This window comes from Dendrobates tinctorius, unplaced genomic scaffold, assembly GCF_039654945.1.
Source record: "Dendrobates tinctorius isolate UK_male_01 unplaced genomic scaffold, ASM3965494v1 ptg000138l, whole genome shotgun sequence".
NCBI classification, from domain to species: domain Eukaryota; kingdom Metazoa; phylum Chordata; class Amphibia; order Anura; family Dendrobatidae; genus Dendrobates; species Dendrobates tinctorius.
Genome location: NW_027361806.1, coordinates 21,891,321 through 21,963,409, shown reverse-complemented (window position 1 = coordinate 21,963,409; position 72,089 = coordinate 21,891,321). Strand labels below are relative to the sequence as shown.

The 72,089-nt window shown below is 44.8% G+C and overlaps 1 protein-coding gene across 2 annotated transcripts; it reads right to left on the bottom strand.

Annotated features, from left to right (window-relative positions):
- Positions 1–17,094: 17,094 nt before the first annotated feature.
- MSH4 (mutS homolog 4) lies at positions 17,095–71,220 on the bottom strand. Of its 2 annotated transcripts, XM_073544818.1 has the most exons (20): positions 70,920–71,220; positions 65,991–66,161; positions 65,363–65,526; positions 61,714–61,824; positions 54,682–54,797; positions 53,773–53,946; positions 51,868–52,040; positions 42,012–42,079; positions 40,601–40,675; positions 40,324–40,388; positions 37,448–37,617; positions 36,235–36,365; positions 27,590–27,693; positions 25,922–26,046; positions 25,019–25,219; positions 21,392–21,510; positions 19,619–19,747; positions 18,983–19,145; positions 18,811–18,899; positions 17,095–17,961 (listed from the first exon to the last, which is right to left on the bottom strand). In XM_073544818.1, the coding sequence occupies exons 1-20, from the start codon at positions 71,158–71,160 to the stop codon at positions 17,770–17,772; spliced, it is 2,781 nt and encodes a 926-aa protein (XP_073400919.1). In that variant the 5' UTR covers positions 71,161–71,220; the 3' UTR covers positions 17,095–17,769. The 2 variants fall into 2 exon arrangements, with proteins under 2 accessions (XP_073400919.1, XP_073400920.1); XM_073544819.1 differs by lacking the exon at positions 17,095–17,961 and having other exon boundaries at positions 18,811–18,891.
- Between the last annotated feature and the right edge of the window lie 869 nt (positions 71,221–72,089).

Genomic DNA, 72,089 nt, shown 5'->3' with positions numbered 1-72,089 from the left:
GCCGTCATTGCTGCTAGTAGAAGGGGCCACTCAGCTTTCCATGGAGGGGAAAAATTTCCTGGTTATACAGCGGATTCAAGTAAATTTTCAGAAAAAGTCAGGTGTGCACATGAGAAATAACACTATTTCTGGCCAATATATTACTTGTATTCTGTATTTTTCACCAATTTTCCCCTCTGCAGGCTCCATCTACACTTTTCAGTTGTCCATGAGCTAGTTAGTGTGTGCAGATGAAATATTGTGATGTCTCCCATACACAGCACACACAGACATTCCTGCTCCACAGTCTTGTTGTAGCACATGAAGCAAATGCCGTATGGATACATCAATACTAAGCATTGTAGATGTGAATCCAGCTCTTTGTTGAGGTTAACGCTTGCTAGGAAGCAGTAACTTGGGTAATATTATACAGCATTACTGAGCAGTGTAGCTGTGAATTCATTTCTGAAATGAGATAAACCCAGCATTGGGTTGATATAAGCACTTACCTGGAAGTAGCAGCATGGCGGACATTGTGAAACAGTACCGAGAAGTGTAGCTCTGAATACAGCACTAGGGTGAGATAAGAATATTCTAGAAATCTGCAGTATGGAGTACAGCAGCACTGAGCAAAGCAGCAGTGAACCCACACAGGGGTGAATTAAACACTTACTAGAACGCAGTAGCAGAATGGATAACATTATTTAGAAGTACTGGGTAGTGAAAACAGCTCTTGAGTGAAATTAACATTTACCAGAAAGAAGTAGCATGGGTGATATTATGCAGCATTACTGAGCAGTGTAGCTGTGAATTAAATTCTGCGACAAGATAAACCCACCACTTGACTGAAATAAGCACTTACTAGGAAGTAGCAGTATGGAGGACATTATGAAGCAGTACTGAGAAGTGTAGCTCTGAATACACCACTGGGATGAGGTAAGAATATTCGTAAGAACATTCTAGAAAGCAGCAGCGTGGAAGATATGATACAGCAGCACTGAGCAATGGAGTAATTAACCCACATTGGGGTGAAATAAACACGTACTAGAAACCTCCAGCATGGATAATATGATATAGCTGCACCAAGCAATGTAGCTGTGAACCCACACTGGTGTGAAATAAAAACTTAAGAGGAAGTGGCAACATGGAGGACATTATACAGGAGTTCTGAGCAGTGTAATTGTAAATTCAACTTTGGTATGAGATAAACACTTACTAGAAAGCAGTAGCAGCAGCATAAATGGCATTATAAAGCAGCACTGAGCAGTGTAGCTGTGAAAAAAGCAGACTTATCTGATAAGATCCACGCTTACCAAAAGACAGCTTAAAAAACACAGCTTATCAGAAAAAATCCTACTAAAATGTAACAATAGTTTAGAATAGATATAAAAACAGTGAAAGGCTATAAAGCAAAAGCCGGATTACTTACCGGTAATGCTCTTTTAATGAGTCCACGACAGCACCCACTTGGAGAGAGGGATCCGCCCATAGGAACAGGAAACCTACAGAGATAAAAGAGGGCGGTCCGCCTCTCCTCCTCAGTTGGATTTCAGAGTACCCGGAGGACCGCCAATTATTAGGCCATTATACTATTCTATATGTTCATTGTATTTCTAGAACTAAGATGGTGTATATATATATATATATATATATATATATTAACTTCTAGGGAGGGTAGTGAGCGGGTGCTGTCGTGGACTCATTAAAAGAGCATTACCGGTAAGTAATCCGGCTTTTTACTCTTCGCCACGACAGCACCCACTTGGAGAGACTTTCAGAGACCTTCACCTGGGAGGGACCACCGTGCCGAGGACTGCTCTACCAAAGGTTAGGTCGGATGAGCATGATAACTCCAGTCTATAGTGGTTATAAAAGGTAGAGGGTGTTGACCAAGTAGCAGCCTTACATATAGACTCGATTGCGACGTCTCCCCTCTCTGCCCAAGAAGAAGCCATTGCTCTGGTGGAGTGTGCCTTGATACCTTCCGGGGGATCTTCATTGCTTGCGGAGTATGCTAGGCTGATCGCATCTCTGATCCATCGTGACAGGGTACCCCTTGTGACCTCATATCCCTTCTTTTGGCCCTGGAAGGAAATAAATAGAGCCCTACTCTTCCTCCAGCTGCTAGATCTCTCAATGTATTGTAATACTGCTCTTCTAACATCTAGCGTATGAAATTTCTCTTCCTCTGGAGTAGAAGGGTTATTAAAAAATGAGGGGAGGTGGATTTCTTGTGATCTATGGAACTTCCCTGCTACCTTTGGTAAGTATGAGGGGTCTGGTTTTAATATTAGCTGATCCTGGAATGTTAATAGGAAAGGGGGTTCTATCGATAGTGCTTGTATGTCGCTAACCCTTCTGGCTGAGGTTAGTGCAACTAGCAGTACTGTTTTGAGAGATAGGTGTTTAAGGGATATTGAGTCTAATGGTTCAAACGGAGCACGTGTAAGGGCCTCCAGCACCGGATTCAAGTCCCAAGGAGGGACCCCAGGTATGTGTACCGGTTCGCTCCGCTCACAGGCCGAGATAAATCTGGTAATCCATCTATTCCCCGCCACATTATAACTATAGAGGGCCCCTAGAGCCGACACCTGGACTTTTAGAGTGTTAACAGATAGTCCTAAATTTTTTCCCCTTTGTAGAAATTCTAGAATTGCTGTTATTGGAATTTCTCTGGAATCAGGGGCTGTGTGAAACTCTAGGAATTTTCTCCACACCCTGGTGTAAATTTTTGTTGTAGACAATTTCCGACTTTGTAAGAGAGTGTTGACTAGCCCTTCCGAAAAACCTCTTGCCCTCAACATTTCCCTTTCAAGTTCCAAGGCGTCAAGTGGAGATTGTCCACATGAGGATGGAAGAATGGCCCCTGCGAGAGTAGCCTGGGGGTTGAAGGAAGCACCCAAGGGTCTGTCACTGACATTGCCCGCAGGCATGAAAACCACGGTCTCCTGGGCCAGAATGGTGCTATTAAGATTATTCGTGCCTTCTCTGCCCTGATCTTCCTGATGACCTGCGGTAGTAGTATGATTGGGGGGAAGGCATATGCCAGTTTGAACCGCCATGGGGCCTGGAGGGCATCCAGGATTTCTGGCCTGTCTGCTACATTCAGAGAGGCGAATCTTCGCACTTGTTTGTTTTTGCTGGTGGCGAAGAGATCTATCTGGGGAAGGCCCCATAGTGACACAATGTTTGTGAATATTTGCCGGTTTAGGCACCACTCTCCTTGCCGCAGTGTGTGGCGACTTAGAAAATCCGCTTCCACATTGTCTTCTCCTCTTATGTGTGAAGGGCTGAGAGAGATGAAAAATGTTTTTCGGCTAAGGACAAGATCTTCCTTGCGGAAGACATTAATGCGACTGATCGAGTCCCGCCTTGCCTGTTCAGATATGCGACCACTGTGGTGTTGTCTGACAGGATTCTTACGTTCTCTCCTTGTAACTGTGGGAGAAAATGATATAATGCATGACCCACTGCTTTTAACTCTTTCAAGTTTGATGAATCGTGCTCTTCCCTTATATCCCATAAGCCTTGGGTGAAGGTGCTTCCCATGTGGGCTCCCCATCCTGTGGGGCTGGCGTCAGTAGTAATTATACGGGAGGGTGTTACTACCCATGGTACTCCTCCCGATAAGTTATTATCGTCTAGCCACCATGTTAGGGAGGTTAGGACTATCTGAGATAAAGTGATTTTTTTTATTTAAATTCCCCTGGTCCTGAATCTCCTCAGAGAGGATTTGATGCTGTAAATCTCTTGTATGGAATTGGGCCCACCGAACCGCCGGGATGCAGGAAGTAAGGGACCCCAGAAGGGACATTGCATCCCTTAACGACATGTGTGGTTCGTTTATAGCTAATGTGACCTTCATTTTAATTGTTGTAAGCTTTACCTGTGGTAGCAGGCATTTTTGGCTTATGGAGTCTAGCTGAAGACCCAGGAAGGACTGAACTGATTGTGGTTCGATTCTGGATTTCTTGAAATTTATTACCCAACCAAGAGCCTGTAGGGATAAGATTGCATCAGCCACTCGTTCATTACATTGTTTAGTTGAGTTACCTATTATCAAAAAATCATCCAAATAGGGTACTATCAGCGTGTCCTTTTGGCGTAAGAAGGCCATTACTTCCAGCATCACCTTTGTAAAGACTCTTGGAGCGATGGAAAGGCTGAATGGCATGGCTGTGAACTGAAGGTGTTGTATGGTGCCCTCGAGGAAGACCGCCACTCTGAGGTATTTCTGAAATCTGTAATGGATGGGAAGATGATAATAGGCATCTTTCAGATCCAGGCCTGCCATCATACAATTGGGAAAGAGGAGCTTAATTGCGGATCTAATAGACTCCATCTTAAATCTATGATTTGTTATAAAAGTATTCAGTTTCTTCAGGTTAATTATCGTCCTGAAGGAGCCATCGGGTTTAGGTATCAGAAAGAGAGGGGAGTAAAATCCTCTACCTTCCTGTCCTTTTGGCACCTGGACCAAGACTTTTTTGTCCAGAAGACTGAAAATTTCAGTCTCTAAGGCCCGCTGTTGGACTGGGGAGTCAAGGGATGTTACAATGACTGAGTTACGGGGCACATGATGGAAATTTAATTTTAGTCCTTCTCTAATATTGCCCAGGACCCAAGGGCTGGTCGTGATTTTCTCCCATTCCTGAAGGAAAATTTTTAGTCTCCCTCCCACTGGAGGGACTGGTTCTCTAGGTCCGATCTCTGCGGAAGGAGGATCCCCTAAACATAGCACCTTTTCCTTTTCCTTCTTTCGTGGCCCAGCGGTTCTGATTTTCTGTTGTTCTTCCCCTACCAAATGGTCGTCTTCTGAACGCTCTCCTATAAAAAAGGAGAGAGGGGTTAGGGAACCCTTTTTTCCTTTCCTTTGCTTTAGCAAGGATTTCGTCCAACGCTTTTCCAAACAAAAACTCACCCTCACAAGGTATGGCACAGAGCTTTGCCTTGGATTGGGTGTCACTTCTCCAGCTTTTAAGCCATAGGCTACGTCTGGCGTTATTAAGCAAGCCTGCTGTTCTGGCTGCCATGCGTAGTGAATCGGCTGATGCGTCTGCTATGTATGCCGCTGCGCCACGAATCAGTGGTATGGCTGCTCGAAGCTTGTCTCTGGAGACTTTTTGTTCCACTTGTTGGTCTAGCTGATCAATCCAGACCAGCATAGAGCGAGCTGTGCACGTACTGGCTATTGCCGGCTTAAACGTGCCCGTGGCTGCCTCCCATGCTCTCTTTAGTGAGGCCTCCGCTTTCCGGTCCAGTGGGTCTTTTAGAATCCCTGCGTCTTCTACTGGTAAGGCCGACTGCTTTGAGGCTGAGGCAACTGCCGCGTCGACCTTCGGGACCTTAGACCACGTTAACAATTCCTCGTCGCTAAAGGGATACCTTCTTTTTGAAGCCGAGGGAAGATAACCTCTCTGATCCTGCTTCTCCCATTCCTTTTTGACTAAGGCCTTTATTGCCGGTATAACGGGAAAAACCCTCTTCCTCCTATCTGTCAATCCCGCAAACATAATCTCTTGGGTCGTTTGCGGCTCCTTAGTGTCTGTGCAACCCATGGTGTTTCTTACAGATTTCACCAAGTTGTCCATGTTCTCTAACGGAAAACATGAACGACCCTCCATATCAGAGGAAGAGGATGATGTAGACGTATTGGAGCTGTCAGAGACTACTGCTTCGTCTTCATCTGTATCTAAGCTAACTGCCGTTGGTCTGTTAGCCTTAGGTTTCTTGGATATGCCGCTTGACTGGGTTAGGGCTTGTAGTTCCTCCCTTATTATAGCCCTAATATCTGTGGCTGATGTTGAAGTCTGTTTTGTATTTTCAGAAATGCACTTTTTGCACAGCCTCTTTGTATAAGAGTCCGGTAAAGGACGTGTACAGAGGGCACATTCCTTGTTTTTTCATTTTTCCTTCCTTTTAGCCTATGATGGACATAGCGGAGGAGAGAGAGAGGGAGAGCGAGAGAGAGAGAGAGGTTCTTTAACAGCTTGATAGGCAGAGAGTCGTCCACTCACCCAGAGAAGCTGTAGGCACCGGTTCAGGAGGCTGAGAAGGGGTTCTTTTGGCATGACTTCTGTGGCTCCTATCCGAGGAGCCTCGCTGTTCCGCTGCTGCCGTATCACCTGCTTGGGGATGCGTGTCCTGTCTTGGGGAAGACATGTCTGCACGCTCTATCATTATCCTCCTCGGTTTTTTATGCCACCCTTCAGTACCTGGTACCTCCCCCTCCCAGGTGCGCCTGCTTCCGGTGCATTCATTTAGCCTGCGCCCGGCCTGGAAACACCGTCCGGCGCCGCTATATTAAATCACATCCCTTTTTTTTTCCCGGAGGGGGCGGGGAGTGCTCCTTTGCTGGTATCGCGCAGCTGTGAAAGACCGCGCATGCGCTGTACGCTGAGGAACCTCCGGTAACCCGGAAGTTCCTCCTTACCTTCTCCCAGCGCTGTACCTGCGTCCTCGCTGTACCTGTGTTTCAGAACGCCAGAGATAGCCTCTCTATCTCGGCTCCGCACTCCCACACGGACCGGGATGGTTGCCTCCAAGATCCCGGTGACGTGTATCCATAAGAAAACCCCCGGTCGGCTCCCTTTTACGCTGCTGTCTCAGACGAGGGGGGAGCCGGATTCCAGCACTCCCCCGACGCTGCTTCTGGACCGGAACCCCTGCCGTTCGCACGGACACTGCACAGGCGGTTCCTTGGCCCAGGTATGTCTTCTGTAGAGATCCTGTGGTTCCGATAGGAACAGGAAACCAACTGAGGAGGAGAGGCGGACCGCCCTCTTTTATCTCTGTAGGTTTCCTGTTCCTATGGGCGGATCCCTCTCTCCAAGTGGGTGCTGTCGTGGCGAAGAGTAAAATAACAATTACACACTAATACCTACAGATTTATGCCCACGAGATAGAAAGGGAATAATAGCCTCTTTGAACACTGCTGGTTCCATGAGCCTTCTGATGAACTCTATGACAGAGCAGAAAAGCATTGAGGCGACTTACATGGCAGGGGCTGCAGATCAGCAAAATGGAATCTGATGCCACGCTTTATATCTTTACATATTTTTCTGAATCTTTTGCCTTCTCTTCTGGCGATGTTTGTTTGTTTTGCGCATGAGGCAAAATAACTCTCTTTTCCATCAGTATTTACGGTTGTGGTTTGATATGGAAAGGTGACCTATAGGGGCTGAAGTTTATTGTGCGGCCCATTGTCCAGTTTTTGAGGTTTAATGCCAGATATGTGGAATCTTCTCTCTAGTACCTTATTATGTCGGAACTTTCTGGTGGAATCTGGTTTTGAATCATTTGGAGTATATAGTTGTTTATGATCTTTTATGCAAATTGCCTCTTCAGAGAGGAAGAAGACTTGAACTCTATAGCGCCACCTGTTGGTAGTAGCGATCCTATACGTCACAATCAACCCTTTAACGAGTCTTATAATATGACTTAGGATAAAAGCCAAATCAGAATCTCAATAGCCCGAAACACCGTGTCTGCAAATTGATATTCCACTGGAAAACTAAGTTGTTGACCTTCTCAAAAAAAGCTGTCAAGTGCTGCTGACAATCTCTGACTGGGGCACTTAAGTGGCACGATCCTGCTCAGCTGTCAGTCCCCATTGGTGTCTTCCTTGTGGCATAATCATGGAGTGCCTAAAGCTTGTCGGTGATCTGCTGAAAGCCCCCATCTAGACATCATAGGAGTCCGTGATTTGTCCTATATACTAGTATTAGTGATCAAAGAATCGCAGATTCTGGTTTCCTAATGGGACTAATAACTAATTTGAAAAGTACAAAAAAAAAAAGCAATGAATCACCCTACTTATAATAATTAAGAATATTACATATTGCCGTGTCTGGAAAAGTTCAGTCTATCAAAATATTTAATTATTTAAGCCACAAGGTACAGTTGTGGCCAAAAGTATTGACACCCCTGCAATTCTGTCAGATAATACTCAGTTTCTTCCTGAAAATGATTGCAAACACAAATTCTTTGGTATTATCTTCATTTAATTTGTCTTAAATGAAAAAACACAAAAAGAATTGTCCTAAAGCCAAATTGGATATAATTCCACACCAAACATAAAAAAGAGGGTGGACAAAAGTATCGGCACTGTTCGAAAAATCATGTGATGCTTCTCTAATTTGTGTAACTAACAGCACCTGTAACTTACCTGTGGCACCTAACAGGTGTTGGCAATAACTAAATCACACTTGCAGCCAGTTGACAAGGATTAAAGTTGACTCAACCTCTGTCCTGTGTCCTTGTGTGTACCACATTGAGCATGGAGAAAAGAAAGAAGACCAAAGAACTGTCTGAGGACTTGAGAAACCAAATTGTGAGGAAGCATGAGCAATCTCAAGGCTACAAGTCCATCTCCAAAGACCTGAATGTTCCTGTGTCTACCGTGCGCAGTGTCATCAAGAAGTGTAAAGCCCATGGCACTGTGGCTAACCTCCCGAGATGTGGACGGAAAAGAAAAATTGACAAGAGATTTCAACGCAAGATTGTGCGGATGTTGGATAAAGAACCTCGACTAACATCCAAACAAGTTCAAGCTGCCCTGCAGTCCGAGGGTACAACAGTGTCAACCCGTACTATCTGTCAGCATCTGAATGAAAAGGGACTGTATGGTAGGAGACCCAGGAAGACCCCACTTCTTACCCCGAGACATAAAAAAGCCAGGCTGGATTTTGCCAAAACTTACCTAAAAAAGCCTAAAACGTTTTGGAAGAATGTTCTCTGGTCAGATGAGACAAAAGTAGAGCTTTTTGGGCAAAGGCATCAACATAGAGTTTACAGGAGAAAAAAAGAGGCATTCAAAGAAAAGAACACGGTCCCTACAGTCAAACATGGCGGAGGTTCCCTGATGTTTTGGGGTTGCTTTGCTGCCTCTGGCACTGGACTGCTTGACCGTGTGCATGGCATTATGAAGTCTGAAAACTACCAACAAATTTTGCAGCATAATGTAGGGCCCAGTGTGAGAAAGCTGGGTCTCCCTCAGAGGTCATGGGTCTTCCAGCAGGACAATGACCCAAAACACACTTCAAAAAGCACTAGAAAATGGTTTGAGAGAAAGCACTGGAGACTTCTGAGGTGGCCAGCAATGAGTCCAGACCTGAATCCCATAGAACACCTGTGGAGAGATCTAAAAATGGCAGTTTGGAGAAGGCACCCTTCAAATATCAGGGACCTGGAGCAGTTTGCCAAAGAAGAATGGTCTAAAATTTCAGCAGAGCATTGTAAGAAACTCATTGATGGTTACCGGAAGCGGTTGGTCGCAGTTATTTTGGCTAAAGGTTGTGCAACCAAGTATTAGGCTGAGGGTGCCAATACTTCTGTCTGGCCCATTTTTGGAGTTTTGTGTGAAATGATCAGTGTTTTGCTTTTTGCTTCATTCTCTTTTGTGTTTTTTCATTTAAGACAAATTAAATGAAGATAATAATACCAAAGAATTTATGTTTGCAATCATTTTCAAGAAGAAACTGAGTATTATCTGACAGAATTGCAGGGGTGTCAATACTTTTGGCCACAACTGTAAATGGCATAACAAAAAAAAATGCTATTGTTTTGATTGCCACACCTTTCCCCAAAAAATGAAGGAAAAATGTGATCATGCAATGCAATATACACAAAAATGGTGACAGCTATAACTCACCATGCAAGAAACAAGCCCTAATTAGAGAATTATGTTACCAGGTCATTTTTTTCTTATAATGAAAATTGCAAAAAAAATGTAAAAAAAATGGGGGATTGTGTTTTTTTACCATTTCACCTCACATGGAATTTTTCTGTTTTTCATCACATTATATGGTAAAGTTAATGGTGTCATTGAAAACGACAACATAGTTCCACCAATATCAAACCCTCGTATGGCGATGTGGGCGGAAAAAAAAAAAAAAGGTTATGGAACTAATGGAGGAAAAAACGAAAGTGCAAATATGAAAATTGGCTGCAGCAGAAAGGAGTAAGGCCGGGGTCACACTGGCGAGGAATACGGCCGAGTGAGAGGCGCTAAAAGCACGCATTACACACGGACAAATGATTCTCTATGGGGTCCCTCGCACCAGCCGTATATTTCTCATCCGTATTCTACGGTCCGTGCCAATCGCAGCATGCTGGGACTGTCAGCGTACTACGCCCGTAGTACGCCAATGCAAGTCTATGGGTGCGCAAAAACAACGGATTACACACGGACCACACATGTGACTTGCGAGAAATACGCACCCGGTGTCTTTTAGAAAAGCCGGCAATTCAGTGCGCTATACAGTAAACTCACACTGACAGGTTTAATAAAGAAACGAAAGAATAGATATAGACACATAGAATACATATATATATGCATTCTATGTGTCTATATCTATTCTTTGGTTTCTGTTATAAACCCTGTCATAGGGCTCCATTATATGTCCATTTTGCAAGGCGGCGAGAAAATCTCGCCATACGGATGCAGACATGCGCAAAATACGCAACCACACCTGGCTTACGGATGACATACGGAGCACTGTTTAGGGGTCATTCATCCGTATTACACATGTAAAATACTGACCGTATTTTGCGTCAGTTAGTGTGACCCCGGCCTTAAAGTCAGACACTGACATTATCGGGAGCCACCGCTGATCGGTGCCTCTTGTTTCTTCGCTCTATGAGAGCGGATTTCCATCCTTTTCGGCAGGACGCCACACTCCGCTGGACCCTCCATCCTGTCTGGCAGAAACTTCTCAGGGTATTTTCCCTCAATCTTTTAGACGTGTGGGAACCTGGTGAGTTTTTCAGGAGGAGGACACCGCAGGACACGCTGGCACTTTCTTCTGAAGCCTCTTTTTTTCTTAGCTTGTTTTCGTTTGTTTTTTTGCTAAATCTTTGTACGCCGGCTTTTATGTTAAACATATTGAATAAACTATGGAGCGACTTTTACAAGCAGAAGCCGCATGGACAATGATCAGGTCGCTTCTTTTAACTGCTTTGCATCTTTGGAGACCCATGTGCGGTTTAAAAGAAGCGCCAAAGATTGAACATATGCACCGAAAGTCGTTTTTACATCTGAATGCACATGTCCAATCCTTTTAGCGTTTATCTAGCGCTTTTCCAGGAGGGAATGAAGCCTGAAAAAGACGTAATGTGCACATGTATGTGTGTATTTCAGAGACGGGATTATGGGGCCCTTTGTAACATGAACATTTGAGATCTGCAGAATGAGGATTAGGAGTCCTAGTGTTATAAACCAGTCCCTGGCATTAAATGCTGCAGAAATGAGTAATATGAGCCCTAAAAATGCAGATAATTTGATAAATTGCAATATCTTCGCCGACCACAAGAGGTCAGTGTCATCTATCTCTATAGTCAAAATCGAGTTAAAAAAATTTTTTTTTTCCTCCGGGAATGAAGAGTTTAAGCTGGAACGTTGTCACTTCCAAGTAAGTTGTGTCTTCCGGTTATAACCGTTTTTGGGGTTTTCAGGTCTCAGCGTTATACAATCCGGCATCATATAGTCCCCCTGATCCGTGTCCGGGAGGTAATTTTGACGCAGTGCTCTTCTGGATGCATTGTCAGAATATACATCAATCAATCGCAGATTATTATTTTATTATACTATAAAAGAAGTGTGAGAGTTGTGGGGTTGGGGGTCGGTTACAAGTTTCACACGTCCCCCTCAGATGCCCCCCCGTAATCAGTGCTCTCTCTTGTAATGAACCATGTACCAGATATTCATCCACTGGAATGAAGCAAGGTTCCAATTCAATAGCAGCAAGCAGTGACCTTGAAAACAGAGATAAATGTTAAAGTCATGAGTTGGAGTATCCCGAGTGTCCGCCGTTTCCGGTGCCGTTAAACACCACAGCAACATATCCTGCGAGAACCTGATGAAAAAGGACAAGGTGACGTTTATGAAGCGCTCAGTGCAGCCCCCGTGTGGCTTCAGTAATGCAGCGCTGCAGATCTTGCAGTTGCACGGGGTGGTGTATTACATGCAAGAACCTGAGGCGGGGGTGAGGAATTGCTCCAACTAGCCGCCATCACGCTGTTGTTCATGAATGGAGAATTTGTGGGTGGCTGTGACATCATCCGTCAGATCCACCAGAATGGAGACCTGAAGAAGCTGAGGGTCCAAACTGCACTACAGGCGCAGAACGAGCCGAGAGAAGCGATAACGGGAACTCTTTATGTGGACCCTCACCTGAGGCGGCAACCTTTCCTGTGCGCTTCACAATATATCAATGAACTGATTGGCTGAGGAGTCGGCCCAGCAGGAAACAAATGGGGCCAAATTGCTAAAGTATATCTCTATTTCTATCATTCTATAACTTTCCATTGCTCAAAGAATATCCTTTATTTGTCAAAACTGTAATATCTCTTTAACTAGGAGAAAGAAGACAAACTTTAAGCAGTCCTCGATTTCATCTCTCCGACATGATCCTGTTCTGTAGCTAAGAGTTCTCCCACCATGGCAGCCCTGCTACAGTACAGCCATTGCCACGACTCAGTAATTGTCCTTTAAGCCATTCCCTGATCTCTTCTTAGCTCCACACCCAATGTTTGTGTCCAATCTGCTTTGTTTGACAGTTTCCAATCACTCGGTGCAATCAGCTGTCATTGACTCCAGTCCTCATTGTGCTCTCCGCGCCCGCAGTCATTTCTAGGTCTCAATTATCCAAACATCTTGACACTTCCAGAGTCGCCCGTGAGGCTGCAACCAGCAGAGACGTCTCTGCTCCGCACACTGAAGAGGACAGAAGAGTCAGAAGCCTGGAAAATGCAAAAAGTGTAAACCAAGAAGAGCAGACCCCGTGCACCAAGACCCTCAGCGCTGCTCCATCATGTACTTCAACTCCGCGGGGGGGAACTTTTTAAAGGTGCACATGCAGAACCATTATGAGAAGGTCCGCTGCGATCTCTACATAAAGGAGGTCACCAAGAGACACATCCACTCGCTAATGAACATCAATAAGAGTATGAAAGAGACGAGGGACACGTTAAAGGACATCCAGGCCAGTTCTGGGTACTACGAAGAAATGCAGGGAATCAAGACAACATCCAAACCAAGAACATGGAAGGAGCAGGAAGGAAGCTCCGGGAGGTCGCAGTCGTATCTGGGCAGAAGCGAAAGGCAAGCAACACCGAAAATTCAGGAAACTGAGCTCAAGAACTTGGATGACGGCGGAAGTAAAGCTTCTAATGTCGAAATCGGCCGTAGCTTGAAAAATCACCAAGAAGTTCAAGAAAATATGGACTATTCCTCGCCTGGTGCAGACAGCAGCAATACAGGACGCAAAATGAATGGAGTCAGGAGTGACATTGTCCCAGCTGGACGGTTGCTGAGAGATGAAGTCTTAATGCTCCCAGACGGCAGGAATGTGAGGAGCAGAGAGAGACAGGAGCCGAACCGGCAAGAAACAGACTCTGCTGTCAATGCCAAAAAGTCCAATGTGAAGGAACCACAAGGAGAAATTCAAGAAAAATCCAATGGTGGCAACTTCCAGAATCCAGACACCAGATCCACGAAACTAACTGGGAAGAGCTTCCTCACGTCCGGGACAGAAGAATCTCCTGAATCAGGATCGGCTAAGATAGCAAAATCAAGAACTAACACCGGCAGAGCCGGACTAAAGGAATACCGAAGTCAATCTGCGCCAGAGAAAGCGTCCCGTCAGGCGAGATCCGAAAGTGCGCTAAAGAATAGCTGCAGACCTAGATACTCGTCCGCTGGTGACATGAAGAAAGTGAAAATTCACGCGAGCCTTTCCAGGACGGAGAGGAAGAGGATCCTGCAGGAGTTAATCTCCAGCTGCACCGTGCCCTGTGACCGCAGCGTGCTGGAAAGGGAGCGGCAGCGCCGCCTACAGGACAAGATTCACACATTTTTTGACTTGCTGTTCGAGAAGGATGATGAGGATGACAATGATGATGAGAGCGATATATTAGAGGACAACTGAAAGGTTTCCATGGTATAAAAGGGGCTCTCCGGCAATGTACAGGGCGAGGCCAAAGTCAGGAATCTCCCAATATCTAGGTCATCTATTGACACCATTGGATCTAGGGGTATATCTGTGTATGTCAACCTCTACCACTCCCATCATCATGACATCTGCCATGTGTCACAGCCGAGGTGAGTAATACAGGAATAGTCAGTTCTGCAGATGGAGAACCGTCATGCAATGTTCTCCAACCTGTGATCATGATGGGAGTCGTAGTACCACAAAGGCCACAGGTTGGAGACGACGACTCAATCTGTGTCTACCCTGCGGTGGAAAAAGTCGGCGTGCTCCTCCAAGTGCTGCTGTCCCCTCGTTCTACTGACTGGTGAGATCTTAAAGGGGTTGTTGATGTATATTTTTTTTACCTTAATGCATGGATTTTGGGCTAAACAATACTTTTTGCAATTGGGTTTCATTAAAAATGTAGCACTTGTTGTCTTCTATAGCCTCTTTGTTGCACTGTCTATGTATGCTGACAGCAGAATGAGCTAACTGAGAATATATCAGAGAGCTCTTTCCAACAGTCGTACGGGAGAGTTTTCAGGTCTTATCAGAGAAGAATATGCAAAGAATAAAGATCCTGTAAAAGCCAAAAGATGCAAATTTTTTTTTAATGAAACTCAATTTCAAAAATTATTTTTAGACTAAAAAACGTGTATTTAAGTAATAAAAAGATGAAAAAAATGTGCCCAATGGTGGACAATCCATTTAAGGATCAGTCATCACTGCAAAAACTCCATATACCTACATATGTCCTGTTACATGAGTCGTCCACCTAAGTGTCCTTTTAGATCTGTGGGTGGTTCTTGTCTTATGACTTAGCTTATCTGTCACTGTTCAGATTTGTATCTCTGATCCATGGTGGAAACACAATCCTGCCCCCGAGGAATATACAGGCAATGCAGTCCAGCCTAGAGGCCCCCGCGTAGGGTATGTGCACACGCTGGGGATTCTGCTGCAGTTCCGCAGACAGTGTACAGTACAATGTTAGCCAATGGGATTTAAAATCCGCAGTGCACATGCTGCGGATTTTTCAGTGCGGATTTGCTGCAGTTTTAAATCCGCATCATGTCAATTCTTTCTGCGGATTCCGCAGTGGTTTGACACCTGTTCCATTGTCCAGGTGTCAATCCGCAGGGGAAAACCACAGGTCACTTTACCTGTGGTTTTACCTGCAAATCCACACGGAAAAATCCGCAGGTGAATCCGTAGCGTGTGCACACAGCCTTACATTGGATATTGGTCAGCCAATCCACTAATTTTGGTGGACCCCCATGAGTGTCCATGTGTATGTGGAAATCCAGAGGAATAGTTTGTGTCCGGATGAGTGTGTGGCCAACAGTTAGTGGAGGTGTACAGTCGCCTTTGAGAAAATCTGTCACTTCCCATAAATATGTCATTTCTTTTCCTGGTGTAAATGTGACTTTTCTTCTGAATCCGGTGAGGTCTTTCTTTTGTGAACATTGATTACAGTTGTAGCAGAGCTGGGTTTATTATCTTTGTGATATACGGTAACCAAGGGCCTAATTCATAATTTGCGTTTTTATTTTTAAGTAACGTTTCTTTTTTTTTTGTCTTTCGGTATTCATTGACTTTTGAGTCAAATTGTTCAACATGGCTCATGCGAGTTGATGAATTCTGCACAGAATCAAAGATGTTTTTTTTTGTGTTTAATATTTTTTTGAGCAACAAAAATTCCATGATCCTTTTAAAACGTCGCATAAAATTTTCACATATGTGCAAAAATTGCTGTAATATATAAAAAAGCAGTTCAGGAGATGGGTGAGGGGGACTGGACGACATTTGGTCAAGTTATACCTAGATAACAAAAAATCAGTCCCATAACGGCAAACACAAGAAAAAAAAAACAAACAAACAGAAAATAGACTTCAAATCAGCAGAAACTTAAAGCTGAATTTGGCGCAAAAAAGCCCAAAAATGGAAAAATAAGGCAAAAAATAAGCACAAATGCAATAATGAATCGCCCCCTTCATTTCATTATTACATGGTGCCCAATGTAATTTACGCAATGACGAGACATGAAGGTCCGTTCACAGAGCGTCTCTTATTGTCAGAGGATTATGAGGGGGTGCTCACTATAACCCCTCTATAGGGCTGTTTTATGAACCAAAGACTGCAATAGGTTTACCCAGCAATATGATGGAGAGGCACAGAAATGATGTGATGCTCTGCTACATCGGCCGTCCATTCAAAGAGTAAATATGATATGGAATAATAAGATTAGCTCTGTATGTCGGCTCTACCCCTTCCGATCAGCATTTTATCTGATATGATTTTGGATTCTGTAACAAATAAAACTGTAAAAATAACATCTATAAGTGTAATATGTGCGGAGCGATTTGGAAATTCGGGCTGTAAATTCCCTTTTAGCTTACACAGTGATTTATACACAATGAGGCACATTAGTATGGAATATATCAGCAGGGTCCGGACACACAGACCTCCAGCCTATATTACTGGGAGAGACACACAGACCTCACATCCAGCCTATATTCCTGGGAGAGACACACTGGGCTCACATCCAGCCTATATTACTCAAAGAAACACAGAGCTCATATCCAACCTATATTACTGGGACTGTAATGTGAGCATCCAGCCTATATTACTGAGAGAGACACACAGACCTCACATCCAGCCTATATTACCGGAAGAGACACACAGAGCTCACATCCAGCCTACATTACCGGAAGAAACACACAGACCTCACATCCAGCATATATTACTGGGAAAGACACAGACTTCACCTCCTGCCTATATTACTAGGAGAGACACTCAGACTTCACCTCCAGCCTATATTACTGGGAGAGATACACAGAGCTCACATCCAGCCTATATTACTGGGAGAGACACACAGAGCTCACATCCAGCCTATATTACTGGGAGAGACACACAGAGCTCACATCCAGCCTATATTACTGGGAGAGACACGCAGAGCTCACATCCAGCCTATATTACTGGGAGAGACACACAGACCTCACATCCAGCCTATAATACTGGGAGAGACACACAGAGCTCACATCCAGTCTACACTACTGAGAGAGACACTCTTGCAAAAAAACTCTGAAACTTATATGACTGCACATCAGTGGGGCTGAAAATTAATGAAGGAATGAACATTGCAGACTGCAACTTAGTATAATTTTATTAATTAAATGTAACAATGAAAATATGTAACAATCATTTTTTTCCATGTCAAAGGTCACTTTAGTAGCCTTTAAGCTGCCTGAAGATATGTGATGAAACTATCACAACAGTCACAAAACCTCAGTGGGCAAACGTGCTGCTCACCACATTGGGGTTCAGCAATTTGGCATATTGTAAGGATTGCATTGCAACGCATAGTCTCTCATGTCTCGTTCTCAATTTATGTGCAGTTATATTCTGCTGGTTGCACTTGGACTCAGACAGCAGTTCAATGCCAGACCTGTTGTCAGATATGTGACTCAAAAATAAAATTATGACTTCCGTTTCAGCTCCCATAGTGCACTGCTCTCACAAAAGGAAACCATCAGCAAAATTCTGTTTTTAACTTTAGACATTTAAATACCCCTTTAAAACAAAGTTTAACTCTAGTTTTAACCTTGACTTTCTGCTGGGGGAGAAGTTTCCATGAGGCAGATACCCTCTGGCTTCTCCCTGCCCAGCTTGGCTTGACTTATAGGTCTCTCCTTATACACAAATAAGTGGTATGTCTACAGTATGGCTGCCTTCATAGAATAATAGAGATATCTGTAACATGAAACATACGTGGTTTTGATCAGTTCAGTGCTTTCTGAGTATTCAGTGCTCGTCTCAGCGATCACTCAGCAGATTGCACAGATGAATGTCCGGCTCCAGCGCAGTCGGAGGAATGTTTGCTTTTCAGTTGCTTCAGATAAGTTCTCAGGCCGTCCGCGTCCAGCTGAGAATTCCTGGCAGCCTGCACAAGTCTTAGCGCTAGGTGGTAGTCTGCCGTCTGTCTGGCGCTCTCTGGCGAGCTGATCTGCTTTTGCTACAATAAATAAAAAAGAAGTTAATGCAAAAGTAACAATTCGCCCTAAACGAGCCGCTACCGCCATCATCTCAGGATTCGCAGTGAACAAAACTGTCATTTAGTTACTGATAACAGAGCGTGTTTTAGCCACAGAGTCATTCCAACATGTGCCTGTATAGTGAGAGCATTTATTTTATCACGGCCAGGCAGAGCTGTAAGATGGAAGAGACGGGGCCGTTTTGGCAAAAAAAAAAAAATCAGTATGATACCGTGTATCAGATTTTTGGAGTTGTATGAAATTGTAATTGTACGTGCCTCCTAATACAAGTACAGACAGCGAATTCCTAGGATTATAAAAATGTATCTGCTTTTACTCCAGGAATGGCTCCACTTCTGTCCTTGGATTGTGTGTGCTATCGTTGGGAAGAGCTGCAGTATGTCACACAGATTGATGATGGACGTGGCCCTATTTTTAGAAAAAAGCATCCTTAATTTTATATTCCTAGACTTTACCTTTAAAAAGGGATTTATTTACCTAAATGAAAAGTTATCCCTTGTCGGCTGGGACCCTCACCAGCTGAAAAATGGACCGGTGAGCATCTCTGCTCCACTCAGGATGGCGGGAGAAACGTGTGCACAGAGCTACATCTCGCCTGCCACACAGACAGAGAATATGCACGCTCGACCTCTGCTTTTATTCAGTGGGGCTACGCTGAGCCTTGTTTTCAGGATCTGGACCCGGTTCTCGGGATACGCGACTTGCACTCAGGATCTGGGCCTTGCTCCCGGGATCTGGGAAGATTCCAGTGGTCGAACCCCAGAGATCAGCAAGTTGTTCCCTTACAAAAATATTAGTCGTTCACTCACCAAAATCTTGTCTGCCACTACCCTTGAGAGTTCATTAGCATCCTTCAATACCGAGACGGGTAATGATGAGAGTGAAGCGGCCTTTAAACCTTACAAAAACAGAATATTAGTAATGTAAAACATAAATAAAGAAGACACGGAGTGAAGTGTTATCTGTGACGCGTCTCATTACCGTAATTCTTCTCCTCTGTTTGCCCTTTTGATAGTAAGTATGTGTAAGATATGGAGTCCTTGTCCCCCGCTTGCTTCACCTCAAAGTGAAAGTTCTGCACGTTTGGATACATTGTACCAAGGTGACACAGCTCCAGAAAATGTGTTGCAAAAAGTGTAAAAGCCTAAAAGAGTAAAATATGTCCCAAAGTAATGATATTGATGGACACCTAGCACTGCAGCTTGTAAGAATGTAGACATCTGTGTCTACTTACAGCCAAAACCAAAAAGACATTACAGACGTACGTGTCTTAACAAGGAGTAACAGAGGTTGGCTTAACGCAAAGCCACATACATCATATAATGTCCTTAGGCCCCCATACACATCAATGGTCAGATTATCATGGAAATCAGCGTTTCAATCGACTTTCATCTCATGTGTATGGGGACTTTGGATAAGATAGTAAACAGAAGTGACAGCAAGTGACAGGTCCATGTCTTGAGGACACACTTGGTTTTCAGCCGCTGCCTGGATGTAAAATGTGAACGTTCACATTCACTGACGGCAAGTCGAGGATATTGTGGAGGCTACGGACTGACGAGGTTACTACACATCAGTATCGCAGCTCGTCATCAATCCAAGTAAATATCAGCATACCGTTGATCGTATCAGGTGCTCACAGACGGCGTAGCAGATGCCAATTCCTTCCTCGGCGCTGGTGCCTCTTCCCAGTTCATCGATTATTATCAAGGACTTCTCATTTGCATTCTGTATGATGTATGTAATCTTCAAGAGAAAATATATTTTTCAAGCATATTTATGAAAAAAACTCTCTTACCTCAAACAACTCCCTAAAAGGGGTTGTCTACCTTAGATATCTCCGAGCTTTCTGCCTTATTAAGTTATTGACACTGGGGAGATTGGCAGAATTTGTCCATTACTCTGGGGTTGGTTTTTCAGCTGCACATCCCATTCACATAAACAGGACAGTCAGAGATTTGTGCAACAAATCTGCCACATGGGAATAAAGCATTGGGGGCATAGGTTATAAGATACATAAGAGGACTATCTACCTCAGCTGTCATTGATCCTTGGGCTACATGCGGAGATCGCAGGGTCACACTGCATCTCACGATTTCCTACAATGTCACATTGCGATTTGCGAACTAATAGAGACACAAATGTTTACAAATGTGTTAGACTGTGGCTCCACATTAACAGGTGTCACCCGACAGCAATTCTCAGATAAGTCATGCAACCAAAATAAATTTGTGCAATTATTTTAGACTTACGATTTTGCAGTACAAAAAGCTCCCAAAAATCAGCCTAATCACTGCTAAGCCGCATGCAGCTCACAGTCACAATGAAGTTTACACCAAGTTAGTTACGTGTGACTTGCAACCAGAGACACAAAATTTGGAAACGTTTGCGACTTTGTGTCACAAGTTGCAATGCGACACTATAGGAAATTGTTAGCGGAACTGTCGCAATGCAACACCATGATCTCAATATCACGTCGGCGACTCACTTGTCATAGACTTTAATGTGAGTGTGACTTTTCTTTTACAGCAATATTGCAGCTCTAAAATAGTCGCACAAAAGAAAGTTGTGAACAACTTGACAAAATTGTTTGAGAATTGCTGCTGAGACACGTTAACGCGTGGCTCCAGCCTAAAGGCCCCGTCACACACAGCAATCTCGCTAGCGAGAGTGCTGATTTTGTGACGCCACAGCAATCTCACCAGCGAGATCACTGTGTGTGACGGGGATCGGCGGGACGGGTATCGCTGATCGTGCACGGCCGTTTTTTGATCGTTGCTCTCCCGCTGGCCAGCGCGCATCGCTGCATGTGGCAGCGGGAGCCAACGATCAGCGAGGCTCCCAGCGCTGTAAGCAGGCACTGGGAGCTGGTATCAAAGGTAAATATCGGGTTACTAAGCGGCCCGTGTCACTTAGTTACCCGATGTGTACCTTAGAAACCTGCGTGCTCGCAGCTCCCGGCGCAAGCACGCATGTTTCTAAGGTACACATCGGGTAACTAAGTGACGCGCGCCGCTTAGTAACCCGATATTTAACTTAGAGACCAGTGTCCTCGCTGGTGCTGATTGCTGGTGAAGCTGCCTGTTTGGCAGCTCGCCAGCGATCATGTAGCGATGCACCAGCGATCCTGACAAGGTCGTATCGTTGTCGGGATCGCTGGTGCATTGTTTAGTGTAACGGGGCCTTAATGCCGATCTTTCTTTGCATTGTTCTCCTGTATTCAGGGGGTATGTTGTTTCTCTTATTGGGGTTTGCACACATGATTGGTCTCCGTATTCTATCTTCGGATGGATTGGTAGTCTTTGGAGCTCCACACTATTCTATGCTTTATAACTGGTTGTACACTCTAATTTTGGGTGTTCCCGTCACTTTCTATTTTTTTCCCAATACCTCCTTCATTTCTTTCATGAAAGTGGAGGCATTCGTTTCAATATCATCGTCCATTCCGATCCGGGTAAATATCTGCTCGGCGATTCTGAAGGAGCAATATTCTGCTGGGACGAATGATCCTGTAAAAGATAAAGAGCCCGGTGTGTTATTGTGTATCCATGAGGTGCAGTGACTTATACTGAAGACTATGGTAACATTGCATTGTGCTGTTGTTGCTGCTACACCGACTACTAATTAGCTGAGGCTTCAGGTTTTGTTCTAACTCCTCATTAACATTGCACTGAGCGGCTTATAATCGCACATTCCTGCTCTCAGCAAGACAGCATTCCTCACCGAGTCTATGATCAGATCACAAAGGCTCAACTAGCAAAAGTAAGAAAGCCTAGCAAGATATAAAAATAAGAAAAACCTGATAAAATATGAGATACCGGGCTCCTGCTAGGTGACGGCACTGGGACTAAGATATCAGCCAATTGTGAGACACAAATCATCTCGGGAGACTTACGCCTTTTTCCTTGTGCAACTTCTTTCTGTCTCTTCATCACCTTCCTCACTTTCTTTTGGATGAGGAATGTTATGTCAATAATAGAGCTACTGCCAGAATTATCTGACCCCACCAGACTGCACTGTCCTCCTCCTACAGACTCCTCTGTCCTCCTCCCTCCAGACTCCGCTTTCATCCTCCTGACTCCTCTGTCCTCCTCCCTCCAGACTCCACTTTCATCCTCCGGACTCCTCTGCCCTCCAGACTCCTCTGTCCTCCTCCCTCCAGACTCTTCTGTCCTCTTCCTTTTGGCTCTTCTGTGCTCCACCTGCATACTTCTGTCCTCCTCCAGATTCTTCTGTCCTCACTCTTCAGAGTCTTCTGTCCACCTCCTCCAGACTCTTGTCTTCTTTCTCTAGACTCCTTTGTCCTCCTTCTTCTCCAGACTCCTCTGTCCTACTCCTCCAGATTCCTCTGTCCTACGCCTCCAGACTCCTCTGTCCTACGCCTCCAGACTCCTCTGTCCTCCTCCTGCAAACTCTTCTGTCCTCCTCATTTTCCTCCAAACTCCTCTTTACTTCTCCAGACTCTTCTGTCCATCCTACCCTTCCAGAATCCCCTGTCCTCCTGCTCCAGACTCTTCTGCCTTCTTCTTCCAGTCTCGCCCGTCTTCATGCTCCATATTTTTTTGTCCTACTCCTTGACTCTTCTGTCCGTCCTTCCTTAGACTCTTCTCAACTTCTGGCAAAATAAAAGGATCCATACCTCCTCTCATGTCATGACACCATCTGTCGAGGGAGAGTCGTGAGGTCCCCATACACATTATACTGTTGGGAGATGGCTGACTTTAGTATATGTATTTACATCAGCTGGGATTCATTATTGGGATTCAGTATCAGGCTGGAGTCACACTAGCGTATGGCACCTGATGCGAGAGAATCAGATGCAATATGCTAATGACCCTCGGCTCCTGCTCTGCTGCAAGTGGGAGCCGAGTGTCATGCGACTGTGCTCCGAGCCTCTCGCACAGATAGGATCAGAGCACAGCTGCGGAAGAGGCAGAGAAACTTATATGGGTGCGAGTGAGCCGAGACTCTGCCCCAATCGCAACATGCCGTGATTGTTCTCGCATGCCGATTCGGCAAGAGAAAATAATCGCAGATGTGATCTGCCCCATAGATTAACACTGGGCCCAGTGCTTTACGATGTTTTAATAATAATAATAATAATAATAACAAATTTTATTTCTATAGCGCCGACATATTCCACAGCACGTTACATTTCAGAGGGGATTTGTACAGACCATAGACATTACAGCATAACAATAATCACATAGATTATAACAGATACCAAGAGGGCCCTGCTCGCAAGCTTACAGTCTATGAGGAAAGAGGGAGACACGAAAGGTGGGTGGTAACAGTTGCCCTGATTGTATGGACCAGCCATAATGTTAAGTGTGTAACAGTACAGACACAGAAGGCTAATGGATGCATAAAGCATGTGGGAACATGATGCGGGGAACCTGGTTATGGTAAAACTTTTGGCTGTGCCACACAGGGATAGATTAGGTTAATGTGTTGAGGCGGTAGGCCAGTATGAATAAATGCGTTTTCAGGGCACGCTTAAAATTGTGGGGACTGGGGACTAATCGTATTGACCTGGGAAGTGCATTCCAAAGAATTGGCGCAGCACGTGTAGTCTTGGAGACGGGAGTGGGAGGTTCTGATTATTGAGGATGATAACCTCAGGTCATCAGCAGAACGGAGGGCACGGGTAGGGTGGTATACTGAAACGAGGGAGATGTAGGGTGGTGCTGAGCCATGGAGGGCTTTGTGGGTGAGGGTAATAAGTTTATACTGAATTCTGGAGTGGATGGGTAGCCAGTGTAATGACTGGCACAAATTAGAGGCATCGGTGTAACGAATGGTGAGGAATATGATCCTGGCTGCAGCATTCAAGACAGATTGAAGGGGGGAGAGTTTGCTAAGAGGGAGACCGATTAGAAGAGAGTTACAATAGTCGAGATGAGAATGAATAAGAGAAACAGTAAGAGTTTTTGCGGAGTCAAAAGTAAGAAAAGGTCGAATTCTAGAAATGTTTTTGAGGTGCAGATAACAAGAGCGAGCCAGTGATCGAATGTGGGGGCAAAGGAAAGCTCGGAGTCAAGTATGACCCCAAGACAACGGGCATGTTGCTGGGGAGTAATAGTGGAGTCACACACAGAAATGGCAATGTCGGGTATAGGTACATTAGTAGAGGGAGGAAACACAAGGTTCAGTCTTTGACAGGTTCAGTTTCAGATATAGTGAGGATATGATGTTAGACACAGCGTTTAGATAATTGACGGTGTTTTCTAGAAAGGCTGGCGTGATGTCAGGAGAAGAAGCGTATAATTGGGTGTCATCAGCATAGAGATGGTACTGGAAACCAAATCTACTGATTGTTTGACCAATAGGGGCAGTGTACGAAGAGAAGAGGAGGGGGCCTAGAACCGATCCTTAAGGAACCCCAACAGTAAGGGGAAGGTGAGAGGAGGAGGAACTGGCAAAAGATACAGTAAAGGAGCGGTCGGAGAGATAGGAGGAGAACCAGGAGAGAACGGTGTCCTTGAGGCCAATGGAATGGAGCATAGTGAGGAGGAGCTGATGATCCACAGTGTCGAATGCTGCGGAGAGATCCAAGAGAATTAGCATGGAGTAATGACCATTAGATTTAGCAGTTAGTAGATCATCAGAGACTTTAGTGAGGGCAGTTTCAGTAGAGTGTAAAGGGCGGAAACGGGATTGTAGAGGGTCGTGAAGAGAGTTATCAGAGATAGCGGATCAGACAGGAGTGGACCAGATATTCCAGGAGTTTAGAGATGAAGGGAAGATTAGAGACAGGTCTATAGTTAGCGGCACAGTTTTGGTCGAAGGATGGTTTTTTAAGTAGTGGATGTATAATGGCATGCTTTTATCGTATAGCATTCGTCCGTACTCTACGGTAGTGTGACCCCTGCCTTAGTTGCACTGAGGCACAAGTTATGTGGAGCTCATTGCATTTGCTGGGGTGATACAGTCACACGAGGTGTGTGCACATGTCACCATGTTGTTGACTCCAATACAAGTAAAGCTGCCAATATAAGCACTGATAAATGTCCGTACCTATCTGTGCCATTATCTGACACAGCGCAATCTGCTTTAAGTATGTTGATTTTCCGCTCATATTTGGCCCGGTAAGTATGATGAAATTTTTCCCTTCGCTTAAAAAAGTGTCATTAGAAACCGGTTTCCCCAGGGCTATCTTTTCTAAGATTGGGTGCCAGCCCTGCTTCATAGCTGTTGTATCTGTGAATTCTGGGCGAACTGCAAGGAAAAGGGAAAAGTCAGCGTTACTGATGGTGCATGTTACTTACGGTACTTACTACTGACGGTGTATACTACTGACGGTGCTTGTTACTGACGGTGCGTGTTATTGACGGTGCATGTTACTGGCAAGTTTTCACAAGAAAACTTGATTACTAGAAGGGTATGAAATTCCCTCCAGAGACTACACTGACCCCAATATTACCGGAACATTTACCACCCCCTAGTATCAGTGTATTTACTCTTCTGTGCGGCTCCATTCTCTTGTACAGCCAGGGTTAATGTTCTAGTGATTTCTGGGGGTCTGCATGGGGTACAGAGAAACAGAGTTCTGCTCTAAACGATGATTTTCTTTGCTCTGATCATAGTTTTGTGAACAATAAGTTGAGCTGGAGCCTCTTTGAAGCATGTTTTCCCACCGTAGTAAGTCCTGTCACATCACACAAGGCTGTCCCATCATTCCCCAACTATCACGTCTATCTGTTGGACATGCAATCTATATACGGGTTGACATCATACAGAGGGAGTAAACATTACACAAGCAGTCACGTTACCTGCAGCAGAACTGCAAATCGGGGGCTCTTTTGGTAATGGAAGTGAATTGCCAAAGTTAGCAGAGCTAATTTAAGATTCCTAGAGGCTATAAGCTAATTTAAGACGTCCCCTTTAATTTACCGTTTGAGGATGAAGTTCAGTTCTTACCATATTCAGAAAATGTACAAATATTGGCAAAGGAGAGCAGCATGTCCAGCATGGAGACCGTGTCTGACAACTTATAGAGGCAATGGATGTGTTCATAGATCTCTGTGAGAAGTTTACACACGATGCTGAAAAGACAGAAGACAAGAAATTACTCTGATCATTCATGGAATAAGGGGCATTCCAGGAGGCAAGTACTATTAACCCCTCCGGGGCTGCAATCTGAACATTTGTTTCGGCAGTTTGGTGGCTGATAACTTTTAATAGTGATTATCTGGATCAGTACGTCATTGTGAAAACTGGATTCTGTGAACACAGCTAAGAAGTGAAATAAATGTGTCCTTTTAACTTAACTTTTAGACTGCAAAAATGATGAAGGAAAACGCCAAGGTCAAGGCTCAATATCAGATGTCTGATCAGCTGATATCTCCTGTCATGGCCGCTGGAAGCATCTGGAGTACAGAGCTCAGAGCTGTAATAGCACAGCGCCTTAGTGGTCATTCTTGGCACTGCAGGTCAGCTTAAATTAAAGTGACTGTGATCTGAGCTGCAATACAGAGAACTGCCACTACGCAGCATAAGGCGCTACTGCGCTGTTTCCAGTTCGGTACACTGTGTGCATTCAGCTGCTATAACGCCAGCAATTAGCTGATCAGTGGGGGTGCCGGACCCTCACACATCTAATATTGGTCACCTAACCAGCTCCTGGACACCCCCTTTAAAGTGTACCTATCTTTTTATTTACAATCTACTCCCTTCCGAACATGTCCCTGCCAGTCGGTGGTGGTCCGGGTCCTGAACTCCCCATTAACTGCTCTCACAACACATTGTTCAGGACACTATCACGCTCTGTGCGCACAGTCACACCAGAAAGCAGTGCTTCTACCTGTTCAGAGTGCAGAAAATGTTTTTTTGAGTGATGGTTGGACTTGTTAGGAATGAAGTAGTTAGTATAATAAAATGATAAAAACGCCTTAAATATTATCACTGATACAATTTTTTGAAGGCAAAAATGTTCACAGGACCCCCATTCTCGGGACAGGTGAAAGTCACAGAAGAAGGTCTACCATAAATAGTTATGATGGGAATGATCCCTTAAAACTAAATGCCGCACATAAGGCTGGGGCAAAATGGCGACTTTGACTGCAGCACAGGTAATGCGGCCAAAGATGGGGCTATGTGTCACGGCTACATTGCACTGCAATACAAGTTAGTGGGGCAACTGTAAGGTACTATGATAAGCAAATAGATATATAGAGTAGGGAAGTACGGCACTCGAAAAAAACGGAGGGTGCTCTGATAGGTGCCAACCCGGTAGTTTATATAAGGAAGAATTCAACACTCCAAAATCAAAGAAAAACTCTAATGTATTGTTTACAGACAATCCTATGCCTGGCATATGAATGTGCATACATGTATATAAACGTATATATTTACATGCACAGCACTGGATTGTCTGTAAATAATAAATTCAAGCAAATGGATAAAAATCAAATCCTGTCCGATTTGTGTGACTTGCTTGACGTGTCACCCTATTCACTTGTATTGCACTGCGACATAGCAGCAACACATAACAATTTTTCACCGTGGGACCCGTGTCATGGCCAAAGTCAACATGTCGTCCCAGCCTAAAAGTGACTGCAAATAAACTGGGACCGAAAAGGAACGTACATATAAGACATGTGGTAGATTTCTTTGAGAGATTCCTGACACCGGTCATTCATCTTGATCAAATCCACTGATGTGAAGCTGCAGTTATTCTTCACTCGAGACACCTGAGACAAAAAGAGACAGTAAAGGCTTAAAGAGAATTGGTTTGGGAATATGATTTTTTTGTTCTCATCCTCTTTCTGCAAGGGTTCATGTATGTATATGGCAATTATGGCGCCATGTGGGCACAGATAATATCTCATTTATTGATTTTAGAAATACTTGACCATTTCCCTTCAGGGGCAGCACCACGCCTGTCCATGGGCTTTGTCTGGGACTGCGGCATTATTTAAGTTGTATTGACATACCACTCCTTCCACAAAACCCAGGAAAAAAAAACCAAATGAGCATATACCCTATAGTACATAAAAAAGAAAATGGTAAAAGTACATGTAAATAACATAGGGGACTTAGCTAACACTATTTTATAGTAACATAGTAACATAGTTATTAAGGTTGAAGGAAGACTTTAAGTCCATCTAGTTCAACCCATATTTTGATCAAAAAAGTGTAAAAGCCATCCCACCACAAGGTGTCCCCAATAAGGACAGTCCTATCCTTTCACCACGACAAGGTGTATCCATCGGGGCGGTCCTATCCTGTCACCACGACAAGGTGTACCAATCGGGGCGGTCCTATCCTGTCAGCACGACAAGGTGTACCCATCAGGACGGTCCTATCCTGTCACCACGACAAGGTGTACCCATCGGGATGGACCTATCTTGGCACCACGACAAGGTGTACCCATTGGGACAGACTTATCCTGGCATCACAACAAGGTGTACCCCATCAAGACAGTCCTATCCTGTCACCATGACAATTTGTACCCATCGGGACAGTCCTATCCTTTCACCAAGACAAAGTGTACCCATCAAGATGGTCCTATCATGTCACAACAAGGTGTACCCATCGGGGCGGATCTATCCTGTCATCACGACAAGGTGTACCTATCGGGGCAGTCCTATCCTGTTCCTGTTTGTATCCTGTTCCTATCCTGTTTGTTTTTTTCATTGGTTTTGTTTGTGAAATAGTAAGTGTGAACACGCTGCCTTGATGGCCATGGAAAAACCGAGACCACTCGTCTATGTTATCAATGACCAGCTGGCAGACAATTCTAGATAATGTGAACTATAGGCTGCATTAGGTCTAATTTGAAGGATAATGAGTTACAGATCAAAAGGATCAAGAACTTATTTTTTTTTTGTACAGGAACGGTCTCAAAACCTTACTGCAGCCCTATTTTGTCATCTGTGTTTGTGGCTGCCATTCCTGGCCTTTTTTGTGTCATGTTCACATGTGGCGCACGTGGTTTGTAAACCCACTATGTCACGGGGCCGGCTTACTCGGGCGGGGAGAAGCTAAGCCGTAGCTGCCAGGTATCAGTCCTAGGTAGTCCCTGGTACTGCAGCTGCTGAGGATCGCCGACACGTATAAGAACTCGGGAGACACTGACAGGCATGGCTTCTCAGAGTTCAAGTCCCGCTTCAGACAACAGGGACCGTCAGATGCGGTTTCGGGTTAAGGCCTTGGCCACACAAGGACCCGGGGTTCAGATTCAGGACCTGGACACACAAGGAGCAGGGACTTGGACTAACTCTCAACTACATTAGAAGAGGGAACTGGCAACACACACACACATTTCAGGAACTATTGGGGTTGCTCAGACGCCTCCTTAATGGGGAGGGTGGCTTTTATACCAGATGCCTCCTAGCTATTGGCTGGGGTATTTACAATGTGCGCACTGCCCCCGCCGGAAGGCAGTGTGCATAAAGCAGGGGGATGTGCTGGAGAAGTGAAGGTGACCGCGCAGCATTGAGTATGTTGGCGTCCCTGCATGGACGGGGAAGGGTAACCATGCAGAAGCGCCGGCATTGGCATTAAAGTTTGCGTCATGAGCCATGCAATAACCGCAATGTAGGTAATTATCATGCTAGCATTTTGTGTCTGGAGACCTACGACTGGACTGGGAATTGTGGCTGTCATTTAAATGAGAAATTACAGGCATAATATGGGATTATGAAAAAGCCCTAAATGAAAATGGAAAGGGGATGTCTGAGCTTCTCCTTGTCGGTCTCACACTGCTGCCAAAACTTCTGACAACACATTCAATGTCACCACCTAGTGGCCATGATCGGAACCAACTGAGACAGCAGCTTTGGATGCACAATACAGGCTCCATTCATTATTGCATTGTTCCTCTTTTTTGTCTTGTTTTTTTCCTGTTTAAAGGCTGTTTTTTTTATTTTGCATCAAATTCTTCTTTAAATTTTGTCTATTTAGAAGTTTATTTTCTGCTTGTTCGTCTTTGTCTTTCTGTTTGTCAGGGTGTGTGTGGATTTTCTAATGTAGAAGTTTGCGGCAGAGTAATTACCTGCACATTTTTAAACAGTTGCAAAATTTTAGGAGTTGGCGGTCTACTGACCACTATAATAACTCCAGCACTAACACTCTGACTGTTCCAAGACAATGACTTCCTACCACCAGAGGCCTCAGCAGTCAGGTGACTCATGCACGCCAATGCGTCTGTCTGCTGCAGACAGTCAGTGCTGTAGTGTTTGAGTTGCCGGCAGATGTCGTTTTTTTTTTCTTTTACCATACTGACTTCCCAACAAAATAAATGTACATAAAAAGCAACTTTGTAGTTTTAATTTATGTTTTATTTTGTGCAGCATACAGCCATCACCATCTGTTTATTGTTCTTGCATCGTATTTGTTGTATTTTGTTACTTACACATTTGTCTCTTCTGTTTAGAACAATTGGAATTAGCATCCTGTGTATTTCCCTTCACATGTTAGCAGACGGCTTAGGCCTCTTTCACACATCAGGTTTTCGCCGTCAGGCGCGATCCGGCGCTTTTGACAGAAACCGGATCCGGCGAAATGCAATGCCGGATCCGTTTTCCCCCCCATTGACTTGCATTTGCGCCGGATGGCCATGCGTTTCCTCCGGTTTTCGCCGGATCCGGCAATGTGTCGCGATCCGGCGTCTGGAAAAAACGGTGAATGTAACGTTTTTTGTCTCCGTCGAAAAAGCCGGACACGCCGGATCCGGCGCGTCCGGCTTTTTCACACAACGAAAGCCTATGAGCGCCGCAATGCGCCGGATCCGGCGAAAGCCGGATCCGTCGGCCGGATCCGTTTTTTTGGTCTGAGCATGTTCAGTAGCTCTGCCCACAAGACATATATAAAAGCAAGACAGTGGGACCCACAGCCACACCCAACATGCCACCCAAGACAGCAACCAGGCGCAGGAGAAGGCAGGAGACCACTGCAGCACCATCAGCACCACCACGACCACCCCAAATGGAGCAGCAAATGGAACATGCTGAGGAGGGGAGGCCAGCAGCAGATGAGAGACGGTAATTATCAAATCCCCCATTCCTCCAAACTAGGGCTATTGAATATCAAGATATTCATTGGCCCTTTGTTTCTCTTTATTCAACAGCCGCCCAATAGATGCAGCAGCAGCAGCAGCAGCACTGGCTTCACTGGCAGCAGCTGTAACACCACCCACAGCCATGGAGTCTGGCCAGCAAGAGGACAGCACATCTTCTGGGAGCCCTCCCTCGCATCGTCAGCGTTTGACGGTAAGTTTTTATTTCCAAAATCCATCTTCTCTGTAATATATGTCTATTCATGGCCTTTTATTTCAAAACAGGAATCACAAGATGAAGAGGAGCTCCCAGAAGAAGAAGGAAGGGGTGGACAGACACCTGGAGTGGGCTCACAATTCGTAAGTTTTTTGCATCAAACGCAGAAACACAACATCACACTACACACAACACATAGAAAACAATGTTCTGCAGACCACACACAGCAAACAAATGCCTACATCCAAAGACATAACTTTTTTTGTTTTCTTCTATAGTCTTCCCAATCTGGTGCTTGGCCAAGAGGTCCTCGCAGTGCCTCCCAGGGTCGTCGGCGACAGCAACGCGGCGGTCACCAGCGTGTTAGTATAAATATTTTTGCTTTGTTTTTTTGCACTTTTTATTTCATTTCTTTTGTGGAGGCTAATTATGTTATTTTTGTCTTTTTCTTTAACAGCCTTCACAGCGTGCTCCCGACTCTGACGGTGAGGATGGAGGGATTGATGTGGACCGCCTCATCGATCTCGTCAGAGAAAGGGAGCCGCTCTGGAATATGGCTGACCGCCGCCACGCTGACCTGATTGTTACCCGACGACTCTGGGAGGAAATCTGTTCTCTCCTTGTGGGCCGCTGGGAGGACCTCGAAGCTCGGGCCCAGATTAAAGAGCGTAAGTATATACAGTACCGGTTGCTTGATGTAAACCAGTGTTTCCCGAACTCCAGTCCTCGTGGTCCCCACGGATCATGTGTTCAGGATTTCTATTTACTATAGAAATCATGAAAACATGACCCCTGGGGACCATGAGGACTGGAGTTTGGGAAACACTGATGTTGTATACTAACCACTCCTTTCTCGTTTCAGGGAACAGAATTGTGAATCGGTGGCGGTCTGTGAGGGATCGTTTCAAGAAGGAGTTCAATAAAGAGATGCGGGCCCCGAGTGGATCTGGAGGACGCAGGAGCAAGTACAAGTACGCAGAAGCCCTGTCGTTCCTCCGGGAAACAATGGTCACCAGAAGGTAAATATTACACACCACATGTGAAAAAAAATGTTATATGTAAAAAAATTTTTCAGCCAGGGCCATACCATGTCAGTATTTTAATTGTTTTTTTTTCTCTTTATTCCACAGCACGGTGAGCAGCACTCGGGAGCCGGCACGATTGGACCCTTCTGAGGCGATCCCTGAGGAGACCGGCACCGAGGGACACTTCGACCGCCCCGGTACATCTGCACCTTCCCAGCCTTCCCACACATTCGACCCATCTGTCCCATCCACCAGCACAGGAGCATCGTGGCCGCCTACATTACATGAAGCTGCTGGTGAGGAGATCGCTTTCCCTTTACCCCACCCTTCTGCCCCTGCCACCTCTAGTACACCTGCGGGTACTGGGCGGCAGCGGCAGAGGGGTCAGGAAAAGACTTATGCGCCAGAGTTCTTGCATCTGAATGCATCTTTCCAGAACTGTCTAAAAGTCTTGTCAGAGCAAATATCCGCAGGCTATCAGCAGATCAACTCCAGCATTCTGGAGGTGAAGACACTTCTGCAAACCATGCATTCAGAAGCAAGATCTTCGCCAAACCACACCTTTTTCAGGTCTGTTGTGGAGCGCATGGAAACGCTCTCTCCTGCCCAGCAGATGCATGTAATGCATTCATGCCACGCTGCTCTCCAGCAAGTTACCTCCCAACCTCCTCCTCCTCCCACCACAGTAGTTCCTCCACCTGCACCCCCTCCAGCCACTTTCCATCCTCCCCCTCCTATTACATCTACACCCCCTCCAGCCACTTTCCATCCTCCCCCTCCTATTACATACCATCCACCTCCAGCCACTTTCCATCCTCCCCCTCCTATTACATACCATCCACCTCCCCAGCACCATCCACCTCCCCAGCACCATCCACCTCCCCAGCACCATCCACCTCCCCAGCACCAGCAACCTCCCCAGCACCAGCAACCTCACCAGTACCAGCAACCTCCACAGTACCTGCAAACTCCCCAGTACCAGCAACCTCCCCAGTACCAGACATCTCCCCACTTCCAGCAACCTGCCCCGTACCAGACATCTCCCCACTTCCAGCAACCTGCCCCGTACCAGACATCTCCCCACTTCCAGCAACCTGCCCCGTACCAGACATCTCCCCACTTCCAGCAACCTGCCCCGTACCAAACTCCTTCCCCATACAACTTGCCATCAACATCATCTGCTCCTACAGTCCCTGCCCAACCCTCCACTCCACCACCCACCACCTCTTCTGCTTCCCACATGTCCACCCATTCTGTAGTTTTTTCCACACCTTCACCTCTAACTGTTCCTCACCCACCACGATCCCAGTCCTCTCTCCACACTCCCAGTGTCGAAGTGTCCCGCAGCCCCTACAGCAGTATTTCCACCACACACTACACAGAATTATAATGTGTGTATTTAAATAAAAATGACCAGTTTTATGGTTTCAGTTTTATAGTTTCAAAGTTTTATTAAACAAGTTTATTAAAATTTTTAAAAAGTTTACTAAAAAAAACATTTTTCAATAAAAGTTAAATTATTTTACACTGGTTGTCTGTCATTTCTTTCTGCGGCGAAAAAGGTTAAATACAGGGTATTTAAAAGGTGAAATGGTATTCAAAACTAGGTATATAACTGTGGGTAAATTTTAGCTTTTTGCCACAGTTGTGTTCCTGGTTGTGTTTGAAGCAAAGTATTTCACCTAAAAAGTTGTGTTTATTGTTGGTGATTTCCTAACAATGTACACAACTTTTGTTACAAGGTGAAATACTTTGCATAAAACACAACCAGGTACACACCTGTGGCCTAAAGCTAACAATAGTAAGACCATGACAAGATAGCCAACTTTGGTTGGCAAAGGTATATACTGTTGGTCCAGAAGGTACACAAGTTTGGTTAGGGCACAAATCTCTCACACTCTGTCATCCTGCCAGTGTACTCTGCCTTGAGGTGACATAAAGTATAGTGCAAAATTGTCCCTCATTACTGAAACCGTCACAGAACTTCTAGTGGTAATGTCATGGTAATCTTGCAAGGTGGTTTCTTCAGAGGTGTCCTCAATGGAAATGGGTTCCTTGCAGATAACAAAATTGTGGAGTACCACGCACGCTTTGATCACCTCGTCCACAGTTTCTGTCTTGAGGTTGATCGCAGTCAATAGGACCCGCCATTTGGCTGTCAGAATACCAAAGGTACATTCAACCATTCTTCTTGCTCTTGTGAGGCGGTAATTAAAAATGCGTTTTGGTCTTGTCAATCCTCTGCTAGAGTACGGTTTCAAAAGGTGTTCTGACAGCTGGAAGGCTTCATCCCCTACACAGACAAATGGCATAGGTGGACCAGATGTTTGCGGCAGCGGTCTAGGTGGTGGGAACTGGAAGGTGTTTCCATACAGTTTACGCCCCATGGCAGACAGTTTGAAAACTTGAGAGTCATTGGAGCGGCCATAGGCCCCAATATCAACCGCAATAAATTTGTATTCCGCGTCAGCGATGGCCATGAGGACAATTGAAAAATATTTCTTGTAATTGAAATATTCCGATCCCGATCCAGCTGGCTTTACAATGCGGATATGTTTCCCGTCCACAGCGCCCAAGCAGTTTGGAAACTGACATATCTGTTGAAACTTGTCAGCAATTTCAATCCACCTCTCTGTTGTGGGCTCTGGTAAAAACTCTTCAGCTAAGGAGTCCCACAGTGCACGGCATGTGTACTTCACAATTCCAGATATGGTGGAAATCCCGAGTCTGTACTGGAAATGCAGTGACGAAAGGGATTCTCCAGTTGCAAGAAATCTGTGGGGAATTAAAAAACAATAAATTAGTTTTAAATCACAGCATTACATACCAAAACTGACCTATAACACTTGGAGATACAAATTACCACCAACAAGATTGCAGTGAAAGTGTGCTCTGATGCGATCATATCCAATAAATGTGGCTTACCTTAAAGTCACCATCAGACGCTCTGCGGGTGAAACAGAGAAGCGGCAATAGGTGTCCGCTTTTCTTATGAGGTGTGCAATGTGCTCCACCAAGTAATCAAAATTCTCCATTTTCATCCTAACATATCCAAAAAATTTATCCGGGTTTCGTCGAAGGTCCATGCATAGTGTAGAATAGACCCCACGCGTCATTCTCTTGGCTGTGATGGGGTGGATCCACAAACGTTGTCTACGATGCCTGATGCGCTGCTGTCTCGCTCTCTCCTTCTCCAGAACAATCACCCTCAAACGATTCGCCTCCGCTGTAAAATCCGCCAAATTCTTCAAAATATTTCCAATCACAACATCCATCTTCGCCAGTAACTTGCTCTTCTCTCCAACCTGCACTTTCTCCTCTACAACCTGTCAAAGAAGGGCTGTAGGAACACGCTATATATAGTTTTCCAGTAGCCAATCCCGTTCGGAAGGCCACAAGGGTCAATTTTAAAAACCGGATCCGGCGTAATCCGTCGAAAAAACGGATAGAAAAACGGATGAACCGGATGAGACGGATCCGGTTTTGTCTGTCCAGAAAAAGACGGATCCGGCATAAAACCGGATCCGTCACATCCGGTTTTCAGAAACATTTGCCGGATCCGGCGTTCCGGCACGACGCCGGATCGCGCCTGACGCAGAAAACCTGATGTGTGAAAGTAGCCTTACCCTGATCATTATGGCGTACGGCCGGTTTCCATTTGTTAGTTTTAGCACAGAAGACAAGACACCGGACGGAGGGATAATAATCGGCGGGGCCGCACGGTTCCCGGTTGAAGCAGGAATACGGAGGATGCTAATCCAGTTTGTCCTAAATGGAAACAGAATCGATACGTAAACGGAGCCTACTAAAGTTCATTCAATGTAAAAGGAAAGTTTGTGTTAGAAAAAAGTTTTGGTATTTTTCACAGATACTAATACAAAAAGCCTAAAAAACTGCACCAAAACAGCAGTTTTCTGCCCATTGCCTGCATCAAAGAAGCTACGTGTAACTATACCCTATGTCTGCCAGCATTAATAATAAGTGGGTCTACCTTAATAAATTCTGCAGGGAGGGATTCCTGCATATTCCCTTCCATGTTCATCTGAATGAAGAATCCTCGAGTGGTGCTGAAGCTGGTCCTCAACGGTAAGTTGTACTGATCAGAGAGCTTCGAAATCATTGCTGCACAGAAATAAAGTGAGAGATACAAGTCACGGCCACTAACACGTATGTGACTATCATATGTAAACGACTGCATGGAAATATGATGACGAGTGCGGCCCGGCAGTATGGTTAGTATGTCGACAGCAGGTCTGCAGACGCAGCACAACATGGTGCGGAACGCTGTTTAACGTAAAGGCCATTATGCAAATCGCAATATGCAAACATACAGATGTCGCCATTATGGCTTTATTGGGAACAACTCCAGCCAATATTTAGGGGTCTCAGAGAAGGCAGCACAGGCCCCCATTATCACTTTCCAATCCTTGCTACCACAATACCGCATATGACACTCCTCTTTTCTTCCACAAAGTTGGGGCCTCACACTTTGCTCCCCGGCCACAGGTTGTGTCCCCTGGGGTAATGCTCTAAGATAACAACACTAAAGGTCCCGTCACACACAGCGATCTCTCTAGCGAGATCGCTGATTTTGTGATGCCACGGCGATCTCGCCAGTGAGATCGCTGTGTGTGACGGGGATCAGCGACCGGCCCCCCCGCCAGGTATCGCTGATCGTGCAGCATCGTCCTGGGCCATTTTTCCATCGTTGCTCTCCCGCTGGCCAGCGCGCATCGCTGCGTGTGGCAGCGGGAGCCAACGATGCTGCCAACGATCAGCGAGGCTCCCAGCGCTCTAAGCAGGCACTGGGAGCTGGTCTCTAAGGTAAATATCGGGTTACTAAGCGGCGCGCGTCACTTAGTTACCCGATGTGGATCTTAGAAACCTGCGTGTCGGCAGCTCCCGGCGTGAGCACGCATGTTTCTAAGGTCCACATCGGGTAACTAAGTGATGCGCGCCGCTTAGTAACCCGATATTTACCTTAGAGACCAGCGTCCTCGCTGGTGCTGATCGCTGGTGAAGCAGCCTGTTTGGCAGCTCACCAGCGATCATGTAGCGATGTACCAGCGATCCTGACAAGGTCGTATCGTTGTAGCATCTTTATGTGTGACGGGGCCTTTACAGAAAGAACACAAATCTCCAAAATAAGAAAAACAAACAACATATAACTTTTAGAAAAGATTTTTCATGGCTGCGGTGAGTACCAGCGATGTCGTCTACAATCTCTGCATACGTCCTCCTGGCAATATCGAGAAACTCGTTGATATTTGGCTTCACAGCGTAACACTTCTGTGTTCTCATGTTCAGGCATCCTCTGGTGTATCTGGTATCATCATTAATTACCATTTTAATTTTTTCAAGTATGATGTGAAATCTAAGAATAAATAAATTCATTTCAGGCATCTGCGACACTTTGAGAAGCACAAGGCCTTAGGAAAGTGAATCAATGACTCAAAAATGCACAAATTAAACCCCATCGGCCCAATTCCTCATTTTTTGTGCCTTTTCTGTGGCGTGACAGCTTTTAAGGCATTTTTATTTTTGCATCAAATTCATCATTATGGCTTTTGCACTATTTTCATGCATTTTTTTTTCAGCCCTTGACATCCCTGGGGTACGCTCTACAATCTAGGGGGGGGGCGCTTTAATTTTTAAGATGTGTTTGGCTGAAATGCCAATTTTTTTTGATACACAATTGTACTTAGAGGGGTATTCCCATCTCCAAGATTCTATCCCAATATACAGAATAATAGAAAATACCTCCAATTAGAAATGTAATATAGTTCTTCTGATTAGCTATGTCGCTTACCCCATGTGCAAGGCATTGCAGTAGCTTGGGCATTCATGGTTACGACCACTCATATAGTGACAGTTAGTTGTTAGTGGTCGTAACCATGGCTACCTAAGCTACTTCACTGCCCTGCATATAAAGTAAACCACAAAGCTAATCAGAACTATCTACATTTCTAATTGTAGGTATTTGCTATTATTATTATTATTATGATTATTATTAATAATTCACCTACTACATATTGGGATAGGATCTTGGAGATGGGAATACCCATTTACATTAAAGACAAGAATGTGACATTTTGATTTATTGAAAGGACAGTGCAATATTTTACTCCAAGGCTGTTTGCCCACGATCAGGTATACTAGTGTTCTGGATGAAGCCTATTTTAGCTGTGTCCATAACCCTGCATTGATTGATACCAGCACAGTGGATGGGATTAATAGAAATCCCATGATCACTGTGCTTCATTATTACATGGCGTAAACTCACCTGTGGAGCGGGTTTCTGAGCCGCAGCATGTCAATTTATCTTGCGGAAAAGCTCAGTCTTCTGTGCGAAATTTCCCCTTAAACTTGCATTAGATGCGGAAAATCCGCAGTTAAAAAAAAATGGACATTGGTTGCGTATACGCAATGCAAAAAAAAATGCATCTATGTCATGAATGATAATTAAAAAATGTCACGGGATCCCCCATATTTTTGATAACCACCCTAGGTAAAGCAGACAGCAAGGTCCCTGGTTTGTGGGTCCTTCCCAGCCTAAAAATACAAGCCCTAAGCTAACCAAGATGTGGTGAATCACATTAGATGCGCCAATTCTGGGACTTTGTCCCAGCTCTTCACTGCACCAGGGCAATCGGGGTAATGGTAGTTAGGGTTGATGTCAGCTGGCATCAAGTCCAGGAATTAGTAACAGAGATTCCTCTATCAGACACCCACATTTCTAACCCAGTAAGTTAATGAAAAAAAAGCACACACTCTCAAAAATATTATTTTAAAAAACACCCCCCTACTCTTGCCCTGTTTCACCAATATCTTAAAAAAAAAAAAAAAAAAGGCCACCAAGTCCAGGGATTTCTACGTAGTCCACCGAATCCAAATTAGCCCACAAATGGGAACCTGAAAGACATAGAAAGAAAGGTGAAGAAATAAAAACAAGAAACACTCCCTCAGTTACCAATTTATTTTTAAAAAATAATCACCGCCGATCAGACATAATCCATCGAGATCCATGACTTCCAGCAATACTGTACTGCAACCTATGGGGCCTCGTTCTGAAAACGACGCTTCATAGGTCACGAGCGATGCTGTCAGTAACGTAATCTCTCACGAGACATGACCGGAAGTGACCTATGAAGTGTCGTTCTCAGAACGAGGCCCCATAAGTTACAGTACAGAATCAGTGAATGTCATGAGAATGCCATGGATAACATCGGAGTTGAGTTTTTTTTTATTTATAAACTGGTGAATGAGGGAGTGTTTCTTGTTTTTATTTATTTACCTCTCTCTTTTTAGGTCTTTCAGGTTCCCATTTGTGGACTTCTTTAGATTCGGTGAACTACGTTGAAATCCCTGGACTGGATGGCTTTTATTTTTTAATAAGTTAGTGAACCAGGGGAGTGCTTTTAAAAATAAAATATTTTTGTGTGTATTTTTTTTTTTTTTAAACTTAATGGGTTAGTAATGGAGGTGTCTAATAGTCTAATAGACGCCATTACTAAGACAAGGGCTTTATGCCAGCTATCATCATCTCAAAAAAATATTACCCAATTGCCACCGCACAAGGGCAACCGGGAAGACCAGGCAAAGTGTCAGAATTGATGCATCTATTGTGATGTGTGAATTCTGGAGCAACTACGGGCTGGTATTTTTAGTCAGGGAATGGCCAAATTACCAAGGACTTTCCAAGCCTGATAATATCAGCCTGCAGCTGTCTGCTTGATCTTGGCTGGTTATCAAAAATATGGGGTATCCCACAGTTTTTTTAAATAATTAATTTTTTATGAAGTCCTATAGGGAATGAAAGGAGCGGTGGTGGGTTATGCGCACTGCAGTTCCATTGCATCGTGGATAAAAGTGCCCAGTTCTGCCAATCGGTGCAGATTCAAGCAGTCAGATGCCCTCCAATCTATAAATCATCAACTATTCTATGGATAAGTGATCATTTCATTTCAATAGATATCACCTTTAAGGTTGTGCATAATGTTCGGGCATTAGACCAATGTGCACAGTACACTTTATTATGGTTATAGCTAATTACTCGACAGTTCCTGCCATCTCCACTCACCTGGGATCATCTATTGATGAATAATACGCTTGGAGTAAGGGTGTTTTGCATTTTTGCAGTACGGCCTATGACATACAAAAAAAAACAGGATTACATTTACTCCTTTGCAATGTAATAATTTTGATGAATAAGAGACAAACCACATTAAAAGACTTGGTATATCTCATAAGCCTAAAATAAAACTTTCAGCAACAAACTACCAGGCATCTGGTTCTGGTTTAAAATAGTTGATATCGGGTCTGGAACCAGTCATTAAACACAATAAAAAAAAAAATACCTTTAAAGGCTCCACGAGTTCAAGAGTATGCTTGAGTGAGATTAGATAGGTTATCTTCGTATCTGCGGCTTTCTCCTGTTAAATAAATGATATCTATGTCACCAGAGAATATTGGAGAAATTATCATTATCTGTAATAAAGAACTGAAGCTGAGAGAATAAGATTTCCATCACTATGGGGTCATGTTCCCGCTGTCTTCAGAAACTCCAGCCACGTCAAAATGACAGAAATGGATCCAAACAAACCTCATTCATTTGTCCATGTCTCATGTACAGAAAAGACACGCATCGATGAAAGTCTTTTTTGTAGACTGATTGTCCACAGCAAAAAAAAAAATCGAGACATTTCCATTTTTCATCTGATTTGCAGAACAAACGCATCCCTACAAATAAAAATGTCAGTGAAATGAAAAATCAAAATGATAGCACTGAGATCCACACATCTGTCATCAGTTGGATGTCTTTTTTTTTTTAGCATTTAATGGGTAATTGAAGCTTGGATTTTTTTTTATTTTTTGCATATGAGAATATACAATGCCACACTGATGGTAGTAAAGACAGACACGCAGACCAAGATGAATGCAAATCAGGTGCCATAATGACAGTAAAATGGACCAAATATTGATGAAAATTTGTCTTAAAGTCTAATTTTTCTCTCCCATGCGAACAAATACAAATACATATGGGGTGACGTCTTATTTAATAGGGGCTGTCAAGAGTCAGTGTTATCCATCATGCAATGGTCGGTAATGTCAGTGTAAACAGGAGTTATGAATGTTAATCAGATTTTGTGTTGATCATACGTCTAAATGAACCATGTGCAAAATAACAAATATTTCAAGTACCGGAATCTGCTTTGCAATAATTTGATGCGCTAGTTCAAAGGGTCCTGCAAATTTTTTTGCTCATCTCTAACAGCAATCTTTTCTGCAGTCGCCACACAAGCATCACAGGTATCTCAACCAGCAGGTCAAACTACTTGAGATACAAAAAGTTACCGCACAGGCGTCGACATCTTCACATTGTCCTATAATTGGCAGGTAGTAGCAATACTGACACTGATGAGACTGTGACCAGGGCAGAAGGCATTGCATCATTTGGTGACGCGGTATCATACAACAATGGCTCCCAGAGAGGACTTTGGTACAACATGTACTAGATGTGGACATTACTGTTCTTCACAATGACACATGGTCGCCTCTGGTAAAAATGACGCCATGTACAATTCACAGTAAATCTGGGACTTACCAGCAGCACACGATGGACCAAAATCAGCGAGACGTCCTGACCTCTATCCGAAGATGTCACTCACCATGACGTCCAACAAGAACAAATCGCACCCATAAGTACACATACTGCATTTTGGTAGCTTATATACTGTATATATCCCAGTAGCTCCTTTATATACACACCGTATCCTGCTTTGGTATCTGTATAAGATTGGAAAGAAGTTGTTCTGTGTCCAAAAACCTTGAAAGAACTAGATAAAAAGAGGGATTTTGGGTTATTACCGTAAAATCTCTTTCTTGGAGCCTTCATTGGGGGACACAGATTACCATGGGTGTATGCCTGCTGCTGCTAGGAGGCTGACACTGTGCAAAACAAGAAAATTAGCTCCTCCCCGGCAGTATACACCCACCGACAGGCACCAAGTACCTTAGTTGGTGAGAAAGCAGTAGGAGAAGCAACCAAAAACTCTCAACATATGTACCAACCCAACAATGGACTCGTAGACCCAACACGGTACAACTTAAACAGGGAGGGTGCTGTGTCTCCCAATGAAGGCTCCAAGAAAGAGATTTTATGGTAAGAACCCAAAATCCCTCTTTCTTTATCGCCTTATTGTGGGACACAGATTACCATGGGACGTTCCAAAGCAGTCCCAAGGGTGGGAACAGCCATAAAGGAACGAAAGAAGGAATGGCTTAGGTCGGCCGATGTGCGACCGCCGCCTGCAGAACCTTCCTACCAAGAGCTGCATCAGACGAGGCCTGGGTATGAACCCTGTAGAACCTCGCAAAGACGACCAGGTCGCGGCTCTGCAAAGTTGTAAGGCCGAAGCCTGGTGTCGCACAGCCCAAGAAGCCCCTACAGCCCGGGTGGAGTGGGCCCTCACTCCCGGAGGGGGCCGTTTTTCCTGAAGTCGGTAGGCTTCCAGAATGGTAGAACGAATCCAGCGAGCAACTGTGGATTTGGATGCCGGAAGCCCTTTCCGGCGACCTTCAGCGATGACAAACAAGGAATCAAATTGGCGAAAGGAAGCGGTCCTGGCAAGGTAGACACGCAAGGCTCTCACTACATCCAGTTTGTGGAGCGACTTTTCCAGAGGATGAGCAGGCGCAGGACAAAACGATGGAAGGACGATATCTTCGTTAATGTGAAAGGGAGAGACCACCTTTGGAAGGAAGGAAGGAACTGGCCTGATAACGACCTTATCCTGGTGGAGGATTAGGTACGGGGAACGACAGGATAAAGCCTCCAGCAGAAACTCTCCTGATGGATGTAATGGCGATTAGAAAAGCCACCTTCCATGAGAGAAGGGGCAGAGGAATGTCCTGGATAGGTTCGAACGGCGCCTTTTGGAGAGCGCCAAGAACGAGATTGCGATCCCACGGATCTATTGGAGAATGATGAGGAGCCACATGAGCGACTCCTTGGAGAAAAGTCCTCACCTGCGGTAAGGAGGCCAGATCCTTCTGGAAGAGGATCGCTAGAGCAGATACCTGGCCTTTGAGGGTACTAAGGGACAGGCCCGCATTGAAACCGGACTGGAGGAAGCCAAGTACGGATGGAATGGAGAACGACAACGGAAAAATATCGTTATCATCGCACCAACGGAAAAAGGCCTTCCAGTACCTATGGTAAATGCGGGAGGAGACTGGCTTCCTGGCTCTGATCATGGTTTGAATGACCCGGCTGGAAAAACCTGATTCTCTCAGAATCGCGGCCTCAACGGCCATGCCGTTAAACTCAGAGACTGAGAATTCTGGTGGTAAAGGGGGCCTTGTGAGAGAAGATCTGGACGGCCAGGAAGCCTCCAGGGGACATCCGCAAGCACGTTCACCAACTCCGCGTACCAAGGTCGTCTTGGCCAGTCTGGGGCCACCAGAATTACTGGGATGCCTTCTGACTATCTTTTTGACCACCCTTTGGATCAGGGCAAGGCGAGGAAACAGGTAAGGCAGTTGGAACTGGAACCACGGAATTACCAGGGCGTTGCAACCGATGGCTAGACGATCCCTGGACCTGGCTACAAAGTGAGGAATTTTGATGTTCATCCAAGATGCCATGAGATCGACGTCCGGGATGCCCCAACGCTGGCATATCTGATTGAAGACCGTGGGATGAAGGGACCATTCGCCTGACGCTAGACCCTGACGACTTAAGAAGTCGGCTGCCCAATTTTCCACCCCCAGAATGTGAACGGCGGAGATCGCCCGAACGTGACGCTCTGCCCAACGCAGAATCTTTGCCACTTACGACATTACCTGCCTGCTGTGAGTACCGCCCTGGTGGTTTATGTACGCCATGGCCGTGGCGTTGTACGATTGAATGCGGACTGGTTTGCCTACGAGGAGAGGCTGCCAATGAAGGAGAGCAAGGAAGATTGCTCTGATCTCCAGAAGGTTGATGGGAAGAAGAGTCTCCTGGGCGTTCCAGCGCCCTTGGGCCATTTTCCGATGGAAAACCGCCCCCCATCCTAGGAGACTGGCATCTGTGGTGATGACTTGCCACTGAAGCGGAAGAAAGGACCTTCCCTGGAGAACTGACGCCGGCAATGTCCACCAAGTCAGCGATTGTCTTACTTCGAGAGGAAGGAGAATGGGACGGTCCAGAGAAAACCAGGTCTTGTCCCAGACTGAAAGGAGGAACAGCTGGAGGGGGCGAGTGTGAAATTGTGCGAAAGGCACTGCTTCCATGGAAGCTATCATCTTCCCCAGTACCCTCATGCAGGACCGAAGAGGGATGGTCCTCGAGCGCTTTAGAGATCAGATCACCTTGCAAAGAGCTGAAAATTTGTCCTTCGGCAGAAACACCCGGGCTAGATTTGTGTCGAATTCGATGCCCAAGAAGGTCAGACGCTGGGTAGGGTGGAGGATGGACTTCTCCTTGTTGACTATCCATCCGAGGCGGCCGAGAGCATCCAGGGTTATCTGAAGACTTTGAAGACAGTCTTGGTGTGACGAGCCCTTGATCAAGAGATCGTCCAGATAAGGAATGATGAGAATCCCCCTGGACCGAAGGATGGCCATGACTGTCGCCATTACCTTCGTAAAGACCCGGGGGGGCGGAGCCTAGGCCGAAGGGATAGTGATTGTCTTGAATCGCAAAGCGGAGATATTTCTGATGTTGCTGCAAATAGGGATTTGGAGATAGGCATCCTCTATGTCCACAGAGCAGAGGAACTCTCCGGGTTCCATCGAGGCTATCACCGAGCGCAGGGACTCCATCTTGAAGTGGAGGATCCTTACGTGGCGGTTGAGCAACTTGAGGTCCAAAATTGGACGAAGGGAGCCGTCTTTTTTCGGGACTACGAAGAGATTCGAGTAGAACCCTGAAAACCGTTCGTGTGAAGGAACGGGAACGATAACCCCAGCGGAAAGAAGGGAGGAGACGGCCCGATGGAACCCTGGAGTCTGTGACCCCTGTCCTGGGGGTCGAGACAGGAAGAATCGACTGTGTGGGAGAGAAGAAAACTCGATTTTGTATCCGGATGTGATGATTTCCCTGACCCAAGCGTCGTTGACGACGGACAGCCATGTGTCTCTGAAAGAGGAAAGTCTGCCTCCCACCCTGGAAGAATTTCCAGGTGGGGGTGACCCGTCTCTTAGAAGAAAATCTGCCGGACCGGGAGCCTGAAGACCTGGAAGGCTGACCTCTTGCCCTCCAGCGGGGGGCAGGTTTATATGATGGTTTTCTCCGGTCTCTGGAAACAGAGGGCCGGTCCTGCTGGGATGAACCTTCTGTGAAAGAGAAGGGGCAAAAGGACCTAAATGGTTGAGAAGCTTTTCTGTTGAAAAACCTTCTAGGCCGGGACTGAGGAAGGGAGGTACTTTTACCACCAGTGGCATCCGAAATTATCTGATCCAGCTTGGCGCCAAAGAGCCTAGAGCCGTGAAATGCCAGGTTGGTGAGCGACTTTTTAGAAGTGGTGTCTGCACTCCACGACTTCAACCAAAGGATGCGGCATATGGCTACTATGTTGCTGTTAGCTCTTGCTACGCACCCGGACGCATCCAAAGATGCGGCCAAAAGATATTTACCCGCATGATTAATTTTGTCTGCTAGATCTGCCAGCTCGTCCTGCGGAGCGGCCGCTAAGATGCCCTTGCGAAGAATTTTTGCCCAAGCTGAAATGACTTTTGCCACCCAGGCGGAAGCGAAAATAGGACAGAGAGAGGCGCAGGATGCCTCAAAAATTGACTTAGCCAGCGATTCTATTTCTCTGTCCGTTGGATCTTTAAGCGATGCCCCGTCTGGAAGGGATAGAACCGTTATAGAGGAGAGACGGGAAACTGGTGGATCCACTTCAGGAGCCTTGGTCCATTTTGTGAGGAGGTCCGTATCAAAGGGATATAGCACATCTAAGTACTTGCGGCCTGAGAAACGTTTCTCAGGGTGTTCTCAGTGCCTGGATAACGAAGTGTCGAACTCCTTGTGATTAGGAAAGGTTCGAGAGGGAGGTTTTACTCGCTTAAAGGGAACGGAGCATTCCTGAAGAGGTGCCTTATCGTCCTTTATTTTGAGTGTTTGAAAAATAGCTGATATGAGACTATCAACCATGTCCCAAGTTTTAGACATGTTGTCTGCCTCTGAGTCAGATCCCGATTGGGAATCATCGTCTGACCTAAGGTCGTCTACCGATGAAGGAGACGAGCAACGCAGCCTGGGAGAAGCGGAAGGACCTTGTGAGCTGGAAGAAGAGCCTAACAGAGCGCGCTTCCTAGAACCTCTACCCGGTCTGTCCATCTGCAGGTCGCGGTCAGGTGCGGGCGACTCACCGTGAGAGGCGGTCGGCGCACAGGTGGCTGAAGATAGCTGAGGAATCCGTTCTAAGACCTGGACCAGGGACTTAGAAACTTTAGTCAGGTCAGAGACCGACTGGGACTTTGCAACGGCCCACTCTGGGGGAGGAGAAGTGCTCTCATTTCGGGCTTCGGAATATTCCTGAGGGGCAGACATAGTGGAAGGGCTGCAGGACGGACAGAAGGGAGACGACTGACCTGACACCCACTTCTTTTTACACCGCGCACATGCGTAGTGAATAGGTGTGGGTCTAGCACAGAGAGCCCTTGCAGGGTTGCTAATATGTGAAAAATGTGGCAGTATGTCCGCACATATCTGAGAGGGAACTGCCGAGGGGAGCCAATTGGAGCCTCAGGACAATAGCAGTAGAGCCTTCCAAGGTTCAGATGCGCAGCCGGCTGCCGCTGTGTCCCCCAAGCAGAGAACCGACGAAGGGAGAGAGAACGATATCCCAGGAAGTCAGGATGACGATAGCGGTAGGCGGGGCTTAGCGGCCGAGCCATATGATTGGAAGCTAACAGTGGGGGGGTGCGGCTGAGAGCGGAGACTGCCGGCACTGAATAGAAGATGCCCCGTGATAGGCTAATAAGGACACGAAGAGAGTGCACACGCAGAAAGGAGGAAGCTTTCAAAGTGAAAACGAAAGTAAAAGACGCGGTTTCCACTCGGGACCCTATGGCCGATAGCGCAACCGGGGACCGCAAGCCGCAGGGGTAATGGAGGCAACAGGGCAAAGCACTGCCTGCGAAAACCCTGCTGAACCTCCCCAGAGGTGAGCGATGAGAAGAGAAGCACGCGCGCGCCTGCATAAAAAAGAAGCGGGAGTTTTAAAGACAGGGAAAGAGCAGAGGCTAAGCGCCGGCCCCGATAACTTCCATTGAGTGCAAGGCGGGAAATTCAAAGCAGGGCCGTGTACTGGCAACAGAGACGCCTATGGTAAGGCTGCAGGGCTGGAGGGGTCAGTTTGGTCACCTTCTTGAATGCGGGCTGGGGGAGGGGACATTTAGACCTCTTACCTGACGTCCCTGAAGAGGATTACCGCAGGGGCCCACGCACAGAGAGCAGGCCGCTGGAAAGGGAGATCCTCTGTACCCGCACCATGTCCGCATGGTGCAGAAGACGGCGCCAACCTCTTGCCGAAAGGGAAAAGTCACCGCTGGCAACCGCCGTCTTCCTCTCAGCCCTGTCCCAGGAGAGGGGTGATGATGGGAATCGGCGAGGACCGGCCACCTGTCGTCAGCCCATAGCACCCGAGGGTGATAGGGGAAAAGGTCCTGCCTGCGGAAACTGAGAGTTGTGATGTGGATAACACCACATTGCTCGCTCAGCCGCCTGATATGGGAAACCAGGATGAATTTACACCCTGTTTCCTGATGCTGAAATCTGAAAAATAAATGAGAAAACATAAATACACACAACAAACCGTAAAAGGAAAAAAGGAAATTGTTAAAGGCGGATCTGTGGAGATCCCGGTCCGCCTCCTACAGACACTAAGCACAAACTGAGGTACTTGGTGCCTGTCGGTGGGTGTATACTTTCAGGGAGGAGCTAATTTTCTTGTTTTGCATAGTGTCAGCCTCCCAGCAGCAGCAGCATGCACCCATGGTAATCTGTGTCCCCCAATAAGGCGATAAAAAAAAAATGATATATTTAGAATAATCCTGCAAAGAAAATGTTACATTTCCATAATTGCTAGAATCCGAAATATTGCAATTTTAATCTTATGAAATTTCCTATTGAAGGCAAAAAGATGATTGGCAGGCTCAGTAATAACACGATTTTTGGGACACACAGTAATCTATGGGGTAAGGTTTCTCCTTGTGAAGAGTGACAAGCCAGGCCTGGCATGCCAGTATGAGGAGACTTTTAATCCTTGCAATGCTCATCTGGGAAATTAAATATGAAACGTGTCTTTTCAGAGAGGTAGACGACTAAAACTCTAGTGCCACCAATTGGAAGCAGCAATCCTACAAGTCAATATGGACTCTTTTTTTAATCAAGTAAATTTTTATATATTTTATAACAGTTACACATACACAAATAACATTCTCAATCAAAGGGGTTTACCCCCATCCTTCATATCCTGAACACCTCCCCCATCAACATTCAATATCGACTCTTTAACGAGCTTTCATTGGGGGACACAGGAGACCAAGGGTGGACGCTGCTGCCACCAGGAGGCTAAAATTAAGAATTACAGCCTAAAGAAAAAAAAAAGTCTGCTCCTTCCTTTGCTTTCTGCCTGTAGCCTAGTGTAACTGGAAGAGAAGGAGCAGACTTTTTTTTTAGGCTGTAATTCTTAATGTTAACCTCCTGGTGGCAGCAGCGTCCACCCTTGGTCTCGTAGGTATTATCATTCGCTTACTCGATGAGGTCCTTTTGGGATGACATTAGGCTGTGTGCACACGGTGCGTTTTTGATGCAGCGCATTTTTTCCACGTGGAAATGGGCTAAAGATGCTATGGAATCCTTAGGCCTCTTTCACACTTCCGGTTTTGACAATCAGTCAAGATCCGAAAACGGATCCGCCATTTTTCTTTGCGGATCCGTTTTTTTCCCCATTGACTTTCATTATTGGCGGATCCTGACTGATTGCCGTCCGTTACATCCGTTTTTTTGAGGATCCGCCACAATGTTAGTGTCCGTCAACATCCTCAAAGATTTGTAAACGGAGCTTGCAACGTTTTTTTTCCCGGCGGATCCTCCAGACACTGAATTAATCCCAAAATCTGACAATACAAAGGTGACATTAACCCCACAAATATAAACCCCACTTGCCACCGCTACAGGGCAAGTAGGAAGAGCGAGGCTAAGCGCCAGATTTGGTGCATCTTATAGATGTTTTTAGTCTGGGAGGGGGCCAATATCCATGGCCTCTTCCTAGGCTATTAATATCAGCCCGCAGCTGTCTGCCTAGACTTAGCTGGTTAGATTTTACAGGGGGATCCTATGTCAATATTTTTCTGGGGTCCCCCTGTAAACTAGCCAGTAAAGGCTAACCAAACAGCTGTGAGCTGATATTAATAGCCTGGGAACCTTTATGGCCCTTGGCTCCTTCCCAGAATATTAACATCAGCCCTCAGCTTTCCCTCTGCTGGTTATTAAAAAATTAAGTGGGAGACCACACAATTTTTTTCATTTTTTTTTCGTTAAAAATCACAGGTGCTGTTTGATTACAGCCTATGTACGTTCCTTCGTACATTCCTTCTGTTAACGCTCCTACATAGGCTAGTGACAATTTGTGTGTGTTTACTTATCGGCTTAATAATAAGGGTGCCCGGCTGAAACCTTTTCATTACTAAGCCTGAGTATCAATGACAGCTGTGGAAGGAAGGCCTAATCCCATTACTCTGATGCTACTGCATAGGCATGAAAAAGGTGGTGTTGAACCAAGAAATTACATCACAAAACATTTTTTTTAAATATCTTTATTTAGCTCAAAAAAGCCTCATTGCTGTACAAAAACACATGCAAAAAACGCATACAAATACACGGCAAAAACTGAACCAAAGACGTGTGTTTTTGCAGCAGCAATTTTCCTGCCAAGAGATGCAGAAACTTTGCAGAAATTTGTGCAAGCAAATAATAAACGTGTACACATAGCCTTAACGTCTAAAAGAAGCACTTTCAGGTAATGACCAGATCCAAATCGTCTAGGGAGTAAGACAGAGAAAGAAGAACAATCTCTTTGTTAAAAGGGAACCTGTCACCTGTTTTGGCCGCTATAAGTTGTATCCACTGTATTATGCTGTAGATAAGCCCCCCCCCGGTCCAACCTGAAAGATAAGAAAAATAACTTTTATTATACACACCCGGTGGGGCGGTCCGGTCCGATGGGTGTTGCGGGTCCGGCTCCCATCTTCTTGCGATGCCGCCCTCCTGCTTGCTTCATCGCTCCCCGGCATCGCGCTCCTGTGCAGATGTACTTCTCTGCCCTGTTGAGGGCAGAACAAAGTACTGCAGTGCACAGGCGCCGGGAAAGGTCAGAGAGACCCAGCGCCTGTGCGCTGCAGAAATATGCTCTGCCCTCAAACAGGACAGACAAGTACGCCTGCGCAGGAGCGCGATGCCGGGAAGCGATGAAGCAAGCAGGAGAGCGGCGTGGCAAGAAGATGGGAGGAGCCGGATCCGGACCTGCGACATCCCTCGGCCGAGACCGGACTGGAACACCCCCCTCCGGGTGAATATAATAAAAGTTATATTTCTTATCTTTCAGGTCGGACCAGGGGGCTTATCTACATTATAGAATGCTGTAGATGAGCCCTGAAAAGCAGTGGACGCATCTTATAGCGGCCAAAACAGGTGACAGGTTCCCTTTAAATTTTGCACAGGTTGAAAATGCTTCTGAAGATCTACTGCTACTTCTACTAATTTTTATGTCTGGTCAAAGCAAGTGTGAATGATTTGAGAAAGTTCTACAGCCTAAAGCTGGGGTCACCTTAGCGTATGGCGTCTGATGCGAGAGCATCGGATGCGACATGCTAATGACCCTCGGCTCCTGTTCTGCTGCGAGCGGGAACTGAGTGTCCTGCTACTGTGAGCCGAGCCTCCGTCACAGAGAGGATCGGAGCACAGCTGCGGAGGAGGCAGAGAAACTAATTTCTCCTTCTCCTCCATTGCCAGGGTCAGCGTATATCGCACAGCACTTAGATGATATCCGAGTGATGTACGCTGTGTCACTCGCAAATTTCCTTAATGGATGTAATGGAAAGTCCCTCTTTCCACAATTATTGCCATTGAAAATAAATTGGTCACAGGGTGTCCGGCTGTGGAGGCCCCAGAGATCAGCTGTAATTAATAAACCAGATAGCAAGGCCCCGATTCATCAAGTCTGTCGCTTTTCTACACCAATCTTGATGAAAGGTTCACTAGAATACAGTATGTGCGCCTCATAATGAATATGGTGCATGCACCACCTCAAAAAATATACTCCAGTCATTTTTGTGGTCTAAATAATTACAGATTTGCCACGCTTGGCTACACCCCCTCTCAGCAAAGCTCTACTCACTTTTCAAAAATCTGACAGTGATGGTCTAGATAAAATGCCAGAATTTGCAAAGTTTTTTGTGCAACTAATTCTGTGGTATGTGGTTAAGTTTTTTGCCTGAATTCTGGCAAAAACTGTTTTCTGAATTGGTGCCTGATTCAACCCCCCTGCAGCCGCATCAAGTGGGAATATAAAGTATTACAAGTTTTCACCTTTGTGTAAATTCAAATCATTTTGCAGAAGCAGCCGCGTACCTGACTGGAGACTGAAGAAAAGCTCCTCGTCTTCGAGAAATTCTTGGACACAATCCAGTCTGGTGTTGATGGTTTCCAGATCAATCAGAGGTTCCAAGATATTTGATCTGAGTCTGCGGCTTCCACCTGGCGTTTTAGTGTTATTCAGGACCCCGTACAGGGTGTGATTATTTCTGGAAAGTGAATGAATGAATGAATGAATGAATGAATGAAAGAAAGAAAAAGTACACAGACTCGGGCAATGGTCACATAACTACTGTGCTTTCTGCCCAATCAGATATTTGGAATAGTTTTACAATATTTGGATTATTACTACAGTCAGACTTCTTCCTGGCATCAATGCTTTGTAGTTAAGGACTAGCCACAGTGCGTTTTTTATTCCTGTAGGATATATACAGTTTATTGGGAAGATTTCCAAAAGTATATCTCCACTGGATGCATTTGATGTATGCACTCCATGGGCACATAGTGGACACTTTTCTGGCCTCCACTGAATGAATCAGACTCACACATCCACTGTTTTCATAGTGCACGCAAAGAAAGGACACTTCAAGCGCAGTGTGAATGAACACTAGATCCAATACATTTTAACATATTGTATTTTAAGGAATATTTTTCCCCTCAATTTACAATACTGTAGCATCTTTTCTTAGAACTTTGCATTGTGCTGTTCCTCTGTTATTCCTCTTGGAACAAAATGAGAACAGGGCCTATTCTTGTCTAAAGGGCCTGTCACACTAAGCGATATCGCTAGCAATATCGCTATAACGTCACTGGTTTTTGTGACGTTATAGCGATATTGCTAGCGATATCGCTATGTCTGATACTTACCTCCGACCGCTCCCCCGCTGGTTATCGCTGATGGCGCGAGAACGTCCTGGACCGTTTCTCGTCATCTGGTTCCTGCTGGGCTTCCTGCTGTGGAGACCATCGACGCGTGAACGCGGGCGGGAGGACGTCAGGATCGCCTCGTCTGACAGGTAAGTAGCGACCCCCGACCCCTGCGATGTCGCTGGTGAGATCTGCCTGTGTGGCAGCTCACTAGCGACCATTTAGCGATGCACCAGCGATCCTGACCGCATCATATCGCTGGTCGGGATCGCTGGTGCATCGCCTTAGTGTGACAGTACCTTAAGGAGGTGTGAAGACACAGAATTGCATCTTAATTAACCAGTATTATTTTTAGCAAGACAAGAAGAAAAGGCTGTTATCTACAGTACACATTGGGGGAAAAAAAGTCTTTAGTTCTCCCACTTAGAAAGATGAGAGAGGCCTGTAACTGACATCATAGGTAGACCACAACTATGAGAGCAAGATTTATTTTTCAAATTATGGTGGAAAATAAGTGTTTGGTCACCTAAAAACATGCAAGATTTCTGGCTCTCACAGACCTGTAACTTCTTCTTTAACCCCTTTCCGACATATGCCATACTAGTACTGCGCATGTCACATCTCCCCCTTTGAGGTGGGCTCCGGCGGTGAACCCACCTCAAAAGCGGGACATGTCAGCTGTTTTCAACAGCTGACATGTACCCGCAATAGCCACAGGAGGAATCACAATTCGCCCGCGGCTATTACTAGTTAAATGCCGCTGTCAAACTCTGACAGTGGCATTTAACAAGCGCTTCTGGCCGTCGGGGCGGAAATACGCCCACCACTGACCCCCGCCATCACGTGATCGGAGGTCATCGGTGCGTCGGCATATCAACCAGAGGTCAACACGGGGCTGCACAAAAATGTTCCAACTTTGGTGTTTCTATGCAATTTTTGCCCAGTTCTGACAAAGCGGGACCAGCGACGGCATCCCTGTCTCACACTCCACCGCACCAATTCATCGAGAGCGGCATGAAAAACACCGGTCTTGATAAATCAGCGCCTAATTGTTTTAACCAGCTATGGCCACACCTGACATCTCTGCTATTCACCAGGAGCTCGAGATTCTGGGCGGACGCCGAGTCGATCATTGCCGTCTGTTCACTTCCTTGAAATTGAAACTTTAGGGATTTTGGAGCATAAACTGCATTTTGGATGAATTCCACATATTTCAGCAAAGCAGCAACTGCAGCCAGACAGTAGTACCTTGAAGATAAAAGTAGAATTACAAATGCAGTTTGAGTTCTTGCTTTCTATTAACTTTTATTGATAATTCAGAAAAAATGCTCAAAAACAATACAGAGAGCTCAAGCTGCTGCAGCACTGCATGCCCCGGCCGATGTGTGAGAATATGCAATCCTAGGTTGAAAGTGTCTCGATTTAGATCTACACATCACCTCTCTCCTGACTTTTTCAGAACTCATGCTTCATATACACTAAGGCCGGGATCACACACAGCGAGATACGGCCGAGTCTCGCAGGTTAAAACCAAGCTCTGGCGTCGGCAATCTGGAGCGGAGAGTGCAGCCGCACAGCAATACATGGAGCTGCACGCTCCGCTCCGGAGTGCCGGTGCCAGAGCTTGGTTTTAACCTGCGAGACTCGGCCGTATCTCGCTGTAGTGTGATCCCGGCCATACAGAGAGAAACATGTCAGTGTAAGCGATCCAATTGGGGAGATCTGCTGGGATCATGTCTCTTGGACCAGTCGTCCTAGTCGCATTGTCCCTAGTGGCTTTTTAAAGTATGTAAAACATAGATATCTGGAATAACAAAACCGGTCTCTCCCTATACACACAGCGTGTCAGAGGAAAGCATACAAGGCGGCAATAATGGTGCTGGTCTCTGGTTCTTGCTGCCCGTGGTTGGAGCACTAAAAATCAGCTGACCAGTTCCCTTTAGGGACTTTCACACTTCATGTGAAGCACAATATCATACATACTTAGATTTGATTTCCATTAGGACTGTGCTGAATTCTGGGGCACATAGTTGTTCTATATATTCCAGGCCTTTGGTTTCATTGAAATATTTCCGCTGTACAGTGGTAACAGAGGTATCCTGCAAGTCACACAATAAGACAAAGAGAAAATATGGCATGTCATCAGCAAATTGGCTGCAGATATCACCATAAATCAGAGTCGGACTCTGGGAGAAAGGATGTGCATTGTGTCTCCCTTTATGAAATTTTGCACTTTATTGTAGACACTTAACCGAAATCTGACATTAGCGACTGAAATATATTATGATCTTTCTTAGCAGTGGTTGCAAATTGCACATAGTGCGGGTGCAGCACACCTCCGGGGTGTCAGCTAAGATGCTGCCTCTAACGTCGCTGAGGCTTTATGCTGCATTATTAGAAAAAAATTGCAAAAGAATTGGTCTGTTAAATGTTAATGTCCCCATATGGCTTCTGTAATACTGTGTGACTATCAGCAATAGAATAGCTATTAACAAATTATTTCTAATGATGCAACAGAAAGCCATAGCGACTTTTAGGAGGGGCCAGAACTAGGCTCTGTCCTGGCCCCAACGTTGTTCAAGATTTTTATAAATGATCTAGATAAGGGAACTGAAGGTAAACTAATCAAATTAGTAGATGATGCAAAGCTAGGAGGGATAGCTAAAGACAGAGAAAGGATTCAGAAGGATCTAGATAAGTTTGAACAATGGGCAGCGACTAATAGTATGGTATATAACAGGGAGAAAAACAGGATTCTACATCATGGCAAGAAAAACGAAAATTACATATACAGAATGGGAAGAATAGAAATAAGCAACAGCATGTGTGAAAGATACTTGGGTATGCTAACAGATCACAGTCTGCACGAGTCAGCAGTGTGATGTTGCAGCAAAAAAGACAAACACAGTTCTATGATGTATTTAGAGAAGCATACAGTCTAGATCACGTGAAGTACTTATCTCCCCCTACTCCTCCTTGGTCAGAACTCATCTGGAATACTGGGTCCAGTTTTGGGCGCCACATGTTAAAAAAGACATTGAAAAAACTGGAGCAATTTAAAAAAAAGAGCTACCAGGATAGTAAGCGGACTGCAAAGTATGTCCTATGAGGAACGGTTAGAGGATCTGGGGATGTTTAGTTTGCAAAATGAAGATTTAGTAGCTGTCTATAAATATCTGAAGAGCTGTCACAGTGAAGAGGGATCGTCCTTATTCTCATTTGCACATGGAAACAGGAGAAGCAATGCAATGAAACTGAAAAGGAGAAGATACAGATTAGGTATTAGAAAAAACATTTGGCAGAGAAAGTGATCAATAAATGGAACAGGCGGCCACAAGAGGTGGTAAGCTCTCCTTCAATGGAAGTCTTCAAACAAGAGGCTGGAGAGACATCTGCTTGAGATGGTTAAGGGGAAAACAAGGGGAACTGCTACCTTGGATCTAATCCTTATAAACAGGGAGGAAATGGTTGAGGAGGTAAAAGTGGCTGGGACCCTAGGAGATAGCGACCATGCTATTTTAGAATTTTGGATAACTAGAGGAGGAAGACCTGTGAAGACTCAGACGTCAAGGTTAGATTTCAGAAAGGCAGATTTTAAGGGATTCAGAAAGAGAATTGGAGGGATCCAATGGCTGGATATCCTTAAACACAAAAATGTCCAGAAGGATGGGAAATCTTGAAAAATGAAATTCTCAAAGCACAATTGTTAACAATTCTGAAAAGAGGGAAGAATAGGAAGCATTTAATGAAGCCAGGAAGGATGAACACAGAAATTAAGCACATGTTAAAAAGGAAGAAAAAAATGTTTATAAAATGGAAAGAGGGAGGCATATCTAAAGAAGAATATAATGCTGTCTGCAGAACCTGCAGGGCACAAATCAGATTATCTAAAGCTGACAATGAATTGAGGCTTGCAAGAGATGTCAAAAGCAATAATAAGAGAAAACAAGGGCGGAGGCGCAGACATAGGGCTTCACCTGGTATAAGTCAATTAAAATATAAAAGTACTCTGGAGTACTCACCCTTTGTGGGTTGTGTTCAGACACAACCACTCTCAACGTTTGTTGCAGTCATATAGCTGCTGCAGAGCTCGTGCAGGTGGACAGCGTCCACTAGGTATCATAAGTTGAGGATCCAAAAAAAGCACTTCTGAGCATCCGCGCTGCTTTAGTGATAAGCATTCTTCAGAAATCCATATAAATCTTTCAAGTTCTTTATTATATGTACTACAAAAACTACGCGTTTCGAGGTGACAAACCGCACCTGTCATTTGTATAGACCGATCACAACTCTGTACTGTAACCTGAAGAGGTGCGGTTTGTCACCTCGAAACGCGTAGTTTTTGTAGTGCATATAATAAAGAACTTGAAAGATTTATATGGATTTCTGAAGAATGCTTATCACTAAAGCAGCGCGGATGCTCAGAAGTGCTTTTTTTGGATCCTCAACTTATGATAAAAGCAATAATAAAGGATTTTGGGGATATGTCAAAAGTAAAAGAAAAGTGAAAGATGCTATAGGATTTTTACAGGATGAAAATGATGAAATGGTAAGACAGGATGTTGAGAAGGCCGAACTTTTAAATTCCTATTTTGTATCTGTTTTCTCTCAGAAAGGAAATGTAACATCAACTGTTCTTCACTGTCCTATTAAGGGAATAGAAGAATCCAGGATATCTATAAACAGAAAGATTGTGAGCAAACACTTAGCTAACCTAAATGAATTCAAGTCTCCAGGTCCAGATGAATTACACCCCAGAGTACTGAAGGAGATAGCAGAAGAAATTTTTGAACCCCTCTCCATAATCTTTGAAAATTCTTGGAGAACAGGAGAAGTCCCAGAAGACTGGAGAAGAGCAAATGTTGTTCCTATCTTCAAAAAGGGGAAGAAGGTGGACCCAGGCAACTATAGGCCGGGGAGTCTGACTTCTATACCAGGAAAGATCTTTGAACAAATTATTAAACAACATGTATGTCAGTACCTGGATAAGAATGAAGTGATTAAACAGAGTCAGCATGGGTTTGTAACTAATAAGTCATGTCAGACTAACTTAATTTCCTTCTATGACGGAATCACTGATTGGGTGGATCAAGGAAATGCTGTAGATATAGTATATCTTGACTTCAGCAAAGCATTTGACAAAGTATCTCATGCAATCCTTATTGAAAAAATGACTAAGTATGGAATGGACAAAGCAACTGTTAGGTGGATTCATAACTGGCTTAGTGATCGGACCCAAAGAGTGGTCGTAAATGGCTGCACATCCAGTTGGAAGAATGCCTCAAGTGGGGTACCACAGGGCTCTGTCCTGGGCCCTGTATTGTTCAACATCTTTATCAACGATTTAGATGAAGGAATTGAGGGTAAACTGATTAAATTTGCTGATGACACAAAGCTAGGAGGGATAGCTAATACTAGAGAAGAGAGAGAGAGAGAGAGAGAGGATTCAAAAAGATATAAATAAACTGGAGAAGTGGGCAGCAACTAACAGAATGGTTTTTAACAGGGAAAAATGCAAAGTACTACATCTGGGCAATAAAAATGAAAAAAGCATATACAGAATGGGAGGAATAGGCCTAAGCAACAGCACATGTGAAAAAGACTTGGGTATACTAATAGATCACAGACTGAATATGAGTCAACAGTGTGATGCAGCAGCAAAAAAGGCAAATGCAATTCTAGGAAGTATTAACAGAAGCATACAGTCTAGATCACGTGAAGTCATTATTTCCCTCTACTCCTCTTTGGTCAGACCTCATCTGGAATATTGTGTCCAGTTTTGGGCACCACATTTTAAAAAAGACATCAACAAACTGGAGCAAGTTCAGAAAAGAGCAACCAGAATGGTGACCTGTCTGCAAACCCTGTCTTATGTGGAAAGGTTGCAGGATTTGGGATTGTTTAGTTTGCAAAAGAGAAGACTGAGAGAAGACTTAATAGCTGTCTACAAATATCTAAAGGGCTGTCACATTGTAGAAGGATCAACTTTATTCTCATTTGCACAAGGAAAGACTAGAAGCAATGGAATGAAACTGAATGGGAGGAGACACAGATTAGATATTAGAAAAAACTTTTTGACAGTTAGAGTGATCAATGAGTGGAACAGGCTGCCACGAGAAGTGGTGAGTTCTCCTTCAATGGAAGTCTTCAAACAGAGGCTGGACAGACATCTGACTGGGATGATTTAGCGAATCCTGCTTTGAGCAGGGGGTTGGACCAGATGGGCCAGGAGGTCCCTTCCAACTCTACGATTCTATGATTCTAAGTGAATCCTGCATTGAGCCGGGGGTTGGACACGAGGACCCCGGAGGTCCCATCCAACTATAACAATCTAGGATTCTATGTTCTCAGCACGCTTACCTCGGACAGGTGTTACACACACACATGCCCAAAGTGGAACATGAAGATCATTTAAAAAAAAAAAATATAGAAAACATTAAACTTTTCCCCAGATCACACAAACTTTACAAACTTTTCATCTTAGGCCTCTTTCACACTTCCGTTTTTTACAATCAGTCACAATCCGCCAGGTTTTGAAAAAAAACGGATCCTCAAATTTTTTTTGAGGATCCGTTTTTTTCCCATTGACTTGCATTAATGGCGGATTGTGACGGATTGCTGTCCGTTGCATCCGTTTTTTGTGAGGATCCGCCAAAAGTTGCTGTCCGTCACCATCCTCAAAAATTTCAAAACGGAGCTTGTAACGTTTTTTTCTCTGGCGGATCCTGCAAACACTGATTTAACCCGAATTTCTTTCTGGGTGCCGGAAAAAAAAAAAAAAAATATATATCTCTCTCTCTCTCTCTCTCCCCTTCCCGGCCAGCGATTCCTTTAAATTTCTTCATTTTCAGGATCCGTCTGAAAACGGATCCTGTGCCATCCGTTCACATCAGTTGAGAACGGATCCGCTTGTCCGCCTTTTTGGCGGATTATAACTGATGCAAAAAACTGAAGTGTGAAAGAGGCCTTAGTTGCGATTTCTATGTATATTATTTTGATAGTTCACATACATTAGCATTTCATTAGAAGGAATTCAATTTTGAGGGCGAAAGCAAAAAACACCATTCCACCATGTTTTTTTTCTTCTATTATTCCTGACTTGCAATGAGTGATATAAGCTTATATTACATGTGTTGGCATAATGGTTTATTAGGGTTATGTAAGCTTATACTTTTTTTTTTTTATCATACAGTCTTTCGGAAAGGTCTGATCATGGCACAGACTGGATTAACTACTAGGACTAAAGATTTTTCTGTCCTGCTGGTAATCAGGTGGGAACAGAGGCAGCGCCTGTGCAATCACCTTGACATAACAGATGTGGATGTCAACCCCAAAAGCTTTAAAATACCTAAAATATCAAACTCTCACTGTTCGGCGGCGGCGGTTTGGAGTTTGCACTGTACCCAGGAAGTGTGGTCAATTTCCTTGAAAGTGAAAAACCTGCTTTAAGTGAATGTGTGGGAACTGATGAAAGGAATTGCCTGGCAAGGGCAACTCTTATCACATTTGTCCTCCCTGTCAATCAGATCTCAGGGTGTTATGATTGGGTCACCAAGGAGGAAAACAAGACCAAGCTAAGCCACAGAAAACCAGAGAGGTTGGTAACTAAGCGGATTGCAGACCCCTGATCCTATCCACACAACTAGCAGTAGCCGTGGAGCGTACCTACGATGATTCTAGACGCCTCGACACAGCCGGAGAACTAAATAAGCCTAAAGCAAGAAAGGGCAAATCTAAACTGCCCCAGAGCAGACCCCAAAGGAATAGATAGCCCCCAAACATATATTGTCTGTGAGACAAGATGAAAACACAAACACAGGTAGGAAAATAGGCTGAGCAAACGATGGGGCCCACACTAACTAGAAAGGAAAGTAAAGACACTGTCTGCAATCACGCAAAAAACCCTGCAAAAATGTCCAACACTTCTGATAGCAAAAAACTCTGAAGTCACTAGACTTCACCCACTATATCAGCACTCTGGCATATTCTGAAAGCAGAGCAAAAAGAGGCCAATCTAATAAGGGACAAAAAACAAACTGGCACAAACAGTAACATGAGGATGGAAATTCAGCACAGCCCCAGCCGGGGCTGGCTGACCACACAAAACTGAATAGACAAAACCAAATCAAATGTGAACAATAGCAAAGAACACTTAGCTTGAGCATGCAGGGACTGAACTGGAAACTAAGACCCCAGGAGGCAGGAAAAATCACCAGCAGGGATAGAGGGAGTCGGCTGTCTTAAATCCAGTCAGAGACTCCAGATGCCCAATCGTCGTCCTCATTATCAGGTGTCAGGCCTCTGTCAATTAGATCAGCTCCATTACCTCCTGTAACCACCAGAGGGAGCCCGGAAAGAGAACTCGCGACTCCTCTGTCAATACAACCAGCTCCACTAGCCTTCACTAGCAACCATAGGTAGGCCAGAAAGTGAATTCACAACATCAGGGTACAACTTTTGAAACCCCCGACAATTACTTGCTACTAATTCTGAAAATATAAGGTCATTTTCAAATATTGCATAAAAATATCTCCCAACGAATCTTAAGCACAATATGCATCTTACTGGCGCATTTCGTTGAGAATTTGGTTGCGGATTTCACCCAGGGTATCTTCACCTGTTGCATATTTGGAGTGGATCTACTGACAGAAAATACTGGCACAAAAATTTACAACTGTCCCATTCATCTGAGACATTCCCATTAAGATGAATGGGATTTTCAGTCACATAAATTTAGCAACAAAATCTGATAAGTGGGAATTATTCATCCTTACAAGGCACAGGAACGAGCATTGTCTGGATTTGACACCCACGCTATGCTCTCGTGTTCTTGCTGACTTTTCCCATACAATATGACAAATCAGATTTTGAAGAATCTTATTTACTTGCAAATTGCTGCAAGTTTGCAGTGTGAAATTAGCAACAAATATCCACAGAAAACCTAAATGGTGAAAATTGGATTTTATTCCAAAAAGAATCTAAACCAGTTCCCTTAAACACAAATATACGGAGCACCTTAAAGTTTTCATTGATAAGGCGACACAGTTCTGCGCTTTTTCCACTTTCACATGCAGTATTTGGCATCAGGATTTCAAGGGGTGTCAGAATCTGGAGTTTTGTTATTATCTGAAAAATGTGATATCATTAAAACTTAGTTAGAAAAACAGAGAGAAGATCATCAGAGGCCAAAATAAATGCAAACGAGGTTAAGGCTGGCTCAGGCAGTCGTGTGCTGTCTGAGCATTCAGGAATATATAGCACCTAGCTAACACATGATTTTGCAGGTCTTAGGCTAGTTTCACACTTGCTTTTTTTTGCAGTGCGTTTTTCCCGCAAAAAAACGCATTGAAAAAACGCATACATAAGCATACAACTGCTGCGTTTTTTTCAAGCATTTTTATGAGCATGCATGAAAAAAACGCAGCGTTTTTATGCGTTTGTATGCGTTTTTAGTGCGTTTTTACCGCGTTTGCGTTTTTTTCCAACATTTTTAGGTGGCCCCTCACACTACCCAAACCATGACTTTACTAACCCTAACCCTGACCCTAACCCTAACCCTGACCATAACCCTGACCCTAACCCTTAACCAAATCATACTTAACCCTAACCCAAACCCTAAACCCTAACTAACCCTAACCCTGACCCTAACCCTGACCCTAACCCTAACCCTGACCCTAACCCTTAACAAAACCATACTTAACCCTAACCCTGACCCTAACCCTAACCCTGACCCTAACCCTGACCCTAACCCTTAACAAAACCATACTTAACCCTAATCCTGACCCTAACCCTGACCCTAATCCTTAACAAAACCATACTTAACCCTAACCCTGACCCTAACCCTGACCCTAACCCTGACCCTAACCCTGACCCTAACCCTTAACAAAACCATACTTAACCCTAATCCTGACCCTAACCCTGACCCTAACCCTTAACAAAACCATACTTAACCCTAACCCTGACCCTAACCCTGACCCCAACCCTAACCCTGACCCTAACCCTTAACAAAACCATACTTAACCCTAATCCTGACCCTAACCCTGACCCTAACCCTTAACCAAACCATACTTAACCCTAACCCTGACCCAAACCCCAACCCTAACCCTGACCCTGACCCTAACCCTAAACCCCCTTAACTAACCCTAACTCTAACCCAAACCCCTAAATTCCATGGTTAAAAAAAAAAAACGCATATGCAAAAAAACGCATACATGAGCATGCCAGTGCGCACATATGCGCATCCATAGGCTATAATGGCCATTTTTAGCGCAAAACGTGCGCATATGTGCGCATGCGCTTTTTTGCAGGGCCAAAAAATGCAACATGCTGCGTCTGGAAAATACCAACGCACACCCCAAAAAAACGCAGCGCATGAAAATCGCATACATGCGCTTACCAGCGCGCAGGTATGCGCACCCATGTTAAATATAGGGGAAAAAACGCATGCGCAGGTATGCGTTTTTTTCCAGCGCTAAAAAACGCAAATGTGAAACCAGCCTTAGTCTCATTTACTTCAAGACTCTACTCCAGCCAGCTGGATTATTTTCCCAGTAACTCCTACGTGCTTTCCATTATCTAACTACTACTTCTCAGCTCTGCTATCAACCATATACATGCTGCAAGTTCCAGACTACATACAAGTCTCTGCTATTCCTGTATGTGACTGTCCTCTAGCAGCATCCAGTGCTTCCAGCTTTGCTTGCTAACTTGCTGTCCTGGTCCTCATCGATCCACGTGCTGTCCTTTTTCGCTCCATCACTGTCTCCATCTGTGCTGCTCACCTTGACCTATGGCTTTGAGTACCCATCTTTATTTGCAGGACAACCCATTTATTATTATATTTTGGCCTGAAGTCTTGGAAGTTCTTGGCCTTACAGTTGATTACAGACACTTATCTAAGACCTTCTATAATATTCAATAACTGTTAATAAGTCCTGTATTCACGGTAGGCCATCAAAATGTCATAAAATGGAGAAAATCAGCATATATATATAATCGTCTTATTATGTCTGTCTGTCTGTAACCGAAATCCCGCGTTGCTGATTGGTTGAGGCCTGGCGGCCGTGACCAGTCAGTGACAGGCGCAGTGCGCAGGCGCAGTACGAAATTCGAAGGACGCACGCCACCAATACCGTCGGGAGATCAGCGGCGCTAGCCGCTGATCTCCTGACGGTTGCCGCGGGTCATCTCCGGCCACACGCATGTCAGCGGCGACGCAGCCGGGAGATGACCGGCGCTAGCCGGTACCCAGGGTCTGGAGGAGACTCCTCCGGACCCTGGGTACCATCAACCTGTAAAAAAATAGAATTAAAATATAAAAAGAGTGATATACTCACCTTCCAACTTCCTCCGGGCACTTTCTCTCCTCTCCATGCTCCCGGCATCTTCCGTTCCCAGAGAGTGACGTCACCAGCGGTCTTTGGCGCAAAGCTATACTGGGAACGGAAGATGCCAGGAGCGTGGAGAGGAGGAACAGAGTCTGGGGGCCGTCGGAAGGTGAGTAAATCACTTTTTTTTTATTTTAATCTCCCGCTGGCCATATTGTAGAGTACCCGATGCTTTAGAATCGGGCCACCATCTAGTATATATATGAACAACGACAAAGCAAAGTCCAGCAATAACGTGAGCAATCCAGGATGCTGTTAAAAATTTTTTTCTTTTTATTCATAAATCCATTAAAATGCAATGGTCCAAGCAGTTCAAAACAGCAATAACGCAGGAAAGTCGTGCAGATAGGACTACACGTTTCAGCGGTAGAACCCGCCTTCTTCACGGTCCAGAATCTAATCTGCTTTCCAAACATGGAACCTTATATACATCCCACTCCCATCAGGATAATTATAAACATATGTGAGAGACTTAAAAACATGTGCTATAAAAGCAGATCAAACATATAAACTATCCACATATTGACCATAAGATTTAAGGCCCTGTGCACACAGTGCAGACTCCGTGCAGTTCCTGCAGGGCCAAATCTGCTGCGGAACTGCACGGAGTCTGCACTGTGTGCACAGGGCCTTAAATCTTATGGTCAGGTTATTGGACATTCCTAATGTGCTTTTCTCCAATATATTGAATTCTTTCCTTATAATCTTTATGCATGTTGTATACTGATCAATATGTGGATAGTTTATATGTTTGATCTGCTTTTATAGCACATGTTTTTAAGTCTCTCACATATGTTTATAATTATCCTGATGGGAGTGGGATGTATATAAGGTTCCATGTTTGGAAAGCAGATTAGATTCTGGACCGTGAAGAAGGCGGGTTCTACCGCTGAAACGCGTAGTCCTATCTGCACGACTTTCCTGCGTTATTGCTGTTTTGAACTGCTTGGACCATTGCATTTTAATGGATGTATGAATAAAAAGAAAAAAAATTTTAACAGCATCCTGGATTGCTCACGTTATTGCTGGACTTTGCTTTGTCGTTGTTCACATTTGTATGGATGGACTCCTACATCCAGATCCGGGCACAACGGAGTTAACAGGTCAGCTGAGGTTCCAGGTGGTTCACAGGAGTGAGCTGGTCAACATTGTTGGATATATATATATAAATAAATATATATATATATATATATATATATATATATATATATATATATATATATAATTATAAAATAATGTAATACTGCTTTTATTCACACGTACAGTAATACTTTTACCTTCACATAAATGCTGCTGTCTGAAAACTGAGATAAAACCACATCTGGGTTCTTTAAATCCAAACTAGCCATGCCAATTTCTCCTCTTGCAAGACCTCGTCCTTCCACCACCGCCACAAACGCAGAAGCTGTGGACCGAGCCGATGCTGAAGACGAAGTGGTCACTGGAAAATGAAAGAATGATCTATTATACTGAGGAATACAATGACTGATGTGTGCGGTGAATGATGGAGGTGGTAGTCATCTCATTCATGTGGCAATCATAAGCAAAGCATTGCTTATTAGGGAGGATATTGACCTCATACAGTAGTTCAGTCTGACCTCGCAAATGCTCTTCTAGACGAAGGGGCAAAAATTCCCACAGATGTGTCAAAAATCTTGAAGAAATCTTTCCCAGAAGAGCGAGAGCCGTTATATCTGCAGAGGAGCGACTCTATATTATTGTCTCTGGATGTAAGACATCAGAAGAAGCCCCTGGAGGTGGATGTTGGGGGCACATACTTTTCTCCATATTAATGCCTTTGGATGTAGGATTGGAGGTGAGGAAAGCTCCTGGAGGTGGATGGGGGGGGTCACATACTTTTCCCCATGAGGTGTATGAATGATGAAAGTCATCTGACAACACTACCTGTGTATCCGGTCACCGGCGTCTGGAACTTGGATTTTGTAAAGAAGCCGTCGGCTATTTTTCTAGCACTGGGACTGATGGGAGCTTTTCTGGAAGAGCCGCTGGTACCAGAGGTAGCATGGATGGCACTCGTGTAATCCACAAAGGAACTTCTGTCTGCAAAATAAGCTTCTGTGGAAGAAGTTATAGATAAAAAAATATTTTTGAAAATGAGGACAGATCTTATTACATAGAATGTTCTCTGCTAAAGGAATGCGGTGACCAAGCGACATTCAGAAGGACTTTCTGAGCTACAGTTCAGCCATCTACATATTGATCGTTGTCTTTGTGGATGTGATGTGCCGGGAGGCCGGGTTCAAGGCTGACATATATTTCAGTATAACATGATTGATGCATGAAAGAAACCGCACTATAATATAAGTAAAGAAAAAAATAAAAGTGTACGTAAAGGAAGTGAAGGCTAGGTACGCATGCTGCACATTTGTTGAGGATTTTATGAAGATTTCTTAACTGAAATTTGCAGCGTTTCTGCATCTATAATCCATGATGTACCAGAATCCATAAACGCCGAGCCCGCAAAAAAAACAAAAACTTTAAATTCTGCTTGAAAAAAAATCCCAATTGATTTTTAAGAAGAAAGCAGATCAAAAGTGCAAGTCGCATTTTTTATCTGCGTGTTATCATACGTGTTGTGTCAATTCTTTAGGGCATTCATTGGTTGTAAATTTGCAGAAAAACAAGCAGTTTTCATAAATGTTTTTATTGTGGCTTTGATGCAGTTTTTGTTGAGGAAATGCACCAAAAGACACACCCTGATAGGGCATGTTCACACAGAGTTTCACTACGCGGCTTATTGTAGGGATTCTGCAACAAAATCTGTAAAAAAAAACCAAAACCCTCTTTCAAATTTGATGGCAACAAGCTTCCCATACATTTCAACTGCACATTTTTTTTCTGCGTGTTTTTAGAGTGATTTTCTTAACATAAATTTTGAAGCAGATCTGCTCTAAAATCCACATTAGAGAATTCAGAGAGCACAATGCTGTTTTCTTTCCACATGGAAAAAGTAGCATCATCTCCACTCCCGTCTTATCCGCTATCTCTCAGAAAACTCTCTTCTCGACCCTCTCCAATCCGGTTTCCGCTCTTTACACTCCACTGAAACTGCCCTCACTAAAGTCTCTAATGATCTGCTAACAGCTAAATCAAATGGTCATTACTCCATGCTAATTCTCTTGGATCTCTCTGCAGCATTCGACACTGTGGATCATCAGCTCCTCCTCACTATGCTCCGTTCCATTGGCCTCAAGGATACCGTTCTCTCCTGGTTCTCCTCCTATCTCTCCGACCGCTCCTTTACTGTATCTTTTGCCGGTTCCTCCTCCTCTCATCTTCCCCTTACTGTTGGGGTTCCTCAAGGATCGGTTCTAGGCCCCCTCCTCTTCTCCTTGTACACTGCCCCTATTGGTCAAACAATCAGTAGATTTGGTTTCCAGTACCATCTCTATGCTGATGACACCCAATTATACGCTTCATCTCCTGACATCACGCCAGCCTTTCTAGAAAACACCGGCGATTGTCTAAACGCTGTGTCTAATATCATGTCCTCACTATATCTGAAACTGAACCTGTCAAAGACTGAACTCCTGGTGTTTCCTCCCTCTACTAATGTACCTATACCCGACATTGCCATTTCTGTGTGTGGTTCCACTATTACTCCCCAGCAACAGGCCCGCTGTCTTGGGGTCATACTTGATTCCGACCTTTCCTTTGCCCCCCACATTCGATCACTGGCTCGCTCTTGTCATCTGCACCTCAAAAACATTTCTAGAATTCGACCTTTTCTTACCTTTGACTCTGCAAAAACTCTTACTGTTTCTCTTATTCATTCTCGTCTCGACTATTGTAACTCTCTTCTAATCGGTCTCCCTCTTACCAAACTCTCCCCCCTCCAATCTGTCTTGAATGCTGCAGCCAGGATCATATTCCTCACCAATCGTTACACTGATGCCTCTACCTTGTGCCAGTCATTACACTGGCTACCCATCCACTCCAGAATTCAGTATAAACTTATTACCCTCACTCACAAAGCCCTCCATGGCTCAGCACCACCCTACATCTCCTCCCTTGTTTCAGTATACCACCCTACCCGCGCCCTCCGTTCTGCTGATGACCTGAGATTAGCATCCTCAATAGTCAGAACCTCCCACTCCCGTCTCCAAGACTTTACACGTGCCGCACCAATTCTTTGGAATGCACTTCCCAGGTCAATACGATTAGTCCCCAATCCCCACAATTTTAAGCGTGTCCTGAAAACGCATTTATTCAGACTGGCCTACCGCCTCAACACATTAACCTAACCTATCCCTGTGTGGCAGAGCCAAAAGTTTTACCATAACCAGGTTCCCCGCATCATGTTCCCACATGCTTTATGCCTCCATTATCCCTCTGTGTCTGTACTGTTACACACTTAACATTATGACTGGTCCATACAATCAGGGCAACTGTTACCGCCCACCTTTCGTGTCTCCCTTTTTCCCTCATAGACTGTAAGCTTGCGAGCAGGGCCCTCATTCCTCTTGGTATTTGTTATAATCTACTGTATGTGATTATTGTTATGCTGTAATGTCTATTGTCTGTACAAATCCCCTCTGAAATGTAAAGTGCTGCGGAATATGTCGGCGCTATAAAAATAAAATTTATTATTATTATATTATTATCATGTCAGGTCTTGAGGCGGTTCTACTTGGAAAAAAAAAATCTCTTCAAATTCCACTGCTGAATTGACTTAAAAAAAAAATAAATAAAAAGTCCCATACACAAAAACCTAAATATCACAAAAAACAGCACAACATTTTCACTGAGCAAAATCCACATTTATAAAAAAATATATATAACATTTAAAAAGGTGTCTTCATGCATTTTTTTTAACCAATAAATGTTATAAAAACTCTAAAAGTTTTATCTTACTGTAATTGTACAAACCTGGATCATTTTTACTGGACAATAAAATGCTGTAAAAGTCCAAAAATAATGGTGGAATTGTTTTTTTTTTGTTTTTTTTCATTTTCATCATAATACCACACTTGAAATAGGGGGAAAAAATGCCAGCACAAAAACAAAAAATTGTGCAATCATGAATGGGTGCTGGGTGCCGATTGTTGTTCTGTTTCGGTATGTCAATGATCCTGCAGGTCTAGATCGGTCCAGTCACTGACGATGGACACTGCAGATGGGACTTGGTCCGTCTGTCAATGTATACGGGTATAATATATGTAAATCACTCCAATTAGAAAACAACAAAATACTCAGCATCGTCCTGTCTGGAATAATCCGATCAAAAGAGACGATAATTTAAAGTAAATGTTAAACGTCAAAATAAAATAAAAAAAAAAAAGTCCAGAATTGCCATTTTTCAGTCGCCGGCCCCTTCCCCCAAAAAATGCAATAAGAAACAATTACGTTGTATGTATCCCCAAGAAGCGTCAATAAAAACTTCAGCTTGGGCGCACAATAAACGAGAGAGAAATAGAGAGAAAACGGCTGCGGAATCCGCACACAGAAGTGACATGCTGCGGATTTAAAACCGCAACAAATCCGCGAGGTAAATTCCGCACCCTGGGCACGGCGCTTTTCATTTTGCATTGAGTTAAATGGTACTGTACACCGCAGCAGAATCCGCAACGTGTGCACACACCCTAAAGGAATTTCCAGAATACTTAACCCTTAAATATATACATATGAAAAAACTTGAAAAGTGAGATATCGCCGTGGATCTGGAGTGACAGAGGCTTCAGATCTACCATAGCTCTTCAGCCTGATTTGCATATCAATATAAACGCTGATTTCTCAGTAAGAGTGGACCATGTAAAGGAACCGCTCAACTTGCAACCATTTACTCTGAGCCCATAGCAACCAGATCACTGCATTTACTCCGTCTCCATAGCAACGAGATCACTGCATTTACTCCGAGGCCATAGCAACCAGATCACTGCATTTACTCCATCCCCATAGCAACCAGATCACTGCATTTACTCCGAGGCCATAGCAACCAGATCACTGCATTTACTCCGAGGCCATAGCAACCAGATCACTGCATTTACTCCAAGCCCATAGCAACCAGATCACTGCATTTACTCCATCCCCATAGCAATCAGATCACTGCATTTACTCCGAGGCCATAGCAACCATATCACTGCATTTACTCCGTCCCCATAACAACCACATCACTGCATTTACTCCGTCCCCATAACAACCACATCACTGCATTTACTCCGAGGCCATAGCAACCAGATCACTGCATTTACTCCAAGCCCATAGCAACCAGATCACTGCATTTACTCCATCCCCATAGCAATCAGATCACTGCATTTACTCCGAGGCCATAGCAACCATATCACTGCATTTACTCCGTCCCCATAACAACCATATCACTGCATTTACTCCGTCCCCATAACAACCACATCACTGCATTTACTCCGAGGCCATAGCAACCAGATCACTGCATTTACTCCATCCCCATAGCAAACAGATCACTGCATTTACTCCGAGGCCATAGCAACCAGATCACTGCATTTACTCCGAGGCCATAGCAAGCAGATCACTGCATTTACTCCGAGGCCATAGCAAGCAGATCACTGCATTTATTCTGTCCCCATAGCAACCAGATCACTGCATTTACTCTGTCCCCATAGCAACCAGATCACTGCATTTACTCCGTCCCCATAGCAACCACATCACTGCATTTACTCCGAGACCATAGCAACCACATCACTGCATTTACTCCGAGCCCATAGCAACCACTGCACCCATATCAACCAACCAGATTGCTGCTTTCATGCTCCTTCTGGGTCTTTGAACAATGAGAGCATTGATCTGATTGGTTGTCGCTCTAGTTCTGATAGAGGCTGCACCGTGTCTCCTCCTCACCATTGTTCGGTCCTGTGTTGCTGCCCCCTGGTGTCACCCGGCGGATAGACGCAGCAGACGCCTGGCTGCTGGTGAGGGAGCTGCCCGCCGGGGTCTGTGGTACAGCATGAAGCCGCAGCGCTGCTGACAGAGGAGGGGACTCCCGGCCTGAATAACACGAGGACTCGGACTCCGCCGGTGTCTGATTCTGGGCAGCCGGGAAGCCCAATAAGTGACGTGAGAACTCCGGGAATGCGGACATGGCGTCTCCCGGAGCGCTGAGGAGGAGCCGACGACGACGACGACAGCAGGTGACGTCATCGCAGAAAGGCGGGAAAGTCACGTGTCACTGCCCGCGCGCACACTGATTACCTCAGATGTCCCGTCAGCCAAAACAGCGCCCTCATTATCAAATACTCCGTGTGATACCTGATAATAAACCTCTGTGCTCTTTACTCTTCTGTAGAAACCATTTACAGCAGCCATTTCTGTCACGTTTAATAAAAGCAGAAGAAAAAACTGAGGTAAATGCACAACCCGCAGGTAGCAGCCCCACTCGCCAGGGTCACCTCAGACGGCCACTTTACCGCCGCCATTTTTCACTTTTGTGCTTTCCTTTTTTTTGCTCCAGGAGGCAGCACTCTTAATTCTCCCATTTCTGTCCCCATACTGGGGCTTATTTTTTTTGCCCTCGTATTGTAGTTTTCGATCGAGTGAATGTGAAGTGAATTCACAAAATGGCAGATTCGGTGATACGGGCGACGGTCTAATGTGTATGTGGACCCCTTGACTCATCACACTGATGAAGGACAAAGCTCCGAAACGCGCGTCGGGGTGTGCTGCGCACCTCAAACTGTGCACCACTTTTTGGACCATTAAGAGGTATAGCCTATGGTTATTACTTTTATTTATCTTATTAACAACATTTAATTATCTAATACCGTGGTTATCATTCCGGCACACCGGTACATACAGGATATTGGTCCATGTAATATTGTTGGCAGCACTCCCTTTTGTTTTTCATTGCTTTATGTTCAGCTTTTGGGCAGCCTTCCCTTTGTTGAATATAGGGCAACATTTTTTTTTCATACAATCTCTGTATCAGGTATTATTCTAACCTTGTATTTTTTGTGCTCCCTGTATCATCTTAGGCGATCTGCCATTGTATTATTTTCTAGGAATCTATCTTTC

Bases quoted from the DNA above. Each gene is read 5' to 3' on its own strand.
- MSH4 (XM_073544818.1), bottom strand. From the start codon at position 71,160: ATGTCCGCATTCCCGGAGTTCTCACGTCACTTATTGGGCTTCCCGGCT. The intron at 53,947-54,681 runs GTATGTATGATA...TTTATCTTCAAG, and splicing joins CTAATGGAAATCAAATCTAA to GTACTACTGTCTGGCTGCAG. The intron at 37,618-40,323 runs GTGAGTGGAGAT...ATTTATTCTTAG, and splicing joins TCATCAATAGATGATCCCAG to ATTTCACATCATACTTGAAA.